Source organism: Lycorma delicatula, chromosome 5 (assembly GCF_047948215.1).
Source record: "Lycorma delicatula isolate Av1 chromosome 5, ASM4794821v1, whole genome shotgun sequence".
Taxonomy (NCBI): domain Eukaryota; kingdom Metazoa; phylum Arthropoda; class Insecta; order Hemiptera; family Fulgoridae; genus Lycorma; species Lycorma delicatula.
The window spans coordinates 462320-534408 of NC_134459.1; the positions used below are offsets into that span (position 1 = coordinate 462320).

At 29.1% G+C, this 72089-nt stretch overlaps 1 protein-coding gene across 2 annotated transcripts; it reads left to right on the forward strand.

The window, feature by feature from the left end:
* Positions 1–322: 322 nt before the first annotated feature.
* On the forward strand, positions 323–43240 carry LOC142324615 (uncharacterized). Of its 2 annotated transcripts, none has more exons than XM_075365469.1 (7): positions 323–502; positions 6116–6291; positions 9929–10147; positions 21656–21902; positions 25224–25363; positions 26197–26389; positions 42665–43240. In XM_075365469.1, the coding sequence occupies exons 1-6, from the start codon at positions 458–460 to the stop codon at positions 26270–26272; spliced, it is 903 nt and encodes a 300-aa protein (XP_075221584.1). In that variant the 5' UTR covers positions 323–457; the 3' UTR covers positions 26273–26389; positions 42665–43240. The 2 variants fall into 2 exon arrangements, with proteins under 2 accessions (XP_075221584.1, XP_075221585.1); XM_075365470.1 differs by lacking the exon at positions 42665–43240 and adding an exon at positions 25715–25844 and having other exon boundaries at positions 26197–26384.
* Positions 43241–72089: the final 28849 nt, after the last annotated feature.

Consider the following 72089-nt stretch of genomic DNA (forward strand, 5'->3'; position numbering starts at 1 on the left):
CCTGAGGTGCCGAGCACGAGCACACCAATATATACACGATTGGTGTGCGCCTGGCGGCGTCATGGGGAAACGTTCCTTACTTTCGGAATAGCCCTCATATATATATATATATATATATATATAATTTATTTACATATAAATACATACATACATTGGTAATGATGTTAACCACTTTCTTTACAAGACCTTGCTTCTTTGTATAACGTATTGTGTTGTAATGAATGATTTTTTCTCTAGGCTAATATGTCTCTAAATCAGCAGTCAACTAAACTATTAGCTTCTGAAAAAATATGCAGTGATCTTCAAATGCAATTAGGTGTGATTAATGCAAAATTAGAGGAAAGAAATAATCATCTGACTGCTTTAAAAATTCAACTATCTGAGAAAAACACTCTACTTTTGGAAAAAGAAAAAGAATTGATTGAATTACACAAAAGTCCAGTTGTTTCTCCCCAGTATGAATCAAACTTCTCATGAAAACACTGAAACATTAGCTCTAAAGGTTAGAAGTTTTTTTTTATTCTTAATTGTAAAATATTGTGTTAAATAGAATGTTTTATTATGCTTTGGTGATTAAAATCGTATTTCTACAACTACTGAATGGTTTACAAATGTGAAGGGTTTGTGAATTTTCCAGTATGCTTGTAATATTCTCCATAGTTTATAATGATTAAGAATTGTATTTTGATAATTCTGATTTCATCGATTTAGTGATAATATTTTATTTTTTAATTAGTAAATAAATTTTAATGACCAAATCTGAATAATTGAATCAAAGGGTGTATCATATTAATGATCTCATTTAGTTTTCAAAATTTTTCCTTATTTTGATCTGATTGCTTTGCTTGTCTGGGATCTTTTTACCTACCACTTCATTCATCTTATTTTTCTTCATAATATGTATGTTTTGGAAGTCTGAAGTCATAATACTGAAATTAAAAAAAAATATGAACTTATGATTTCTCAAATAAATGGCTAGTTAGATTGAGCTTACCTGAAACTTGGCCAGTATCTAAAAGATATTTTAAACAAGGTAAAAAATTGAAATGTTGGTAGGAATATGTTGTGTTGAGCTTTGAAGCTTTGTAGCAGGATAGGATCCTTCAACAATAAAAATTCTGCAGTTTAGTAAACTGCAGTTTCCAGACCATTTACTAGAATATGGTATCTAACAAGACTGTTAGTGTTAACTTATTTGTTATAATTGTAAATAATGTAGAAAGTGCTTTAAAATCCTGTCATTTATTCACTTCATGTGCAGATGTTTTGTTGTAAATAAAATGCAAAAAAAATAATTGAAAATAAACTGTTTGTTTATTAATTTTATTTATTATATTTTGATTTAAATTAACGATTAATTTGAATCAATGATATGGACTTAACACTTAAGAGAACTCAAAAGTTGTGAGTTAAAAATTGTGTTATGTTACATGTAGCCAGAAAAAGCTTTTAGGTTGTAGATTGAAGATGTGTATTTAAATTTTAAAAGATCTTGGTGAGACCTAGACTGGATTGCGGTTCAGTAAACTCCTACACCAGATAAATTGCTTTAGCTTTTATATAAATATTACATTCATTTTAGCTTGCATTTTTTTAATATGTGAAGCCCCTAAACATCCCTTACTATTCATTTTCTTTCGACTACATACTGGTACTGTAAATCTTATTTGTGTGCTTTAATGGCTTAATGTTCTTGCCCAATGACTTATGTTAACTCATGGTTATGGGTGTTACCAAACAATTTCATGAGGTGATCTCGGTATTGCAGGTGTGAAACCAATCTACATTCTTGCAATAGAAAGGTATTATGCTGCTAGGAAGTTGGGTAAGTTGACTTGTGAAAAAATCCAGGAGATCAAGCAGCATGGATATGATTTATGGCAAGCAAGATAGGATGAGACGTAAAGGGGGCGGTATATGCATGATCTTTTCCCAGATGTTAGATGCTTGCAGCGTGTCTTGAATTTCCCTGAATGTTCCCTGAATGTTACACAGTTTCTTTCAGGACATAATGCTTTTAGGGGCAAGCTGGTGCAATTCGGCCTGCTGGATGCAGGTTTGTGCTCGCAGTGCAGGGTTCTGGATGACACCTTTCATGTGTTCTATGAGTGCACAAAATATGATGAGAAATGTACCGAGGTGATTTGTCATCTCTACATTCTGACACTGGATATACAGCAGAATTGGAGTTACCAGGTCGAATGGTCAATAATTGAGGAATTTATGATTTACCTTGCAAAAGAAAAGCAGAGTCCTGACTGGGCTTCCCTTGTTTCTACTGTTTTCGCATTTCTTTGTTACTTTGTATTTGTTGGTTTTTATGTTAGTTGTATTGTGGTTTTGTTTAATGTTTCACTTTTATGTTTTTCACTTGTTGGTTGGTTTGAGTTGTGCATCAAATTCACTTCTACCTGCTTGGGTAGGTGATTTCAGTTCCTTCATTCTACGTTTAGGAATTCAGTCTTGTTTAAGACTATATTTGAGATGTTTTGTTACTATGAGTTCATCTTTGTTAGTAGTACATAGATGGGAGTATCACTTGTGGAATTCACATTGGTGGCATACTAGCAAAGGTGAGACTAATATGTGAACTGCCGAGGTAGGTGACCTCTGGTAAAGCCCTCAGCTCTAGGTATGGAGGAGGTGGTGTGGCAGCTGGAAATATCACATAGTGGGTGTCTTCCCCTACAGGATCAGGATGTTTGCTTTAATTCTTGTTTCTTTTGAAGTTTTCAAAAAGATTAGTCATTTGTTGTAAATTTTGGCTAAGGCTAATTTTGGTATTTTTATTCTTAGAGGTATTTTAATCCTTGGTTGCTCTTCCTTGTTGCAATTGATTTCCACATTTTCAGTATTCTGACAAAGAATTCATAGAATATGACACCTTAACCATGTATGTAACTGCTCAGTAATATGAGAGTTAAATCACATTAGAATTATTATCCAGTAAATGTCATATGGAACATGGGATTGAGACTTGTTTGAGGATAAAAAATCATAGAAATGGACAGTCAGATTTTCAAACATAAATAAAAACATAGTTTGTTCAGTTTCAGTTTTACATTTTTTGATTGCCATTAAATTTTGTTAAATTTTAATTTTAAGAGCTTTTCTTTTTGGTAAATCAAAAAAGGTTTTGTTTTTAGAGCTTTGATTTCAATGCCCTACTTTGTTGATTGTATCATGAAATTCATTAGTGAACTATTTCAAATATTATTTATAATATGAATGAAAAAATTTCAATGTTTCATGACAGAAAGAAGTATAATAATCTGTTATGTTATGTAATCTTTTCATTGATATGACAAGCCCGAAATTTGAAGCACTTGAAGTACGAGAGAACTAGTTAAATGTTATTTTCTTTGGTAGTGTGGTGTAAAATATAATAATCTTAAAATATAATAATATTATATATAAATATAATATAATTTTTTTTAACTTGGTAATGATGATGTGCTGCAACAGTATACTGAATTTTGGCAACAAAAAAAAAGGAAAACAAATTTCCTTCTCAATTTTTCTAGTAAGCCTACTACTATATGCTTATTATTGAGCCTGGTTAGTCATGTTCAGAAGTTGCTTGCATTCCATGTGCATTCATTTTTTTACCATTTAAGAGTTTTTCTTTCAATAGGCTGTCATCTGATCTAGATGATCAATGCCTCCCATAAACTAATTATATTTTACCACAGCCTCTGGTTTAAGGGTTTTACCCTTAAACCAGTTTTACCCTTATTTATTACCAATATTGATAATTTCATTCCCAAATTAAAATAACATCCCTTTACACTTCCGCTTCAATACAAAGCCTCATCTTAAAATAAGGCTTCTGCTTCATATTTATTTAATTTTTCAGTACCTACACTGGACTGGTTTCCTTTTCAGTTTGATTTAAAAATATTTATTTAGTACATTTTCCTCTAAAAGCTCATGGATCAGACAAACACTTTTGTGATAGTTGTCCATAAAGAGCGAGTTCCCATTATGCAGTGCCCCCCCCCCCCCCTGAGCTTATATACTACATTTTCTTTGTGGCCAGGGCCACCAATTTCTTTATCAGAAGCTCTGGTATATATGGCACACCTTAAGACCAAACCATTAGGTTCTGTAAGCATATATGTTTTTACCAATGTCTCTTAGCTTTAATATAAATATGGAAAAGTAATCTCCCTCTCCAAAGTACCGCAACACATAAATTTTGTGCAGGGTTAATTGTTTTATTTATTGTTTTATGGAAAAGGTCTAATAATGGTCATACTTTGTATAGTCTGTCAGTTGGTATTGGTTCCTAGAGTAGATGTTTCAGCAAAATGTAATTACTGCAATTTTGCAATAAACTTGTCACAGCTCATTCAGTTCCTGAAAAGTGACATATTATATAAAATGTCAGTACTCCAGGAAACAGAAAGATGTGGCATTAGAACTGTTCCCACCCATATGAAGGAGCATTCCTATAAATAAATTCCTCAGTTGTTAGGCATTTCCATTTTTTTATTCTGGTGTATGATGTTAAATATTTCACAATAAAACCCTTGTTTTTTTGTATCTGACATTATTAGATAAATTATTTCATTTCTAAAAAGCAAGTTAAAAATTGTCTAAGGTTACTTCTAACCAGTAAAATTTCAAACCCAAGCATGTTAGTAGAATTGAGATCAGTCTTTGTGACACTTTTTTACTGAATTGTGGTGTCAGTACTGTAGTCCTTTGTTGTGTGGAAGTGGAAGGAACAGCGACTGAAGGTGTGTTGATATTACCTGAAAGGTGTTGTGGGTTGTCAACAGTTTCCTCATAATTGCTTTCTAAAAAGTTAAATTCACCTACCATTCATTTGATGAAATAGAGATATCATCATCTCTGTTAGTTGTTCAATACTTTGAATTATATCTCTTTCATCCTGAATACTTTGTTGAGATGTTCGTGGTTATATTTTGTGATGTCAGTGGTACTGGCTCAGATGATAATAAATTTTTAATTTGGTAGTGTGATCTCTTTAACCCTTCTAAAAATATTAAAAACTGATGAAAAAATAGTGCGAAAATTATAAAATTGTCAACAACAAAAAATTTAATTAATATCATTTAAGTTAACTTTTCTTCTCTTAAAATTACATTTCTATCAATATTCTTGAATAATTTTCACTAAAAATACATTTCAAGTTTATGGCACAATAAATGGAAAACTGCACAACAAAATTAAAAATTTGAAAAAATGTTTTATAAAAAGTGAAACTGCAACACTCTACTTATAAAGTAAATGTAACTGATTGATTGTACATATTAAATAACCTTATACTGATGACAACATCTCCACTAAAGTGAATATAATGTGCACAGATACAAGGACTTCAATGGGAGTCCACATCCATCCAGTAAGTCAGTATGAACAATGATTATAGTTCATAGCGTCCAATATGTTAAATAATAATACTTGTGTTTTTTTTTTTTAAATAGCTAGTAAAAGGATTATAATGATAAGATTAATTTGATTAAAAGCCAGTAAGATTTGTTAAGATATATACATTTTCCCCCTGCAGAATATCTGAATGTTATGGAAAAAATTCAAACCAATTTAAAGCCAAAAACACACAGAGTAGCTGGGTAGGTGACTGATCTTTCTTGTGTTGAAGAGAAGACTGCTTACTGTTTAATTTCAAAAAATTATTTCCAAACATTTACAACTGTCTAGCTATGGAATTTTACTGATAGAAAATTCTAAATATTGGCAAAATATATTTGAGGCAATTTCATGTTGCATAAAAAAATGTTATTCATAAATTTGTAGTAATCACTTTAATTTTAATGTTAAGAGGTGTTTAGACATGTGGGAATTCCATGGAGTTGTGAATAGGTGCATCTCTGCTATTCCATTTGTACATTTATCGAACTAAACCTTGAGTGCATCATTTATTTAATAAATTTAAGAATGGGTTTAATAGTTTTGGTCTTCTGTTGATGTACAATTAATTGCTGCAATTTGGTCATGTTACAATTTCAGTTTACTGTGATTTTTTGTTTAAATTTGTATTTTGTATTACATTAGGTTTGGCTTTACAAGTTTTATATTTTATTATTATTTATCAGTAATAACTGTAATACAAAGCCTTTTTTTATAGGCAACTGTTGCTAGCCTCCAGAACATAGTAAATCAAAAAGAAGAAACTATTGGAAGATATCAGATCCTGTTAAAAGAATGTAGAGAAGAACATAATGCAGCTGTTGCTAGCCTACAGGAAGAAATTAGTAATCTACAGCAAGTATCTTTTGAAAAACAGAGTCAGCTTACTCACAGGTAACAATAAAAGTATCCAACTGAACTGATTTTTAATTGTAAGGAACTATCAGAAAATAAAAATTATTTTTTCCATTTTATTAAGTTAGATTTTCTGTTATCCAGTTGCACATCCACGTCTTAGCACAGTGATATTAACATGTCTTTGTAATGCTGAATTTACTAAATTTCTTCTTTGTTTAAAATAGAGAATATTTTTCTATTTGCTGGGCTTTTACTTTCATTACTCAATAAAATTACAAATTTTATTTTTGCTAGCAATTACACACTAATTGCTAGCAAAAATAACAAATATTATAAAATGTGTACACCTGTTTCAGTTTCCTAAGCGTGGCTAGTTTACTATTAACATATTCTCACTCAAAAAACCCACTACCAAGCATTTGATTTGAAATAATATTTACTTATTAGAACATGTGCTAAAACTACTTAATTAAAATTTTCGGTTAGTAAAGCAATTGTTCTACACTTTTCTATTTTTTAATGATGTAATAATTTAATTATTGTCAGATGAACAAGAAATTTTAGTATCTCACCATGTAAGATTTTTAGATAATTTTTATAACTGACGTGGAATAGATATTTAAGGCAACCAGAATTAATTTTTTTTTTGTTTTTAACACCAACATTAATTTCTCTGAAATTCTATCTGAATATGATTGTTTATACCTTCATGAAATGAACAGCTCTAACAATATTAAATCTCATCCATAATAACTTTTCTTTGAAATACTGGTATATTCTGACTTCGAGCTTCGTTTGGTATTTTAGTTAATAGCTTTATTTTAGATGGTTTATATAAATCGAGTAAAGATACAGCCCCAACATTCTCTGTATACAATATTGTTTCACAAAATGACTGTGAACTTTTTAATAATCTTTCCTTTCTACATTACGTATGAATGTTTGAATTCATCGTGGATGAAGTGTAAAACATCTGAGACTAGGCCCTTAAAAACACACAGAACATAGCACATGCATACCGTACAGCAGTGATAAGTACTGACCTTCATGAGTCAATATGCCAAGTGTAGAATGCAAATCTAAGGACATCTGTATTAACATTACATGCTTATTGAGTATGTATAACCACATAACAACATTTCAGTATGCCCTGTAAAGTAGAACAGAGAGGTTACATCCACTTTTGATCAGATTCAGGAAGTGCATGATTGAGACCTTTGAAATGCTGCAGCAGGTCTACAGCAATGAGGTAGTTAGTCAAAGTAACAGTTTTGAATAGCACTTGCACACAAAAAGAAAACAAGGCAGATCAGGAGTGCAACCAAGACATGGTCATCATTTTCTCTGGCATTCAAGGGGAGATTGTACTTGATGAATTCATTTCCACAGTTCAAGATTGATGTAGAGTTCTGCTATAACTTTCTGAATCATCTGAGAGATTGCATTCAGTGCAAATAACCTGAATTGTGGCATGATAGCACTGTTGAACAATCAAACAGCTTCCAAAATTTGCAAGTTTTAGACCGTAAGTACATGATAATCATTTTACACATCCTCATACTCATCAGACTGATCTTCTGTGACTTCTTCCTCTTTCCCATGAGTGAACCTCTAGCTGAATGTTTGCCACTTCGATATCAAAGAGGAGATCCAGTATGAGTCTCCAGGTGCATATCACACTTAAAAAACAGGAATTGCTTTTCCACTAATGGGAAAAGCATTGGAATCAGTGTAATGTTATACAAGTGGACTACTTCAAAGAGTCTGATTGCAAAATTTGAATTTGGGAATTTTTTATAGATTTAGTCTCAGAATCGTTTGATTGTATCTTATGTTTTCTATACATGGACTCAAATTATCAAATTTGTATGCTGTTCATCTGTTTCTTAGCATGGCAACTTTTTAGTTTGATATTCACCTTAAATTAAATAACTTCTTTAAGAAGACATTAATATGTGAAATTCATAGTGAATATAAATAATTTTTGTATTTCAAAATATTAATATGATTATTGTGATAAATTTTATTCAAAATTAATTATAAATATTCATTATATTTAAAATGAATATTAATCTAGAATATTAGCATTTTAGTTTTTTTCTAACCATGCATTGTTAACTCATTATGTATGTAAGTAATTTCACCTTCCTAGTATAAGATCATGTAAATAGACCTCCAAGGTCATAAATAGATAAAACTAGTACTGTCTAATTATCTTACACCTGCAAGATAATTAGATTATATCTTTTCTCATCAACAATAAATTTTACTAATACTAAATAGTCTCTCATATATTCTTTGATAGTAATTGAATAGATATATATATTCATTTAAATTTTTGTTGATTTTGATTGTTAAATTTACAATAACTTTTTACAGATTTGCTTTGTAGTAAAAATATTTACATATTATTGTTAGGTATTAACTAATTTTCTCTTTAATTTTTGTGAACAATATGTTAATGTTAATTTTACAAAAAATATGACCTTTATCTTCGATCTTGTTTCTGTTATTTGATCACTAAAATGTGAAAAAAACATTGCTAAATTGATAATTCTACATTTCTGTGCATGCTTATTCATAATATACTGTCATAGTTTCCATTATCATTTAAAGGAAGCCGTTGTCTCTGGTATTCTCACTGTGGCTTACTGAAGTAAGTCAAAAGAGTTCATCTAAGAATTGATCTGAAGTTAAGATTACCAGACTACTTTCTTTCTTTCTTTTTCCTGTTTAGCCTTCGGTAATTACCTTTCAGGTAATACTTCAGAGGATGATATGTATGAGTGTAAATGAAGTGTAGTCTTGTACAGTCTCAGTTCAACCATTCCTGACATGTGTGGTTAATTGAAACCCAACCACCAAAGAACATCGGTATCCACGATCTAGTATTCAAATCTGTGTAAAAATATTACCAGATGGCTGCCATCTCTTTAGTCAACTCTGAGAGCTCACTAATCAAACAACTCTTTTAAAGCTTATCTATTAAGTTTAATACCACGCTGAAACACCTCTACTGCCAAGCCTCTACTGCTGAAACACCATAATAGCCAACTAACTAATGGTTCATTTCAGGGCAGCCAAGTTTCATAGTGCCTTTAAGCCTTTTATCATTCTTTACAGTTCTTTTTTTAACAAATAAGCGTTAGTTATCTATTTTAATTAGATGAATAAACTAAAATGCTCAAACTTAGTATAGTATGAGTGTAATACTGAAGTTTCATTACTATTCAAAAAATTACTTTGTGGGGACAGAAATGCTACTAGCTATGTTAGGCAGTAGTAAATAAAGCATATTTACGTATTAAGAAAATGTTCTTTAGCAAATTCAAAGTGAAAAGAATTTACTTAAAAATTTTACATTTTATTTTAGACATAAATTTCCTGAAGGGTTTATAATTTCTTAATCTCGAAAAAAAATGGTGTGAAATTAGGTCTTTAGTTTGTTATTTTTTCTTTTCTCCCTATATTGGTTCACAATTGGTTTTAATATTGGTTCACAATTTAATTGTGAACCAATATTAAAATACTTATCACCAAAAATCTATTACTTAATTATATTTTAAATTAAATAACTTTGTGTTATTTATGTATGTTAACCATACATTTATAAAATCTGTGTTTCTACTTATTTACTTTATAAATTATTTTTACTTGGTTTTTCTTTTTATAGAGAAAAAGAAGCCACAGAAACTGCTAAAGAGAAACCTGATCATGTTCGATCTATAATGGAAAAATATTTAGTTAAAGTACATGAACTGGAAGATGAATTAGCTCAAGCACATGATGAAATCTCACAACTCGCTAGACAACTGATTGACTGCAAGAAGAATGTGGATAGATTGAAATCTTTGCCTAGTGCTAGAGAAAAGCAGAATACCCCATCTCAGTGGTCAGTCAATAATATCTGGTATAAATATCTTATGTTGGGAGTTACATTCATAAAGCACACAAATAAATAATTGTTTAAAAAGTTTTTCAAGACATTTTTTAAAAATTAATGATTTAATGATTTCAATTCAAAATTAAAAAAAAAATCATACGGGGTCTTTGGGATCACAAATCCTACTAATATTAAAATCTTTAATTCAAAATGATCGATCCAATTTCCACTTTTAATATGGATTGTGGTTGTTAAGGTGAGTTTATATATGCTTACAAGACTTGTTGACTATATTCCCTTCGTAGATCCAAATAATCAGATCCCCTAATCTGATGTTTGTATGAATTAACTGTTTCTCAAGTAATATTTTATTTTTTACTTACATTATACCTGTCTTGAAGGAGCATCAAAAGGGATTAATAAAGGAAAAATAGGTGAACCAACCAAATTCTTATACAGCCTATGTCACTGAGAAAGAAGTAAGCTTATAAACAGTAAAGGACTTCTTGAAATTGGTATGATAGTTTTGAGATTATCCCAGACTAACAAGAAAACAAATAAAATCTACTTTTATGTAATGTATAGATACGTAATAATTATATAACACTCCCTAATCTAGCACCTTAATTATAAATGAAGTCGCTCAATATTTAATTTTTAAAAAATAAAAATATTATGCTAAAAATATAAGCGATGGTTACAAGTATAATTTTGCACTTTTTTCAACAATCTCTGTTTCTCTAAAAAAAGAGTAGGCTGAAAAAGATATATATATATATATAATATATAAGCTGGTTTTCAAAACTTATATATGCAACCAAAATATTAAGTTTTATATGCAGCCAAAGCAATTTCTATCAAAGAATAGTTTTATTGTATGCAAAATTCCTTTACCTGCCTAATCCCAACTAAGGTAAGTGTTCTAGGTTTAGGGAAATTAGAAGATTATAATTTTAGTTTAGCTCTTGACTCAACTGTATATAAATTCAGTATTTAGTCACCAAAAAAATAATTATTCTGGAATGAAAACATATTTTTTTATGAGAAGCTAGTGCGTCAAAGATTGGCTAGTTTTATATTTTTAATCTTCATATTTTTTGGCAGTTTTATTGTAAAACAAAAATAAATACATTTACATATATTTAAATATATAAGTGTACATTTTAAACTTTAAAATTGTTTAGAAAGTGTGTAGATGAATTGACTCACTAGACTTTTGCTTTGAACGGGTTGAAATAGAGCTGTTATGTATTTTATTCATTATGCACTATTCTGTACTTGTTTGAACATAAGTAAAACTTTGTGAAAAAATGGTTTTGTGTAAAACAGTGATTCTCACCCTTTTTAGTTCAGCAATCCCCAAAAAGTAAAAAAAAAAAGAATATAATGAATATTTCATGACTCCCCAACTCCAATCCAATAAAACCTAGTTAAAACTATTTAGCTGTATTGATAGCGACTGGTATGAACAAGCATGTATGAACAAACATGAGCAATTTACAGGTTACAACTTGATATGTACATGCTCCTTGTAATTTGGTCTGCTTGCATAATATTTACTGTGAGAGTGTCATGTTCAAACATGCATGTGATACAACATGTCGTGCTCTCAGTAATATAAAAGAGACAAGGAATTGCAGAACGTCTGTTTGCAAAACAGAATGTAAGTTTGTAAAAGCATAGTTTCATTGAAAATAATAGTAATTGAAGTTTTGGTTTTTTAATTTGTAGTTAAACAGTTAACTCTGTTTGACTACACACATTTGGAACACCAATACATTGTTTTTCTTTTTCCAGTTGAGGTACACACAACACATCTTCAGTAAGGTTTGAATTTCTTTCTAGTTGAGGGGATTCTTCTGATAAAATGTCTATCAATCAATCTGGACAGTGGTGGTTTCATGGATGGTCGATTAGCCTTCAGCCTAGTCATTGATGATCCAAATGTTTAAAAAATTTGTTCAATTAGATCCATTCTAAATTTTAAATTGTCTGTTTCATTGGTAAGATTTTAATAACTTACAAAATGAATTGTGGATAGTTACATTTAATAATCTTTTAAAAAGTGCACCGCTTTAAATCTTTTCTTCTTTTCAGCAAATAAAGTTGAATCATCTGGTCTTTTAAATCAACTTCTCCCATAAATTTATTATAAGCCAGAAGTTCTGGCTTAGATGCCACCTTCCCATTATTTTGAAAAAAACAGTTATCATACTACTACTGTGGCAAGTAGAAATAAGGGATTGATTTTTTTGTTATGCCATTTCATTAGTGTTACTTTGCCAGAATATATGGCACAGCTGTCTCCTTTTTTCAGTTCTATTTTCCTGAATGACTTTTTTTCTACTTTTTTCTTTCCTATAATCCTTTGAGTACCTATGCAGTCTGTATTGTTTTCTTTTAAAAAATAGGTCAGTTGTGGACTATTGTGGTAACTGTCCATCCGGACTGCATATCCTTTTCCTAATAAAGGTTCAGTCAAAGATAAGACACAAGCAACTGCTTTTGGTAATATTGTGGATCAACCATTAAATTAAATTGTGTTTCTTTTCTGATGTAAAAGAAAAAATTCCCCAAGTAGGCACTTTTAGATTCACACAACTCATAAAATTTTATTCCCACTTCAGCTGCCTTTAGAGGAATATATTGCTTCCAGCCAAGACAATCCTTCCATAAATGCAACAATTCATCAATTGGCAAGTTTCTTTCAGGGGTATACAATAATTAAAATTTTTCAAGCAAGACATCTATTACTGGTTGAAATTGAAAAAGTCTTTTGGGACCAGAAAAAATTATCTATTGAACTGACGTCATTGAAATGGAAAAATTTTGTTAATTAAATCTGTCAATAGGGGTCATAACAGAAAAGTCAGGTGTCTCAAACAGTTCTTTTTTGGAGTAATATAATTTTACAGGTGGTTTTTATACAATACCCATTTACATAATTACGGCTAAGTATATATATATATATATATATTTCATTAAATGTTGTTTCAGTCCATTTATGAACCCTGAATTTTGACAATAAAACAGAAGATAATCCAAATTTAGAAGCATATCTGTTAGTCTCCTCTGCAATTTTGTTTACTAGTGTTTCATCAAAAAATTTCAAAAATACATCCAGAGGTGTTATAATATAGCCTAGGTTCCCAAAAAATCTAAATTTACTCCACTATTTTTGGTAAACTGTCATGACTGACTAATAAACTTATCTACTTCATTCCAACTAAAATTAATATCTTCATAAACTGTACTATTATCACCATAAGGGCCAACATTAGGAATAACCTCATCATTTTCATTCTCACTAGATTCAAACAGATTGTTTATTATGTCATGATTAGAAAAATCTGAATCAAGATTCAAATTCAATAAGTCTTCAATTTCATTGTCAGCTAAATTACACAAACATCCAACCACTGGAAAAAAAATAAACACTGTACTAAAAATTGATGTAAAAATAATGCAGATAAAACACAAAATTCCAATCCGATAAAATATAGTAGTAATTAAATATAAAATTAGAATACTATAAAAATAAAATAAAAAATAAATTAATGGAATACACAAATAAGTTGAAGTAAACAATGCACGCATTTAGCACATGCAGTATAATATACGTGCAATATATTGTTTTCAATACGACATAATTGTTAAAAATAAGTAAATTTCAACAAGATAAGATACAATTACAGCTATCACACGTGATAGCACTACACTGAACGTGAGTATCTCATCAGTCACACTGGGGATTGAAAAGTTCTTGATGACAATGTCACTTCAGTCATATATAAATTGTTAAATATGGTCATTGAATGGAAAGCCACAACATAGTTTGCTTTCAAGTCCCTCTTCAATGAAAGCATGAAACCATCAAAATTAATTTGACACTTGGAAACTAAACATCTGGATCATAAAAGTTTTATCAACTAGATAAACATCTGGTCACTTTTCGAAAGAAAATTAAACTTTGAGAAATCAACAAGCTTCTATTTGTAAATCAAGTCATTCTGATAAAAATACCCTTGAAGCATCTTATCTTGTAGCATTTAGAGTAGCTAAGATGTCCGAATCCTGTACAATCACAGGAAACCTCATGTTGCCTGCTGCAATTGATATGGTCAGTGTTTTAATGGTGTGGAAGAAGCAAAAAAATTGAAAAAAATTCCACTTTCTAATGACAGTATCAAGGTGAATCAATGACATGGTTGCCAGTGTTTCCAATCAGATAATTCAGCAAGTGAGTCCAAGTGAATTTTTTAGTATTCATTTTAATGAATCAACTGACGTGGCAAACATTTCTCTCAGCTCTTATATTTTATGAGATATGAATGCGATAGGGACAGATCAATTAAAGAAAATATGTTGTTTTGCAAATCAGTACCTGGTTATGCAACAGAAAATCTTTTGCAATATTTTTTAAGAAGCTACTAAAAACTATAACATAGATTGGACAAAACCTATTACAGTACTTAGTTAGTGATCGTGCAAAGGTAATAACAGGAATGAACAGTGGATTGAAAAAAATTAAAAGATCTTCTTATATCAAGGGCAGAGTGAACAGACTGCTTTCCTCACAGACATGCTCCTGCCACAAAAAATATGCTGGAAAATCTCAAACAAATTCTTTGAAAAGCTGTAAAAATGGTTAACTTTATTAAAAGTCGAGCATTACAGAATAGCTAAGCTATGCTAATGAAATGGGTGAAAAGAATATTTCTTCTTTTCCATGCAGAAGTCATGGGAGTGTTAACCCAGTTATTAGGATTGCAAGATGAATTAGTAATACTTTTCCAGGATAATCAAATGCCATTCTCTTGTTTCTACAGAATAATGAGTATACGTTGCTGTTGGCTTACTATGGTGATGTGTTTTTGCATTTAAACAATTTAAATGTGAATTTACAACGATGTGATAAAAACAATTTATTATGACAGACAAAGTTCATAATTTCATTAAGAAGGTTGATATCTTGATTATTTGCCTTCAAAGTAAAAGTGGAAGTAAGTTTCCACTTACTTCCAATCATACTGAGAAAAATTTGGTTAAAGAAGATGTTATTATTTACCACAGTTTGGATAGCATGAAGATGCATCTGTATTAGCAGAAAATTCAATTGGTGGAATATTTGCTAGAAGGAAAAATGATTTTTTAAAGAGATTGGTACTGAATCCATTTAGCGAGAGCATTGTTGCAGCTGCTAAGTTACCACTTGAGATTCACAACTAGCCCATCGAAATGTCTGTGATAAAACATACAACTACAATTCACATCTGAAGATTTAGATATGTTTTGGCTTTCTCGTTGAAGTGAATATGGAAATTTAGTCACAGAAGCATTGAAAATATTAATATTTGCCACGTAACTCTGTGAAAATTTTTTTCATCTATGGTTGCACTAAAAACTAAATATAGGAATCATCTTTTATCACTTGAAAACAATTTGCTTTTATGTATATCTAACATAGATCTTCATATAGATAAACTTTTAAATGGAAAACAAAAGCAACCATCTCATTAATTTATTTTCTTTACGTGTGTACTTATAAAATTTAACTAAAATGTTTATAATGATTTTTTTTTTGTAAAATGATTTCATTCTTGTTTATATGTAAAGTTGTAGACTGATTTTGCAACCCCCTTTCATATTATCATGACCCTAAGCAGGTTGTGACAACCAGGTAGAAGTAATAAAATGTTGAACAACATTGAAAACAAGATAATTTTAAGGTTCTAAGTATATGTTGATGCACCACAATTACCATGGCGGACAGTTTAAAGTAGTAATAGTCACTTTTGCTTTGCTCAGGTGTTAGCATATAATATTGTGATCACAATAGCAGTCTCACAAGAGTAAGTACTAAAGTGAGAACCTCTATGCCATTCAGGTGTATGTGAGTTTGCATTCACTACTTTTAAAACAATTGTTTTCACAACTTTTTACTTTTTTTATTCTGTATTTTGAAGTAGTTGTTTTCATAGCTCTTACATTTTTATTATTATATTTCATTATGTTTCATTATTGGTAAATATTGTTAATTTGACTAATATATTGAAAGCTACATTATAATTTTACCAGTTAATCCATCAGTAATGCCTTCCATGTTGATCTTCAGAGTGATTTGAAATAGAAATTTTATCAAAATACTGTTTTTAGAGAAAAATACATTCTCAAGAGTATTAGAATCATTTAAACACAGCAGTCTCTACAAGAGTGGGTTTCCTCAATGCTGTCAATCATGCCAAACCCAAAAATATTTTACCCTGATTAGTGATTCCAGGAAGTATTCCAAAATATAAGACATCTGTTTTGTAAAGGGAATGAAACAATTAAGTAGTTTTCATGTGTTAGATTTCTCTTTCAGTGATTGAGATTACTTCAATCACTAACAGACAGATATTGAAAAGAGATTAACAGGCTCTCAGTGTTAAGGAGCTGCAGAAATCAAAATAATGTAGTGAGAGGTGAGCTGATCATATGCAAAACTTCAGAGCATCTTGATACAATTAAGGTTTTGTAAATTGTCAGTTTGAGGAATACATCATCTGTTACATTGTTTAAAAAGTCAGGCTCATTTTTATTTGTAAACTAGGGTCATCAGTGTTGAGCTTTTGCAGTTGGGATCTTAGAATTAAAAAATAGCTATATTTATGGCTTTTTTCAGCATCAAAGTCTTCATAGCAAACTTAAAATACTCTTCAAGAGAAAGCATTATCTGTCTAGAGAGCACACAAAATTAGCATTTCCATATTTTTTGAGATCATTCTGAAAAATATATATGCCTCTTATTCCATGTGATGATGCAGGACACCAGCCAGTTAGTAACCTTATTGCTAAGAAGTGGATGCTGTCGAATAATATCCACCTTGGTGTACTACCTTGGTTTGGAGTAATTATTCTTGTATTTAAATCGCTGGTTCAGTACTAATAAATTGATACATTTATCACTTTGTATTTATATATGCTTTTAATGAGTCCATAAATTTATTACATTGTTAACAAATATGATGTAGATGTAATGTTAACTGCATGAACACTGAATAAGGACTAAACTATACAATAATAAAATATCAGTTTTGTAAAATGTCAGCTGGTGTGTTAAGCTAACTGAATTATAACAAGTTATATACTTTGCATGAATTAGAAGAAGGCAGTTAGTTTCTTTATTTATAAAATAATGAGGAGCAAATTATAAACGAGTGAACATACTACCCGCCAAAAATCAGATGATGATTTTTTGATATTGTAATGAAATGTTACAGTAATAATATAATTGTAAATGAAGGTATTATATAATGTTGTCAATGGATAAATAATGTAATATACAATGCTGCAAAGATTATACCATATTACAGAACAATAAACAAAGTTTAAATGTGCATATCTATTAAATATGATAATACTTATAATGTTTACGTATAGTAATTAGTCTGTAAACTGTCTAATAGTAAAAGAGAAACATAAATACGAAAAAAATATAATATAAATTTACAAATTACGTTATAAACAATGATACAATCTTCATGAACACAATAACAATCATATTTTTGAAAGAAGAAATCAATGAAATTACAATAACAATAAGTGTATAAATATCAAATAAATCATATTGTGAGATACATATTAAATGAAATTGTAATAACAATAAATTATGCAAATAGTGAACTCGATGATTACAGATTGGTAATAACCACAATTTATGCACAGATCTTCATAATCAATGTATATTTAGATCAAAACCCTAACTAGTAGTCAGAACTCGGATAAACTTGGGTGACAACTTCATGCTTCCAATGCATGAGTGCGGAACTTTTGTTGGTAATTAATACTATATCTCCAAAGGTTATAGGAAGGAAATGCGTTGTGGAGGTAATGTAGATAGATAGTCTTTAGACTATTGTTTCCAAATGGATTGCATAAATTTTTGGAGTAGCCAGCTGCCTAAGCGATTAATTTCAATATTTTGGTAGTTGTAATCAGGCAAAGAGGTGAGTGGGCAACCAATAAGAAAGTGTTCCAGTGATAGAGTTATGGATCTCTGTGATCTGTTGAAATAGCAGAAATAGGACAGGAGTTGATGAGACAAGCTTCAATGAAGCTTGTCTCAACTAAATTAAGGATTGTCTGTCCTATTACTTGATGCATATGATATTGGACGCTCTTGATTGTGCTTTCCCATAAGCCACCAAAATGGGAAGAAGATGGAGGAATAAATGACCAATTTATTCCTTGTGAAGTTGAAAATGTTTGAATGTCTAATTTGAATTTGTTTGATTTAAAAATTTGAATACAAATCATAAAGAAATGCAACGAAAGTTGGAACTTTTGTTGAAACAATTTGAGTAGGGATATCCCAGCGATATAAATCTTTTTAAAGCTGCAATAAATGATTGTGAAGTCAGGTCTAATACTAATTCTAAATGTATAACTTTAGTAGCAAGACTTATAAAAAGCGCGATATATGCTTTACTCAAGGACTTGGATCTCTGCCTGCCATGACGTATTATAATTGGACCGCTATAATCTACTGCACAAGTAGAAAATGGGATAGAATTACTCTGAAAGGTGGTAGCTGAAATATTCAAGCTGTTGAACTTGGGGTTTTGCAATAAATCAAGAGCATGTTATACATTTACAAAAGATGAAAAAAATAATTTTCTTTCCATTTATGATCAATATTTCTGATGTAAAGAATGGTAGGTTAATTGAACACCAGAATGTAAAAGTCACAAGTGTTCAGCTTTAATTAGTTCTGTGATGTTAGCATTAGGATGTAAAATAATAGGATGTTTGACTTGGTAATGCAGCAGAGAGTGTTGCAGTCTGCCACCTACGCGTAGTAAACCTGAATTGTCCAAAAATGAGTCAAGAGTGATAAGTTTACTTTATTTAGCAATAATTTGATTATTTTCAAGACTATTTATCTCATTACCAAAATGCATAGAAAAGTAAAAGTATGTAGTTAAAGGACCAGAAATTTGTTCAAACTGACTTGATTTAAGATTATGAATAAATCTGAAACAAAAACTAAATGTGTGGAGTAAAGTGTATAAAGATGAAAATCTTTGTGTATAATCAAATAAACAACAGATATGCATGACATTGACCTAGTTTTGTATTTTTCTAATTAACATTCTGGATTCAAATTGCATTTATTAAAATAAGATTATGATTATTTGGCCAGCAGGGTAAAGATTGTGAGAGCCAAAGCAGACCATGCCACCAAAGTGATATGTCAATTAATTTATTTGGTGAACAACCTCTGAACAATAGGTGAGCTGGATTATCTGAAGATTCGATGTAGTGCCAAATAGCAATTAAGAAATACAGCTACTTAATTGCAGCCTGATTATTCAAAAAATGAAAAAGCAGATTTTAATTTTCAGAATCTTTTTCTTAATCTATATCAACTATATCAAATTTCTGTTTCAAATTGAAAATATTTAAGATGGAATCATTACATTCCCTGCGTTTGCTTTCTAAAGTTAACATACATATTTTGTGCTTGCTAAATTGGAAAAAACTTGTAACTTTATTGCAAATATATGTATTTTAAACTTATATATGAAGTTGTTTTCAATTGTCTCAAAGTTAAAAAATGTTTACTATGCTGAAAAAGATGTCTTCTAAGTCACATAGGTGAAATCTCCTCTTCCACCCTTGCACTTATATGTCAAATCAAGTCTCTTTGAAAATACTTAAATTACTATCATATTATTTCAGATTCCATACATATGACATCTGGAATAAATGCTTTGGAACGACCAATTTATAAGACTAGATTGTTTGAATACTCTAGAATATGCTCCTCGTATAAGTAAATAAATTAACATAAAACACTGAGTCTGAAATTTTAATGAGTAAATTTAAGAAGTTTTCATTGAATTTTATTAAAGAACAGTGTTATTCTGTTTATATATATTTAATGGGTGCATAAAATAAATGATTCTCTCACGAGTTTTGTTGGTATATTTTGTTCAGTAATAAAAATGAGATTTTTCATAGTGATATAGAATCATCATTATTCATTTTATGTTTCTATAATTTATAATTGTCATTTTATAAAAATCTGTATTTTTTGAGTAGCATTAATATTTTTTATTTTAACTGACATGTAATCTACAATAAACATTTTGGTGTAACATTTATTAAAAAATTAAGTTTATAATTCAGAGTAGTTTGGTAATTAAAAAATATTTGCACACTCATCTTTAAATATTGTAATAACATAGCAATAAAAGAAATGTTGTTAGTGAAAGAAATTATCTATTTGAATATTCATTTTTAAGCTCCATTACTAATTGTTAGAGGTTTTGCAATTATAAATATTTCTATAGTATATTTAAAAATTTTTAATAACAATTCTTAATAGAATTGAAGTTACTAATTCTTTGGAAGAGTTTATTTTTAATAGTTTCCGGTTTATTTATTAATATAATGGTCCATTTTTAGTAAATTACTTTCTAAAAATCTTAATTTATGTATATGTGTTTATAAATTGTTTCTTGAAGCCCTGTAAGGTTTATGTAAAAGGAAAAAAGATAATATATTTTTAACCTCAATCACATCTTTATGATGCTAGTCTGTAACAAAAACGTAACAATTCCACATCTGGTATAAAATGTAAAACTTAGAAGTTCGTAGATCAGTTTTAGTCCCATTCTCTTTAAACTTCTAATAAATAAGGAAGTACTTAACAGTTATTGAAATTAACTGAAAAAAGAGCTCAAAAGCAATAAAATAAAAAAATTAAGTGAAAAATAATTAAAATTAATTATACTTGTTTGAATGAAAATTGAAATTCTTGTATTAAAAAAAAAAAAAAAATGGAGAAAGAAAATTTATCTCATTTAGTGTTTATTGTAGGTGTAAAATCATATATATTGTGATTTCCATTTGACACATTTTGAATTTTTATATAGCACTGTCCACTTCTGGCAAATTTATATAGGTCAATGCTGTTTCACAAAATTAATATGATTAGTTTATTTTTTATGAATTTCTCTATCATAAGTTTATTCTTCTATTATTGCAATTTTGTAATTTAAATTAGTATAACTACTTACATTTAAAGTACATTTTTTATAATTCTGATTTATATAACTGATATTACATATGAAAACAAGCATTTCGAGATAAGTTCAATTTATGGTACTTGCCCTGTATCTTGATGATCACCTCCTAACTAATTCCTTAGTGTTTTTAATAATAAGTGAGGAGTTCCGTTTAATTATTTTTGAAAACAACATTTAATTTTTGCCCAATTATTATGAAAAGCTTATTAATACAGAAATATAGCACAATTCTATTATTTTATTTTCTTATTATATCCTCTGGTATTACAATGATAAGTAGTTAATGACTTTAATTGTTGATGTGACTATAAATAGAAGTATTAAAAAATATCAGCGACAATTATATCTTATTTTTGGTATATTGGTTCTTTAATTTAGAAAAAATATATCTTAATTTATAATCAAAATTTTATTTTTGTTTTTAATGTTAATTTTATTGTAGGTCAAGAAAGAAAGAAGAACAACAAGAAGAAAAAGAAAAAGATTCTGAAGAAGAAAAGGTGGATAGTGATAAAGATGATGGTGATAACAGTAGTGGTGGGGATGGCAGTAATGTTGGTGATGGTAATGAAGATGATGAAAATGTAGAGATGAAAGAATTAGAAACAGCTTATGCTGGTCTTGCTATGCAACTTAAGGAAAAAACTCAACAAATAGAAAAACAGAACCAAACTATTAGTGAACTGAAGGTAAAAATGTGATATATTTCCTTTAGTTTTGAATATTGCAGCCATGGGTTTATTTTAACTTAAAAGAAGTAAAATTACTGATTCTTGCAGACTACCTAATCTCATCATGTATTTATAAAAAGCACAAGCAATTAAATATATGTTACTAACGCTCTAAAGGAAAATAAATGTAACTTTTTAAATAGTTTAATCAGTTTTCTGTGAATCTCTGAATTTCTATTGATACAAGAAATGTAATTTCATCTTAGGTGCTATTTATTTATTATATCTAATTTTATCAATAAAAATATAAGTAAATGCTAATCATTATTTATTAATCTACAACTTATTTCTGAAACATTGTTAATGGTAAAAGAATTATATTTACATGATGTGTACTATTGCCAAGAAAATAAAGTTTATTTCCATAGCCGATATGGAAAGTAAACAACATATCAAGATTTCTTTAATGCAATTTCTTTTCTGTAAGGCAGTTTTGTTCCCTATTTGCAATCAAGAGAATTGTCTAATGGTAATTAGATGTCGCCAGATTTTTTTTTTTTATGCAGTACTATAAAATATTTAATATTATATAATAAAAGCAAACCATGTGACAAAATATCTACAGTTATTATACTTTTTTCTGGTATTCATAATGAATTGGTCAGTAAATTGGACAAACAACTATATACGTAAACACGTAAATGTTTTAGAAGTTATTGCCCTACAACATTTCTTTACTCTTTGTAGTGAATAAAAAGAAAAATAAAAATTTAATGTAAATCATAATAAAGTTTTTTTTTGTTTACTTGGGATTTGAACATTACCAATGAGAAGGGTCTAGCACTTCCTAGTAGATGCTAGACCACAAGTTATGAAATTAGAGGATTATCTGTTACTATTCGAGATTTTATTTTTTGATAAAGTTATTCTAATTATGATGTTGGCTTCTCTTTTTATATGAGTATCTCTGATTTAATTTTTGATTAATCAAAAGGTTAATAAGAAAGTTTGTATAGAATGCCATTAACTGTAATCGCTTCTAGTTAATAAAACATGGAACTCTAAACATGGAATGCATTTCTAAAAGATCTCTACTAAACTAAATAAATAAATATTTTATTCTTGTCAGTACATAATAATAAAAAAATTAGATCACATCAGGAAAGGGTAGGTATGCTGCTCTATGGATAAAAAAAGGAACTGTTTTAGTATTTGCCTAGACTTAGACAGATCAAAGGAAATTGTAGTTAAACCTTTATCACCAAAGCATTACAAAAAAAATGTAATATAAAATAATAATTAAAAGTGGTTAAATCATCTTCAATGACTTAAACCATAACAAAAAGTAAATAAAATATAAATAAATCTGCCACGCCAAACTCTGTGATGGAATGGTAGTGTCTCTGCCTTTCATCCAGAGGTCACAGGTTTGAATCCCGGTCAGACATGGCATTTTTCATATACCGCAAAACTTCCATTTCATATTTCCATGTATAAGGTTCAAGCTAAAATGATGAATTAATCATCAAAAAAAATTATATATATAAAGCAGCTTGTCCTAATGACTGATTCATCATCGCCCAGTAAAAACCAAAAACTACTGAAGATAAATTGATAAAAAATTTGTATACATGTTCTTCTTACAGTGTAAGTGCACATTAAGAAAGGATTTCTTGAAATTCTGAAGTAAAAGTGTTAAAATGGAATAACAATGAGCTTTATTATATTTTTAATTTCTCTGTAACAAATGAAGATATCAACTTCATTTTTGGTGTCTGAAATCTTCATGTGAATATCTAAAAACCAATTTCTAAGTTTTTTTGAAATTCGATCTTGAAAGGGGTGATGAAAGGTAAAAAAAGTTTGAACAATGATTGCAAATTTTCCTCATTTCCAACTATACTAAACAAGATATTCACTAGGTTTGGGCTTGGAAATACTGTTCAGATAAATACCTAAAATCCATTCTGAGGTCTTTTGAAAGAGGTGCGACACTATATACAGTGCGGCAGCTCAACCTACACAAGCACTATTACTGAAGATTTGATGCAATTGGCTGCACTTGCCTCTTGAATAAGAAACATAAAATAAAAAAATATTGACCACAACAGGAAACAAGTAATCTCATAGCGCAGCCAAAGCCGTATATATATATAAAATAATACAGGAATTAAGAAGCCGTTAATAAAAATTGAGTACCTATAAGCATCTGCTTGTATTTATAGACATTTTAAACAAAGATGCAAAAAGTAGTATTATTTTAAAACTTTATTTTACTTTTAAAGTAGTATTATTTTAAAAATTTTAATAAATTTATTAAAATTGCAACTGCAGTTCCATTCTTATAAACTGAAGTATTGTGTTGAGTTATATAAAAAGATTTGTTGTTTGGTTTGATAACAGTGGATATTGTTATTTTTTTGAGAATAAATAACTGTTGGCTTTAGCAAAGGTTGCACTTTCATAAATATAAATACAAGAGTAAATTTTAATTTAATTAATATCAGTTTAAATGAATCATATTTATGGGGTTCAAACAATGATCTGATAGCCCATTTTTGTATCTTGAAAACTCATTCTGATTTTTTAAGAGATCCCCAAAACACAATGGACACTTGGACACTTGACAGACATAATAAACACTTCAGATGGAATTATAACATAGCCATAAGAAATATTTAATAATAATGACAATCTTAGTGTTTGACCAGATGCTTCAAAGTAAAACAGTTTGGTTTAATTTCATTGCAAAAAAATCTGTCTCGTAGGAATGTTTCGTCACTCAGAAGAAATTTCACTCTGTGGACAGCAGATATATATTTTTTTTATCACTAATTGGAATTCTATTTGTGCTATTAACAATATATTATATCCAGTTGAGAACCACAGTGCAAAGGTTTCATCCATATTTAAAGTTTTATGCAATTTTTTTTTTTTTATATAAACTGGAGTATCACCTACAATTAAGAGTGAAAAATAAATTAGTCATGGGTGTACGAAAATTATACTACAAAATAGTTATTATAATAAATCAGGACTTAAGTCAAAAGCATGCAACTGAAATGTTCAAATATAAAAGGCAAATTTGCCTGTATGAGAAAGAGGGAAGGAAGTAGATAATAAAATTTGTAATATTTTTTGCAGGTGATTACCAGATATAATTAAAATTTCTATCTTCTGATAAATAATCTATTTTTATTCCTATTTTATTTTCTATTTTATAGGTTTGAACTTACGGCCAAAGTGCTACATTATTTTTAGTTGTGGGCATATCATGAACCAAAGAGTTATCGTAGAAGAAATTGCAATAAAATCTTTACTACTTTTGATTTTTTACAGAAAAATAAGGCAGTGATATCAAATAGGGATCGTCTTCGGGCAGAACTTGAACGTAAGAAGAGAAGATTGGAAATGCTTGAGTCATGGCATGAAGAAGATAAGACAGAAATAAATAGGCTTCGTCATCAGTTAACAAACAGGTACCAATATAGCACAAATAAATCTTAAGAAAAAGAAGAATTTGATTTGGATCAGAAATATAACAGCTGATTACCTAGCTGATGTACCTAGATATATGGAAACAAATCCTATGCTCTACCATAGCAGAGGCTTTTTCCCCATAGTTTAAGGTATATTCAAAATCATACATTCATATCTTAGCTTCATATAATAAATGATTATCCCTTTATCTAGAAAAAGGACTTATCTTCTTTTCTAATGAGATTAGTTTTATTCTGTAGAATTACTTTTACCTTAGCCCTAATTTTTGGATTTCTGTAAAATTTATTTTATTAGTGATATTTAAAATGAGAAACTATTTCCTGTGTTAGGCCTTCTCGATCAGAAGGAGTAGCTTCAATTAGAGAGGAGCAGCTTCAGAGATGAATTAAGACACTTGAGGAATAACTAGCCGAAGCACAACAGCGTGAAGAGAAGGAGCAAGAAAGTCATCGATCCAAGGTGTGATTTATTATTATGAAGCAAAAATTTTCTTAATAACCTCTGTCTGTTGTTACACAGTATTATAGTAATTACATTTACTTTTCACTGAAACATTAACCACAACATCTGTTGTGATTGATTAATGTAGTTTAACAAATATTGGTTCACTGAAGAGAAACTAAGTATGCAAACTATATTCTGATCTTAGCTAATTTCCCTTTAATTCAGGCTTAATGCAGAATATGATTGTAACATAATTTTAGGTTGAACCACCTGCAGTTCACTTAATTTTTAATGGTACTGTTGTTTAAATTATAATTAGTGCCTTGGAAAACTTAGTTTTAGCTGTTGGAAGTTATCTTTCTTTCAGTGTGCTGAAGAAGTGGAAAGGTGGCAAGAACGAAAACGCTGGCAAACTACGAATGAAAAACTTCGTGCACAAATAAAAACTCAGACAACTCAGATTGAAGCTCTGAAATCAAATCAACAGCGTTTGCGAGATACTATCAGTCGGTTAGAGAGAGATAGGAACACTTTGGAGTATAAACTAAAGTCTTTGAAAGGTATGTGGAAATTTTTAAAAATATTATATAATTATAAATATTGAAGAAATTTTTTGTTTATTTTTAATCTGGTTGCTGAGCTGACCAGTATTGCCACAGTTTAACATTTTGCCATATATTTGTTTTAAAATAGTAGTACATTTAAATGGTTACCACAATTCCAGTATTTATTATAAAATTCCTGCAAATCAACTCTCCTTGGTGCAGTCATTAAAAGACTTTGTAAATCTTGGTAGAAATAGTAGGTGAGCTTCAATTATTCAAAGATTTTGAATAATGCTTGAATTAATAATATTTGAATAATAAAGCACTGTTTATTATTTTTGACCCTTCTTTCTTAAACACAACAGATTAATGTGGCTTTCATTCTAACTAAATCATCGTAATATAAAGGATTCATAAAACAAATATGATTCAAAACAAGCAATCAGCATTTTTATTAAGTAAAAATACTTTCATTCCACTAAAGATCATCAATGAATTGTAACATTGCAAGTAAGATGTTCCAAAGAAAAAATACCTTTCATTGCTACACAATTAATAGTTATTGTAAGTAATTTAATGAGAAAAATACACACAGATAAAGAATTTTCTGTACTTATGAATGTCATAATACATTCAAGAAACACAATTGTCAAAAGTCAGGATTTATCATATCAAAGGCAGTCTATTAAGCCAATCAAAATTGATCTTTCCTGACACAATTCTACATAATTGGTAGTTATTACAAGTAATTTAATGAAAAAAAAAGATTGATATAGAATTTTCTGTACTTATGAATCTCGCAATTCATTCAAGAAACATAATTGTCAAAAGTCAGGATTTACCGTATCATAGCCAGTTTGTTAATCCAATCTAACTGAGCTTTCTTGTGCTGAAGCACTTTTTTTGTTAAACTGAAGTATGTAATAAATTTTTAATTGAACTTTATGTATGATTTGCAAATTTAAAACTTGCATTTTGGTTGTTAAACCCCTTGTTATTTTTTTTTTTTATTACCCAGTAGTATTGTATACTTTTTACAAACACTAAAAATTTTTTCCTTCATAATTTCTTGCCTGTCACTGATCCACAGGAACTGCTTGAAGAGGAGCACTTTAAAAATCTTGTGGAAAATAATATTCCATGTTTAGAAAAAAAGATTAGCAGTTAAAAAATGTATTAGTTCTTTCTGAGTTAGAATTTGTTTTTTTAGCTAAAATTTGTTTTTTAACAAGGTTTTTTCTTATGGCCAGTCATTAGGGGACAGATGCTTGCCCTGTCCTGTTAAATTTGTCCATAATTTTTAAACATAAATTATAGAAATTTTTTTATGTTTCAACAAGAAATTTATGGTGATGTATTTTAGGTAATTATTTCTAAAAAAAATAGATAAAAACACTGTGGGTTGAAATGCTTGATGAAATGAAATTTACTTTACACAATGAAGGGTTTGCAAAAACTAGTTGTAATGATTGTTTAACTTATCACTGTTTTTAATCTAAATTGTAATAAAATTTAAGTGAATAAAATGCAGAGGAAAAAAACACAAAACAAATATAATGTGGTAGCAAGTACAAAAGGAACTAGCCATTGAATGGTAGCACACATACACAGCCAGATGGTCCAATACTGATATGATAATTTATCAAACTGGAAATGGAACAAGTTTTGTCCAAGGGAATTATGATCTTGAAGATACAATCTTAGTATGGTATATTATACAACATGCAGCCACCTCTCATTTAAATTAATGCTGTATATGTTTGGCTGTCAATTTAATGAAGAATTATCTGATACAATTCATATATGGAGCCAGACCCTTATTCTTTCTTGGGAAAGTATTAAGAGACTATGTGCTACAATATAAGCTACTATGAGTTGCAATCTAGGCTATCTTTGCAAACTACTCAACTTATTTCAGTTAAACTATGTTTTTAGATGCTTTAAAAGAAATTTAGTAATTTTATATTCAAGGTCATCTAATGTATGGGTGAATGTAATAATTTGTTTTATTTATTAATATCAACTTTTAAGTTGCACACAATACTGAATATTGAAGGTATAAAATAAATACTTCGTGATACAGAGTAGCTGGACCAAAGGTGCAACCATATTGGAGAGGTATCTGTTGAAAGCCAGACTAAGGAATGATTCCTGAAAGAAGGCAGCAGCTTTTTCAGTAGTTGTTAAGGGCGTAGGTCAGGACGACTTAAACGACCATATCAACATCACTCAATCTTCTGAGTACTGCACAGCTGAAAGGAATGGAAAACTACAGCTGCTTTTTTTCCAAGAAAATGTAGCTCTCTGCATTTTCATATAACAAAGATGGAGGCATCTTCCTTAGTAAAATATTCCAGAGGTAAACTAGTCCCCCGTTCGGATCTCCAGGTGTGGACTACTAAGAAGGGGTCACCAGAAAATAAAAAAATAACATTCTACGAGTTTGAGTCTGGAATGTTGGAAGTCTGACAAACGTTGGTAGGATAGAAAATTTAAAGAGGGAAATGGATAGGATAAATGTAGATATAGTAGGAATTAGCAAGGTTCAGTGGGAGGAGGAAAATGACTTTTGGTCAGGTAATTTTAGAATAATTAACTCAGCTTCAAATAATGGGCAGGCAGAAGTAGGTGTCATAATGAACATGATAGGGAAGAGAGTAGAGTATTTCAAAATGCATAGTGATAGAATCATTGTAATGAGGGTAAAATCAAAACCTAAATTGACAACAATTGTCTATATGCCTACAAGCACCCATGATGATGATGATGAGGTAGAGTGTGTATACAAAGAAATTGATGAAGCAATTAAACATATAAAAGAGAATGAAAATTTAATAATAGTTGGAGATTGGAATGCAAGCATTGGAAATGGCAAGGAAGGAAATATAGTGGGTGAATACAGGCTGGGCAAAAGGAATGAAAGAGGGGATCGACTTACAGAGTTTTACACAAGTATAATTTAGTAATTGCCAACACCCGGTTTAAAAATCATAATAGAAGAATATACACATGGAAAAGCCAGGTGATACTGCAAGGTATCAGATAGATTATATCATGGTTAAGCAAAGATTTAAAAATCAACTCGTCAACTGCAACGTTTACCTTGGAGTAGATATTGATAACGACCATAATTTAGTAATAATGAAATGTAGAATGGGGTTTAAAAATCTGAAAAAAAGGTGTCAGATGAATCGGTGGAATTTAGAGAACTTGAGGAAGAGGAGGTAAAGAAGATTTTTGAGGAGGACATCGCAAGAGGTCTGATTAAAAATATAAGGTAGAAAATGTAGAAGAAGAATGGGAGAATGTTAAAAAGGAAATTCTTAAATCAGCAGAAGCAAACTTAGGCGGAATAAAGAGAACTAGTAGAAAACCTTGGATTTCAGACGAAATATTGCAGCTGATGGATGAACGTAGAAAATATAAGAATGCTAGTGATGAAGAAAGTAAACGGAACTATTGACATTAAGAAATATTATAAACAGGAAGTGCAAACTAGCGAAAGAAGAGTGGATTAAAGAAAAGTGTTCAGAAGTGGAAAGAGAAACGAACATTGGTAAAATAAGCGGAGCATAAAGGAAAGTTAAGGAAAATTTTGGGGTACATAAATTAAAATCTAATAATATGTTAAACAAAGATGGTACGCCGATTTATAATACGAAAGGCAAAGTCGACAGGTGGGTGCAACATATTGAAAAGTTATACGGAGGAAATGAATTAGAAAATGGTGTTAGAGAGGAAGAAGAGGAAGTTGAAGAGGATGAAATAGGAGAAACAATACTGAGATCTGAATTTAAGAGAGCATTAAAAGATTTGAATGGCAGAAAGGCTCCTGGAATAGACACAATACCTGCTGAATTACTGAGCAGTGCAGATGAGGAGCGATTGATAGATTACACAAACTGGTGTGTAATATTTACAAAAAAGGAGAAGTTCCGTCAGACTTCAAAGAGTGTTATAGTCATGATACCAAAGAAAGCAGGTACAGATAAATGTGAAGAATACAGAACAATTAGCTTAACTAGCTACACATCAAAACTCTTAACTAGAATTCTATACAGAAGAATTGACAGGAGAGTGGAAGAAGTTGGTTTCAGGAAAAGCATAGGGACAAGGGAAGCAATTTAAGCTCTCAGATTAATAGTAGAAGGAAGATTAAAGAAAAACAAACCAACATACTTGGCATTTATAGACCTGGAAAAGGCGAAAACATAGACTGGAATAGAATGTTCAGCATTTCATAAAAATTAGGGTTCAAATACAGAGTATAAGAACCATATACAGAGACATTTACAGGAACCAAACAGTAACAGTAATAATTGAAGAACATAAGAATGAAGCCGTAATAAAAAAAAAAAAGAGTTTGACAAGGATGTTCCCTATCCCTGTTGCTTTTAATCTTTATATAGAACTAGCAGTTAATGATGTCAAAGAACAATGTGATCTGGAGTAACAGTAAAAGGTGAAAAGATAAAGATTCTACAATTTGCTGATGATGTAGTAATTCTAGCTGAAAGTAATAAGATTTAGAAGAAACAATGAACAGCATGGATGAAGTCCTATGCAAGAAGTACTGCATGAAAACAAACAAGAACAAAACGAAAATAATGAAATGTAGTAGAAATAACGAAGATGGACCACTGAATGTAAAATTAGGAAGAGAAAAGATTATGGAGGTAGAAGAATTTTGTTATTTGGGAAGTAGAATTACTAAGGATGGACGAAGCAGGAGTGAAATAAAATGCTGAATAGCACAGGTGAAACAAACCTTCAGTCAGAAATATAACTTTTTTACATCAAAAATTAATTTAAACATCAGAAAAACATTTTTGAAAGTATATGTTTGGAGCGTAGCTCTAAATGGAAGTGAAACTTGGATGATCAGAGTACCTGAGAAGAAAAGATTAGAAGCTTTTGAAATGTGGTGCTACAGAATGTTAAAAATCAGATGGGTGGATAAAGTGACAAATGAGTTGTTGCAGCAAACTGATAAAGAAAGAAGCGTTTGGAAAAATATAGTTAAAAGAAGAAACAGACTTATAGGCCACATATTAAGGCATTCTGGAATAGTTGCTTTAATATTGGAGGGAAGGTTGAAGGAAAAAATTATGTAGGCAGGCAACATTTGGAATATGTAAAACAAATTTTTTAGGATGTAGGGAATATACTGAAATGAAACTACTAGTACTAGATAGGGAATCTTGATGAGCTGCATCAAACCAGTTAAATAACTTTAGATAAAAATAAATAACGTAGCAGTTGGCTGGATGATACCCAATGTCAAGTCTACAGGCTGTTTGTCAACTTCCAGGTAAGTAGTCCTACCCTCAGTAAATTACAAACCACATGTTTCCTTTTAGATTAAATCTGGTCAAAAAGTTGTCAAAATTTAGAAATCAAAATTGGTGAACCATGTTTTTTTACAATAACTGAGAGAAATAAAGAAGAAAATACACATAGTTTAATAAAATATGTTATTACGTCAAAGAACACAGATGTATGGATGCACACATACATATGTGCAAATATACAAAATCAATTAACAATAATGTGTTTTTTCCACAAAAGAGTATAACATTGTCATTAAAACAAATTTAACACAAAAAGCAACACATTAAAATAGCAAATTGGCACTAAAAGCAGTCATAAAATAGTTGTAAAAGATAAATTAAATCAATACATTAAACTAGTTTAAAATAACTATTTCATTTCTAAACCTACATCACCTGCAAAATTATCAAATAAATACTAGAATAAACTATCAGAACCAAAATACATCACTTTTCAATAAGTAAAACCAAAATCTGACAAAGAACTGTCACTTATTCAGAATTAAGGACAGGTATAAGTGAACATCAGCTTAGAAACTGTGAAACATGTTTTACAGATGTGCCACAAATTTTGTCAGGGTATTCACCGCCTTCCATATAAGCGAAAAATTTGCAGATAACTTGACTGGAAATGCTTTCTTGATAGCTGAAAGAAAACCCTAGTCAAATGCTTCTAAAAAGAACGAATCTTAAAGAGACTGGTATTATAAGCAATCAGCCACTTTACAGTTTTTGGATTGACTGACTGAGAAAAGATTTAGTAAAGCATCAATGTGGAATATTGCAAATCTACGGCCATTTAAATTTTACAAGATGGGTTAGCATTGAGGAGTACTTAAACCTGAAAACAGTCAGTCCTAAGTTAGAATCTAGGTATTTTACTTATGAAGAACATACCATTTAAGTGGTATACAGGAAATTCTTGCATCATAAGCAAATCAGACAAATGATTCTGGGGAAATTAGTGACATATAAGGCTTTATAAAACATCATCTGAAAGGACTAATAAAAAATTTAAGTAAACTGATAAAAGTTTGATTTTAATAAAATCTTTGTACGTTTTTCTTTCTTTTTCATAATTTGAAAGAGGATTTTTGCATTTTTACACATTTAATAATTTTTGTTGCATATGGTTTCTCTTTAAACTGCAATTATAGTGTAAAACCATAAAAAATACACTCATACATGTTTTGTATTATATTAAGCACTGGGTTGCAATAGGTCTATTTTGTATGTAAGTCTGTTCATTGAAGTGATGGCCGTAAAGTGAATGAGGACCAGACATTTCTAGACTTACAAGTGCAATTTCTTTTATGGCTCAGATATTCTAACTGGTATGAACTGAAATTTAACAGTTAATTTCTAATTTTTTTTTATTCTGTGCTAACACATTTTTTTTAATAATACATAAAATTCTCATTATAAACTTCATAATCTAAAAACAAATTGACAAACCCATGTAAAAAGTAAAAAAAGTGGATGAAGTATATAAGAGTTTACAAAATGTATATAAAAATGCAAATAAAAAGCTGATATTCACAAACAATAAAATCTGTTATACCCATACCTAAAATAAAAAAGAAAGGAAATATATATAAATACAATTTGTGTTAATTGGACATATAAAAATTTAAATAAATTATACAAACCAATCTATACTTGAATGATATAATCATACAATGTATGTATGTCTATTACTGTACAATAAATACCATTTCCTATCTGGATTTACTATGTTATAAATATAACTTAGCTTATGGTTTCTGTATTATTAATAAATATATACCTACACTACTTTGAACTATTAATTTCTGACAAAAAGTAAATAAATATAATGTATATTTTTATGTACAAAAAAATAAAACAATATCTGTAAGCTTATATTAGTATCTATGAAGTATTGTTACAAAAACAAGTGCTCAGACCCTTTTTTTATGTAAATAAATATACTTACAATTACATCTTGACAGATTAGTAACAAATTCTTGACAAGAAATATAACCTATATTCATATATACATATGCAGTCTTCTGAAAAAAAATTTAATTATATATATCATAAATATAATAAACAGTACAAGAGATGTTATTTACTCTAATCCATTGAATATAATAAATTAACTCTTGAAGACCACTGAGAGCAAAGTGTAATAACAACTTAATATCAGTCAGTGCAACAATATAAGAAGGTTTACCTACTCAAGAACTTTTCAGAAACCTATACAGAAAAATTAAACCTGATTAATATTAAAAAAACACTGCAATATGTTGATTAAATTTTTTAAAAATTAACCTAAATGGGTGGAGAAATTTTGTACATGCTGACAGTGGCAAGACAATAATCTTATTTTATTATTATACAGCGAGGTTTCTTTATGAAATTCATAAACATTTAATTCTTTAATGCTTTTTGCCACAGAGGATTTATAGTGAGAAATAAAATCAATTGCATTTTGTTACGCTATTTATTACGTACAGTCTACTTGCGGTCACAATGATAAATTTGAACAAAACATCCTGGGCTGAAGCAGTAACAAAAAGTAAAGATGCAAAAAATATTTGTTTTATAATAAATAAATTAACAAGAACTGTTTAGAAAATTCCCGCTGGTCTATACTTCTGTTTTTGTTTTTTTTTTATTAGTACTGCAGTTACAACAGTGGCTTTTCTTACATCTCTAATCAGTCTTAATTTAGTTAAAAGTATTTTTTTTTTTTTTTTAACTAAAATAATTCTAGATACAAAAAATTAAAGAGTTTATGATATATTTGTTGAGTTTAAGAAAAACTCAAGCAGGTAGAAAGGGATGAAATACTCTATAAAGGATTAAAATACCTATTTATGGTCAGCTAAATGCTTCAAAAGAGCCAATTTACAACCTATATAAGTTGATGATTTGTATAATTGTCAATAGACTGATTTCGTTGAAGATACATTATCAGAAAAAATTCTCAATTATGAACTTTTATGACCTCTTTTTTTGCGGGAACAAACCGATTTATATTTTAAACATGGTGCTCCCTAAACATAATTCACAGCAGAAGTGGTTGTTTGAAGCAATTACTGGGAGACAAATTTATTATTAACCTTCTGAAATCATGCAATGTCCAAATCTGTTCCCTAGACTTGTATTTTTGCAATATATGAATTTATGAAAATAAAAACTCTGAAGGCAGTCATTAAAATAAAGTAGTGATTATAATCTTCTGACTATTTTATAACTTTCTGATCCATCTGTGTATTCACATATAATGGCTAAAATTCAAAATTTATAAACAACCAGTTGGTACTAGTAGTCAAACACTAAATTCAGTAAATGGCGCCAAGTACAAGTCAATATTACAAAATTATGATTCAGGCAGTGCTTAGTAATTTTGGTGCAACCTCCCCAATGAAAATTTGTACCCATTTTATGGATGCAAGCAGGATTTTCATGACCAGGAGCCCTTCCTGACACCAACAGATTGTGAATGTTCCCTCATTCACTTCTAATTAAGCAAATTTTAATTTTAATTTAGTATTATTCAGTGTTTTACAGTACTTCATTAGTATCCTCTACATACTTCCAACAATTTACTCCATGCACAATAAATTACATCATTCACATGCAATTTTTTTTTTTTAATAAAGAAATTCACAAAATTTCCAATTTAAAGACAATAAATTTTTCCATTTGCAAGAAGGTTCAAAAGGTAAAAGAAAGTTAACATTTTTAAACAATTCCCACCGTTTACATTTCTTCTAACTTTATATTATCCTGTGCTAAACCTTGATTTAGTCACTATTACTGAATTCCTTTCTTAACAGCCGTCATTAAAATGAAAATTTGACATAATCCCTACTTTCCAGTAGTTAAAGTAGCTATTATATCTGGAATAAAATAATTAATATAATTTTGTATGTAGGTTGATCAGAATATGAGGATGACACAATCATAAAAACTGCTGAAGATAGCAGCACTTCATTAGACATTGATAATTCATAATATTTCAACTCTGTACAGTCACATAACTGGCTAGCTAGTCTACATGGATTTCTATTTTATTTTTATTATTGATTTTGATTCTGACTTTTAATTTAATTTTTTTATTAATGACTTCATATTTTGTATATATGCAATTTTAATTTTAATGTGTAATTTACAACAAAGATTTGAAAAATTATACAGCAACTGATGCTGCGAGGTACTCGTGAAAGTGCTCTTGCTTGGATTATGGAATAAGGTAGATAACATCCTATTTTAGTTTATTAATTCTGTACTTGGGTTGATCGGATTAATATAATTTGAATAGTGCAGAGGAATATGATTCCCGAAAGCATCAATTTTAGAAAAATAATTTATCAATATCTTATCATTGTACGCCAACTTAAATAATTTTAATAAGAATGTCCCCATCAAATTCTGTTAACAGATTTATAAGGCTGAATCTACTGAATTTATATTTATATATAATATATATATATATATATATATATAAATAATTTTCTTAAAATTTATAATTTTTTATTACTATTTTCATGTTCAATATTTACTTCTTCAATTACTTCTAAATTAGTTTCTAAACTAGTTGTATTATGATTATTATTTATTATATGATCAATTTGAGAAATCTATTTTTAAATGATCTAAAATTTTCAATAAATCTATCTTTAAAGGGCCTATTCATTTTACCAATATATATCTTTTCGCAATTGTTGCATTTCATTTTATAAATACCGGAACAATCATATTTATTTTTTACTTTTTTATTATTATAATATTTTAAATGTTTTATTATATGGTTATCTGGTTTATATTCTTTATTATTATATGCATCAATCAGGTTTTCTATAATTTTATTTGTGTAGGAGTATTTTATATAAATATTTTCACTATTTTTATTTATGAGTATTAATGTCGTAAATGTTTGTGTTATTGAAAAATTCTGAATTATATTTTTTATACACATTATCAATCAATGATATACGATATCCATTTTTTATAACTATATTTTTTATACTATTTATTTCATTATACAATTCGCGTTTATAGTTTATTTATTTTATTGCTTTTATCATGTTTTTAATAACATTAATTTTTTGGAACTAAGGATGATTAGAATTTTTGTTTATAATGATTTCATTTGGTAGGTTTTTAATATGCTCCAGTTATTATTTGATTGTTTTTGTTTATTTTAATATTTACATCTAAATAATTTATTTTTCTGTTATGTTCCATTTCATACGTAAATATTAATATTTTATGAAAACAAATTATATTTTATGAAAAAAATTATTAGATTATATATTGTTATTTAATATACAGAGGAAAAAAATGGACTATAAAATTTTTTATCTAAATAAATTAATAAATATATATGAGGGCTGTCCAGAAAGTAATTTACATTTTGAAATAAAAACCAATCAAATAATAATGATAAATTTTATTATATACATTTGAAAGGGACAATCTTAAACTGTTTTTCTACATAGTCACCATCTAATTTGAGGCACTTATAATGATGCACAAGCTTTTCAATTCCTTCTCTGTAGAAATCTGCCGCCTTAGATTTTCTGCGTCAATTTTGCACAAAACTTGTGATAACCAAGCTTTCCCGACACAATTTCATGCAGTAAACTTCATTAAAAATTAAATGAGTAAAATTAAATAAGAGAAACCTAGCAGATCACTAGAAACAATGTAGGATGTTGCAATAAAACAGCAGCCAAATTCCTACAAAGAGCAACCTCACAAAGCTCTACCTGAACAATGTATGCATCTGTGCATTCAACTGACCAAAACTAACCATGTAAACCTATCAAATTACAGTACACAGTGACAGCTCTTTGTTAACACGGACACTCCTTGTAGTTCACAGATTGTTTATGGTCCTTGCAGAATGGACACACTTCTTCCTTCACAGACATGCTCTTGCTACAAAAAATATGCTGAAAAATCTCAAACAAATTCTTCCTGAAGATATAAAAATGGTTAATTGTATTAAATATCAACCATTACAGAATAGGCTGTTTGCTAAAATATGTGATGAAATGGGTGAAAAGAAAAAAATCTCTTCTTTTCCATACAGAAGTCAGATGGTTATTGCGTGGGAACTCTGTTAACCTGGTTATTAGAATTGTGAGATGAATTAATAATATTTTTCCATGATAAACAAACACCATTCTCAATGTTTTTATAGAATAATGAGCATATGTTGCTGTTGACGTACTTAGTTGATGTATTTTCACATTCAATTGATTTGAATGAATGAGAATTTACAAGGACGTGATAAAACATTTTATTAATGACAAAGTTCATGATATCTGGAAGCTTGATATCTGGATTATTCACCTTAAAAGCAAAAATTTTTATGTTTCCACTTACTTTTGATTATATTGAGAAAAATTTGGATGAAGAAAGACACCATTATTTACCACAGTTTGGATAGCATGAAGATGCATGTGTATAAGCTAAAAATTCAGTTGACAGAGTATTTCCCAGGAGATAAAAATGATTTCTCAAAGAGATGGGTTCTGAATCTACATTTTTGCGGCTGCTGTGTTACCAGTTGAGATTTGTGACCTGCTCCTTGAAATATCTGCGGAAAAAATATTACAACTACAATTCACATCTGAAAATTTAGATATATTTTGGCTTCCTCGTCGAAGTGAATATGGAAATTTAGTCACAGAAACATTGAAAATACTAATTCCTTTCTCCACAAAGAGATTATGGTTGCACTAAAAACTAAATGCAGGAATCATCTTTTATCACTTGAAACAATTTGCCTTTGTGTGTTTCTAACATATATATATAAGTTTTAAATGAAAAACTAATACAACTTACTCATTCAATTTTTTTCTTTACATGTGTACTTATTAATATAAGTAAAATGTTTATAACAAATGATTATTTTTTCATAAATTGATTTCATTATCGTTTACATGTAAAGTTGTAAGTTAATTTCGCAATCTTAAGGTTAAGAAACCCTGTTATACATCAATCACTTCCCTTTCAAACTTATTGAGGTTTACAACAAGCTGTATATCTGCCTTTTATTATTCCATGAATACTTTGTTGTAAATTTAATACTAGATGAAAATTTCTCTCTCACTCTCTCTCTCTCTCTCTCTCTCTCTCTCTCTCTCTCATATATATATATATCTGTATGTGTGTGTGTGTGTTTTGTATTGTTTGATTTATACTCATTTTTTTGTTTTATATCGGCTGTTTTTTATGTTTTTAATTATCCATGTAATTTATCTGTTTATTCTAATTGATTTATAAAATTGAATTATAAAAAGTATATCTTGTTTCTTCAGCCAAGAACATTATAGAAGTTTTTATTGCTAAAGAAGCACTTCAATTAATATGTGTGCTTTTTCAACTTAAATATTTCATAAGGATTTTCCATTTGATGTTCTACTACTATACATTATTTCTTCATTTCACAACTTCATATCACAAAATTTCCTGTTATTGTGTTCAACAGTTCTTATTCTAGAATAAGAAGAGATTTTGATTTGTTATCAATAATATATTAATGTAGTTAACTATTAAAAAAAATAGACTCTTAAATAATTTTCTATTTGCCTCTTTTTTGGTATTAAATATTGATTTTCATTTTTTTAAATTAATAAAATGATATAATAAATAAAAATTACATTTGAGAAATAATAGCGTATAGTAACCATAGCTGTTCTTACATAAGAATACAAATATTTTGATTATACATGAAACTTTATCTACATTTCCATATTACAGTTACATATTGGAAAATAAAAGCATGTGGAATCAGGATAAAATCCCAACAGTCATTTATTATAGTCACTGTAAGGATAAACTAGAAATTAGAGATATAAACCACTTCTCATTGATCACCAAAATTAAACAAAATTGTCCTTTTGATGTTAACACAATTCTATTCATAAGTTAGTTACTAATTATCATTACAATTAGTTCTGATTATTATAATTTAGTTACTAAGTATCATTAAAATTAGAAAAAGTAATTATATTGTCTAGCCTTATCAGATAATGCTGGTTGCATTTGCCAGTAAACATGACTGCACCCAGATTTTTTTTCAAAATGAATCAATCTGTTATTATTGCTTTGAAACATGTCATTAAAAATTAAGTTTTACAGTTATTAAATATTTATTGTATCAAGTTATGTGGTCATTTTTTTGTAATCATTAAATAAATACACAAATTCAGTTTAAAAAAAATTAAAAAATCAGTCATAACTTAGCATCCTGCCATTAATTATTTAATCCTCTAAAAAATTGCATATAGTCTTGCTATACAGTTAAACTAGAATAAATCTTGCAAATTTTTACAAGTTGGTTAAGTAGTTCAAAGTGGCCAAATAAGTATTGTTGATTATTGAAAATTATAGTGTAAAAATATGTCAGTTTACTCATTTACTTGCTATAAACTAACTACTTTAAAATAAGTTTAAGATGAATTGCAAAATCCACTTATTGGTTGTAAAGAGATGTCTGTAAGCTTACCGATTATCATAAAGATACCAGAATTCATGTTTGTTGGAAACAGAGATAACAGTGACTTTTAACGAGAACAGCATCAATTGTTCAAGTCGAAATCCAATAATTTATGGAATCAAAATTTCCCACACCAGTCAGGAAAAAACTGAAAATCCAATTACTAAGGTACCTTTTAGGGCACAAAAAGCCTGTATTTCTGTTGGTTTTCTTTTAACGTTTGATCTACAATCAGTTGCTGGAACTATAGAAATATACTTGGAATATCCACTCTTGTTTATGTACAAATTTCAATAAAAATTATGCCAAATCCCACTCATATAATCCTAGAAAACTGGGAAAAACTACATAAAATGACCCAAAAAATATTTGAAGATTAAATGAATCAACAGTATTGAAAAAAATGTTTGTTCTTCAAGAAAATCTCATCCACACACTTTGATTTCCACAATCAATGCTTCAAACGATTAAAAAAGTAATGTCTGCCATCTGGTTTCAATTTCTGTGGGTGCCCCAAGTAGTCATTAAGTAGAGTTAAGTTTCACAGTTTTGTATGTTTATAAAAACAAATATGTGCACAAGATTTCAAGAGAAAAATTTCATTGTTGTAGTGGAAGTTGTTACATTTATTAAATAATATTAAAAAAGCAGTCACTTTCCTGTTTTATCTTATTCTTCTTGTATATTCGTATATATTACATCAATTGGATTATGTTTAATATCCAATTAATATAATATAATATCCAATTAATAATGTTTAATATCCAATTCAAACAGTACCTTTAAAATGGATTTGAATCGCAAAGTATAAATCACAAAACAGCTGCTATGAGAAATGCTATCTATTTATTCTCCACCTAGTTGTGGTGGATTTTTTTTTAGTAACTTCAGTTCTTAAATTACCTTTTTCTTTGAAATTAGAAGGTTGTAATTTCTTTCATGATGTTTTTGTCATTCTTTTTAGATTTTTTCTATTGTTATTGTAACTAGAAATTTTTATAGAAGTCCAGAAGTCTCGCTATTAACAATATTAAAAATAGATCATATTAGTTTTGTGTAAAGATAATTTGCCATAAGAGTTTTATTTAAATTGGTTTAGTGATTTATCAAATACTTTAAGGGTAAATGTATAACCAAATTATTTCAATATGTACATTTTCCAGTTAAACTTAACTTAAGGTACTTGTATATTCATCCATCTCATTCACTGTAATTTATCAATTTATGAAAATAAATTCAACATTATAAGATGTAAGTTACATTTGGAAAACAAGCTTAGATATAATTCAAGATTACTGTGTAGCGATGGTGATTATTATTGTAATTTATCACTGGATTAATAACCTCAGTGTTCAATACTGATTACTATTTTTTTATCATTGTCCAACAAAATTTAGACAGAGTATTATGCTACAAAAAAAACCATTGGTTACATGTAGGGTTAACAAATATTCCTTCATTATTTATGAATAAACCAGTAATCAATTGTAGGTAGATATATTTTAAAGTGGCATGTAGACTTTCATAACTACAATGAAAAAATAAGCTTGTAGAATTTTAATTTTTTTCAATATTACCCATCTTTATATATAGAGCCAAAATTCGTGGTGAAATTACCAGATGACAAGTACTCATGGTAACACAATTTTTTAGAAAGAAACTTAAAAAACAGAAATTATTATCAATAATTTGAGTGAAGAGATTCTTAAATAATTATAAACCATAAATTCATATAAGTTTCGAAGTAAAAACACAAGTTATGTACAACTTAGTAAGTTATAGCATAGATAAAAGTTTTTTAATATTTCATATAACTGAAGAATGACAATTCCTCCCTCCACTTTGTTAGTATTTGTGTGTTTATTTTGGTTGTAGTCTCTAATGAAAACTTTATTCTTTTATTTTTCTGGAACAGTCTCTGTGTTTTGTTCTAGGGTGATAGAAACCATGAGCTTTTCATTCAGGAAAACGTTATTCATATTGATTTTGTTCCTTTGACATTTTCTTTTTTCTTTTTTTACGGCACACTACATGTGTTTGTCTGTGGATTTTTTCAGTAGCTGTAAAACTTAGGTAAAGACCATCACCATTTGTCATTAAAATTGAAAAGCTAGAAAAAAAAGTTATTACTTATTTAATGATGGTATTCTTACCTGCCTTATTTTTCTGTATGGTGAACATTATTTTCTAAGTATATTATATTTCATATCTTGAAACAAAGTTTTTTACCTTCTGCATACAACAATTTGCCTCCTCAGATTTCTTCTGTTTCAGTGGTAGTGTTTTCAACACCTCATTCTCTTCGATCTGCATATAAGTGTAGTAAACTTCATAAGTGGGATGAGATTTTTTTTATTTTTGTGGTATAATATTTCTATTTATTTGTAAATGATTTTTGAGTGCTAATTTTTCTATTGTCATTAAAATGCTAATAAATAATAATAATAATAAAAATCTTTTTTATTTGTGTTCACATAGGTTTCCAGTTGGGTTCTATGTTGTGGACTTGTCTCGTATGTAAAATTATCAATAGCTGCTCTTTTCCGAAGGGAAGGTGGACAACGACTTTTTTGGTATGGAGCGGTTACACAAGCCGGTGCATTTGTTGGATCAATAACTGTTTTCTATTTAATCATTTATGCTCAACTATTAAAAAGTTATGACCCTTGTCGGTAACACCTAAGTTTTGTTTATAAACATCAGTATTAGTTTACATTGCATTGTCATACAAATTTGTTATTTTTTATTAATTTCATAATTACTTTAATTAAAGTAAAAAATTTTTATAAATGCTGTGCAGATTAGTCTTTGTTATCAGATGAAGAGGAATTGAGTTGACGTTTTACACTTCTGTGTAATAAATTTTTACCAAAAATGTTTTTAAATCATTTTTACTTACCTAAAACTTAAGATTAAAATATTTCTAGGTTTATTATTTAAACTTTGTGTGAACAAATACAGTATAATTTAATCAAATAGAATAGAATTTAACAAAAGTAGAATTCTGTTACATCATTTTTTTTATTACTGTTTAAAAACTGCCAAAAAAATTGCCATTTAAGTCCAGTTAGCTTATATATATTCCAAAAATATTGTCATGTACTTACTTAATAATGTGTTTACATAGTTTTAATAAAGATAAATGTACAAAATTATTTACTGTGTTAAAATTGTATCACTTTTTAAAATTGATTTTTTTTTTAGTTTGTTTTTTTAAGTTAAGTAAACCGAAATTTTTAGTCAGGTTTTTGTTAATTTTATCATGTTGACTGTTAGACTGCTTTCTTTCATCTTACCTTTCTCTCAGGTTTCAAAGTTTATTTGTGGATTTGGATATTAATATTTAAAAGAAAGCTTATTAATTAATGAAAATATGAAATGAATGTTTCAACAGAAAATCAGTGAAAATAAAAATAAAAATTAAATTCTTTTGGTGTTAATTTTTATTGTTCTACTACAATGTTAATTTTCAAAAATGTCTTATTTATTAACAAAACAATACCAATTTGTTATAAAAAAAGGAGAAAATATGAGAAAAGATTCAATTAAAAAGTAAGATTTAATAAAAACTTAGAAGGAATCTTTTTAATTACTCTGGTTCCCAGCATAGATGTGTGTCGTGTTGGACCTTGAATATGTTACCATCCTATCCATGTTCTTGAAACCAATCAGATTGGTTTCATCAATAGGTCAAGAGATCAAGTGATGTCGTTTTTAAATGACCGTACCACTACCGCATGATAGACTGAGACCTTTCTTAGGTCAAAGGAGACCTGAGAACCTATTTATTATGTCATAGTGGTTAACATGTTAAGCTGGATTTGTTTAGAAAAACGAATTACAAATTTTAATCTGTTATGATCTTTAATTATAAGTTTGATGCTAATTAATTTATTAAACTGTTTAAAAAAAAGGACATATGAAATGTCTTCTTTTTTTTCAATGTCAAAAATGAAATAAACTTTGTAGCCTTTTTTAATTGTTATTTATCATATTGAGTAATTTAAGTTAAATTAATATTTTTTTTAATGTAGAGATCTAACAGGATGTCAAATAATGGTTTATTTTGTATTTTAGTTTTTGCTTATGAGCTATCACCACATTAGCTTGAAGGTTGTGGAATACGGAAATGGAAAAGTAAAAGAGTAAATAAAACATAAGTTATGAAAAATAGAAATTCTTGAAAATCCATTATACTAATTAGAGGAACCTGTAAAAGAAGGAATTTATGGCTTGAGAAAATATGATGGTCATTTAGCATTTGTTTTACATTAGCAAATTAGCCAATAAAAATTGCTAAATAGAACTTTGTATTTTACTTTTACTCATCTGAGAGCTTTGTTCTGTGTAGTTACTCTTATTTTAGGCATTTATCGTTATTTCTAACAATTTTTTGTATGCTGTTCTGATACTTTTCATTCTACACCATCGATAACATTTCAGAATGTGGTAATTTCTTTCTTTGTCACTCTTTGTGGTAATTTCTTCAACTTTGTCACTCATGAAACATATTTCTTCGTACAAGTTCTTTAGTTTCTTGAAATTATAGTAATCACTTGGGATTAAGTCTGAGCTATTAACTGGATTGTCAAAAACTTCCCGTTTGGAACATGTAAGAATTTGTGTTACTGAGTTTTTACTATGTTCTGATTAGCCAAGGTGTTTACTATGTTCTTTGTTTACCCAAGGTGAACATGATAGTTTCATGGATAATGATGTGTGGGATACATGCAAATATTTTTCTTAAACATTCAAATGCGTGTCACCTGTCCTCACTGACTAATTCGTCAACATGACTTGGCAGATTGACTGAATGACAGGCAGATATTAACTTTTTAAAGTTTTTCACAAATTTTCCATTTTATTGTTCACTTTTAAAGTCACAAAAATAATAGAAAAACTTCAAAGGCGATAAGACTTATACAGAATATGTATAATACACAATTATTGAATTTGACTTAGAACTTTTAAGAGTCACAGGTCTGTACGGTAAGAGTGAATGATTGGTTGTGACTTTTATTACCACAATGTTACATCTGGAACATATTGATATACATGGCTTTAAAAAACATGATAAAGATGGATATAAAAGCACTAAAGGTGTGATATGGGGAATATACTGAAAAAACTCTGAGAGGAAAGAAGTTTGATCAACACCATCAAGAATAGTAAAAAAAGAATGACAAAATCTTAAATCTTTATTTTACCTTTGTAAATTGTATTATCAATTTTTGTTTCTAAATTAACCCAGTTTTTTTAACTAATTTGTTTTTGATTTCAAATATATTTTTACTTTCATCAGTTCAAATTTTTATTAACATTGTTTTTATGAGTTATGTTGCTTTACAGTTATGATACATTAAATAGTAAAGCATGTCCTTTATTGACAGCTGATAATATATTAATCAACTTTGTGGAACGGCTTTGAAAAATTTGTAAAAAAAAAAGCTGTTGGAAAATTACCAATAAATAAGAAGTGAAATTAAACTTTATTGTTGTGGAATATTAAAAGTAAGTTAAAGCTCAGCTAACTTGATATCAAGTTAGTGGAAACACTTAAAATAATTACAATTATAATACAGTTATTAAAATCAAACATGTTGCAAGAACTTGTCATTTTTTTATTAGAGTGAATCTGATAAATCTTTTATCATCACAATTTTAATTATAAATTTAAGACAGGTCTATTAACAAAAATAAATTATAAGTTTCATTTTTCTAAATCAAAATCTTGTAAAACTTAGATTTTGGTAATTGTATTCTGTCAAGTTTTTCTGAGGTGTTGCTAAAGTTCATGTTTTCACTCATTTTGTTTAAAAAATCTAGTTATAAAGAAATAATAAATTACACAATTAACAAGCAAAGGCAGCTTCTTTTAATTAGAGTTAAATCTCTGTACATTCATTTCAATTTAAGATACTAAGAAACAGTACTCTTGACACTTGTTATTAATCCTTCAGTTTGTTAAAAAAAAAAATAGATTGTGATGATAAAATAAATTGAGTAATTCATTTCTGGCAAATTTGAAGACATTTGTAAAGTTATATTTTGATTAATCTACAACATTGGTTATTTTAATATCAATTTATGTCCCACCAATTACTAATGTCAAGCTAGTGCACCATTATATATTTGAAAAATTGAACCGTCATGGGTTTTATCCTTATATAATTTGTGATTGCAGTAGTTAAATTTACAAATGTTCAAAGTGGTTCCACCAACTTCATATGTCTCATCTTATTGCTGTACAATAAAATGGAACCAAACTTACATATACAAAAAGAATATTTTGAATTTAAAAGAGTTTTATTTATTTCTATTTTTTTTTTTTAAAGTTAGATTTAACTGTTGAAAATGTGTTTTTTTATTGTATTTTTCAAAATGTTTAATTATTTTTATAGTCCATTTATTGCAGCTTTCTTAGTCCAAAGATTATAGCTTCAGTTAAAAAAAAAAATAACTCTTCCATGTATTTTTCATCTTTTTTTTTCTTCTGATTTGTTAATAGCATATTTTGTGTGATGATATAATTCAATGATTGTTGCTAATTTATAAAATAAAAGTTACATATTTATAATTTTCTGTTTTTGTAGAATAAAACTATTTTTTTGATTTGTAAGTTTAATTTTGCCAATCTTTGGTTAGCTGTTGTATGTTTTACATTACTTTATCTAGAAATTTATAAACTCCACTGTCATATTTTAACTGATGATGGTAAATTTTATTTTATATTATATTTCTTTTTCTTAATGTATTGTGGGTGATGTATGTTTTAAGATCATTAAAACAATTATGTACTGTAGATAGCCAAAATATTTACTCATATTAAGCATTTTATACATATCACTCGATTATGCTGTATTGTATTATAAAACAGACTATGAATCAATTTTGTTATAATAATTGTTATCAATGAATTTTTAAAATGAGTTGATTATACTGTTGTATGTTTTTTTTTTAACTGCTTACTGGGAGGTTTTGTTAATATACATCTCTGCAGATAAGTGTATTAATTTACATATAAAAAAAAAAATATATATATATATGTGTGTGTGTGTGTGTGTGTGGGTGGGTGATGTAATTTTATCAGTAACTAATATAAATTTTTATATTTATATTGTTAATAATCAGGTATATGTTTTTTAAAGTACATTTTTCATTTTTTGAAATTTTTTAAAAAATAATACTAGGTGGAAAAAGTCAATTTTTGATCAATATATACCCGTTTTTGTTGACAAGCTAAAAGGATGTGGTCACATCTGAAGGTAAAATATGTCCGGTGTTGCTTAAGCTTTGTGAGCAGCCCTTTGTCACAGAACTCTACAGGGATGGGTAACAACCCAACCTAAGAATTATTTTGATAGATATTTCATTACATCATTTTTATTTTTCATTTTGGAGGGTGTTTAATAGATTGACTCCCTTAAATGTTTTCACTATGCAGTCTTCATTAACCATTACAATTTTGAAACTTTGCAGACTTTATTAATTGCAAACTTTATTAAATTGTTACACCACCACTTTTTTTATTCATGAGAATATGAAATTACAAAACTTAAAACACCTTATAAATACAGTATAAATTCTATAATATAAACCCATCACGCTTTTTGAGGATAAAGCTCGCGAATGCTATAGAATTTGAAAGTTTAGTACACTCTCCAGCTTCAGAATGTGTACTAATATCATCTTTAATTCCTCTTTTTATGTCAATCAACTCTGTTATAGCAGATCGATTAAGTACTATTTCTATAAAACACTCCTTTGTTTTACAATTGCCACCAAAAAGGCACTGCTGCGGTAATACTCTGCCAGCATTGTTTTCCCTTTTTATAAATAAATTTTCATCAGTTTCTAGTATCATTCCTCGTCCTCCGATTTTTGATACATCTCTGTTTTGAATAGCATGAACACAAACTTCTCTTATATAATTATTACTACATTTCTAACTCACGTTCATACCATATATACTTGTCAATTCATAGCACCAACAGTATATAAATTTAATTATTTTTACAAATGATAATCGACTTCCTTCGCTCCAATTATCTATGCGCAAGTAAGTATCCTCTCTACAATCTCTTTTCTTGCAGCGAAAACTGTATGAAAATTTTTAAAATTGAAATTGCTTTTTTTAGATTTACGGAATATCAGCAAACGATAATTTTCTTGTAAAAATGAAATTGCATTTTCTTCAGTGTTTGGTAAGGCCCATATTTTCATGATGTCTACTCCCACTGATAACGATTTAAACTACATACTAACAAGTTTTCCAAATCAAAGGTTTACTACATTTCTGTCGTATAATTATTATAATAATATTTCTAACATGGTGAACTTACAAATACATGTAATTCTTGGGTAATATTATTTGAAAATCATATTTTTATTCAGTTTAAATTTGTAACCAAAAAAAAGTGGCGGTGTGATAACAATAAGGCATGTTATTTATTAATAAGAAGTATATAATACGCATATTTAACATTAATTAGATGAGGTTAGTGACCGTAGGTTTTGTTGATGCACGTATGATTCGTCAGTACACGCAGTCTCAACATAAACTAAACAAACATAACCTACGCTCGCTTCGCTTGCCAACAAATATGTTTTACATGTAATACATTGTAATAATATGTTGTTTTTTTGACAAAGAAGTTGCATCAAAAAGAGTGAAAAAAGTGGCCATGTGATAACAAGCAAATGCTGATTCTAGTTTTTAATACAACGATTATACCCAGAAGCATACCAAAGGATTTTACGTATTTGGTAGTTATGTCTCAGGGAACTATCAAGGACATCAGGTTTAAATGTACACAAAAATATCAGATTTACTTATTTTTAGGATAAAATACAGATAATGTATAAAAGGATAAAGTACTTGCAACAACAAATATCTAATAATATAATATTGTAAATGAGTTCTCAAATCCGATGTAGTGAGACTATCGTTAAATAACTTATTTTACCGGATTTAAATTTAAAAAATATATTAAAACGGATCTTTTCTTGAAAGAAAAAATATCCTTTTATTGTAAAAATACTCAAATAGCCCCAAAAATAATGCACAAGTCCTGGTAATTGTTAAAATAAGTACCAAATATGGTACTCATTCTGTGTAACCAGTTAAGTAGATAACAATCACCCTGACTAAATTTAAAAAAATTAAGGATTTCATACGGTTTTACCAATTTATTTTTAATTTAGTATTGCCAGTTTTAAGGTTTATTAGTTTGGTTAACAGAAATATGGGTTTTTCCACCCTAATTTAAATGATTATTATGTCTCTTTCATATCACTGAATTTACTGTTAATCTAATTATACAAAATGTTACCCGCTATTGTCAATTTTCAATAATATTTCTATAGGCCTTTTACCTTTTTATTTTATTATATATATATATATATATATATATATATTTTTAATAATCTAAATTCTAAAGATGACATACAATTACTTCTGTTTTTAGTTTAATTTACAATTTTGTTTTTTAATACACATTATTTCTCGTTATAAATATACTATGATATTTATTCAATTTTATTTCCAATGAAAACATTTGTTAATTGATTAGGTTAAAACTTGAATAAAAGGAAATAATAAGATAGATTCAAAACTATCAGTTGGATTAATGATTAGATTATTTATTTATTTGTATAATGACAACTGTTTCTAATTCTGCATGCTCTGTATTCAAATCCTAATCTAATCAACTTTAGTTGAATTGAATTCACATGTTATAGGATGTTTCAATTATTTAGCAATTATTCAGGCCTATTTTGATGGAAACTACCAACTATAGTACAAAATGCACATACCAGATGAGTAAAGAAAATTATTAATTTTGCCCCTTCTTGAACTTCAAAAATTTTCCTGTCTATTTTTTTTTTTTTACAGAATTGGTTTGTCAACTTCATGCCCAACTCCAGCCTAAAAGGGACCTTTTTGCCAGTTACCGTACTCAAGCCAAATTGCTTCCATGTTTAGGTGCTAAGTACTCGCCTTTTTACCCTCTTCTACCTTTTCTTTCTTTTTCCTGTTTAGCCTCCGGTAACTACCGTTTAGATAATTCTTCAGAGGATGAATGAGGATGATGTGTATAGTAAATGAAGTGTAGTCTTGTACATTCTCAGTTCGACCATTCCTGAGATGTGTGGTTAATTGAAACCCAACCACCAAAGAACACTGGTATCCACGATCTAGTATTCAAATCCGTGTAAAAATAACTGGCTTTACTAGGACTTGAACGCTGGAACTCTTGGCTTCCAAATCAGCTGATTTGGGAAGACGCGTTTACCAATAGACCAACCCGGTGGGTTAAGCCTCTCTCTTCTACCTGGCTACATAATAACCTACATGCCATCCCATATAGCCTAAAGGTCAAGTCACAGACAACGTAGGAATAAAATTTTGTGACAGAACTTACCAACTGCAACTATACAGATTTCTACCTCATGTCTGAAACAGTAGACATTAACTGCCATTTAATGGTGAAATTTATTCAGCATCAATTCCCTTCCAGTTCCTTTTATTAGTTTTTGACCAGTACCAAAGCCATACCTTAGTTGATTTTTTTTTTTATAAATGGACAGCACCATTTATTAATACATTTTATTAAATATGTTTAAATTCTTTTTTATTCATTGAATAATCCTGTTTACTGAAGACATTATTTATCCAACTTATTAAACTCTGTCATAAAAAAGATGTGATGAAATGAAGCTGATGAGTTACCAGATATCTTCGTTTCACACTGATCTTTGTAATTCAGCACAAATGTGAGTAACTTTAGTAATCTGCTAGAATCATTTTTATTAAATATGATTATAATTTATTATTATAATTTTATAAAATTTATTTTTATAATTTTTATAAAATTCCTTACAAGTTCAGTTCTTTTATTCTTAATATTTTAAATTATTCATAATCACTTTGTTAAAATAAATGTATTGTGCAAATTTTACACTGAAGTACTTTGCAAGATAATTTGTCTTTTTGTTAAATTTTTTTTTTTCTTTGACCCGTTTTTGGTTTTAAATAATTTGTTTTTTCCTGTTATTTCTATTTGTACAGAAATAATGAAAAATTATTTTCAAATTCTTTTTTAAAATTTATGTTGTAAAATTATATAATTATTTTAGATATTAATAAATTATAGTGTCATAATTTATTGTAAGCACCAGCGGTTCTATTTGTTATTATTCATGGACTCTATTTTTCTCATACATGAATAGAATGATATGTAGCTTATTATTATTCATCTTCAATGAACTAAGGAAGACTTGGTATATTCATCCGTCATTTAATTTTTTGAGTAACTTTATTATTTTATAACTCTTTCAGTATTGCTTGTATTTAGATGTGTATTTTATTATATATCAAAACATTTAATAAAAATCCACTCTGTGTGGGTGTGTGTATATGCATGCATGCATGTGTGGGTGTGTGTGATTTATTACTTTATATGAAATGATGAAAAAAATGCCCTTGCCATGAATTTTGCCAAAGACCAGCTGATGTAGAAGAATTGTACTGCCTACTGTAAAAATTGACTGGCCAGCTGTAAAACTGGAACAGTTGTAAATTTAATAATTAATATTGTTTACTTAATATTTTATTTTTATTTTCTTTTATTAACTTAAAATGAATGAAATAGAATTAATTTGTGTAAAATTATCATACATAATTTATTTTATTAGTGTTTGTTGAAAAATATTTTTATCAGTTGATAATCATTCCAAATAAACGAAAAAATCTACAAATTAAAACAAACTATAAACTATGTATATTTTCCATCATGTCAAAATGAGATCTGATTTTCATTAATAATAATCAGTTTGTTTAAAATGATCAGGGCTGATCCCTGATTATTTATTTTTTTTTTGTTATAATGTATTTTGTTAATATTTTTTAGTAACACATTTCAGTAATAGTCCAAACCAGGATTTATAGGCAATCTGTCGACTGTCTAGCAAGTAATTACTTCAATTCAAGTCTACTTTAATTTCCTTCAAACAATTCGGTTAATATTGATTGCTAGAAACACATATGATGAATATTGAGTAACTTATTTCATATGCAATTAGTTCAGTACTATTTTAAGTTAAGAATGATTTGATCTGAAGTTAATATGAATGATCTGTATTTTATTTTTAGTATTAGTGTTTTATTATACATTCCAAAATTTATTGAAAAATATTATACCCTTTTAGCTGTTTGGTTTTGTTTATTACAAGAGGTTTGGCTTTTTGAATAAATTGTATAAATTTTACAGTTTATAAAATTATTTTGAGTTGATAGGTAGTTTTTTTTATAGTTAGATAGTCAAGTTTTTTTCCCATGAAATGCACTGAAAAACTAGCAAAACTGAGATTTCAGCATATATCAACTTAACACTTTTTGTTAACTGATGACTAATTTTAATCTTTTTATTTAAAAGTAAAATAATACATTCAGAGACATTTTTAGAATAAAAGAATTTGAAATAGCACACATGATAAAAACAAAATCTTGTAAAACAGTACATTGAAAAAAAAATTACAACTTACACAAAGCACAAATAGTATATGTACAATTTTTTCTGCACATATACAATTATGTATAATTTATTAGTACAATTGGTACTACTTTAGTATGTGGTCTACGATCAAGTTTACTCTTTGCTATGTATGCAGTCTACCATAAAAAATCACTTGGTACTACATGTAATACGTGGGTAAGATCTAGAATATGATCATAACTAATGTACAAAGTATATCACACAATCATAATATCACATAACAAAGCTGTTGTAGGTAAGTTTTGTTGCAAATAATATCACTTGATGGTCATCAAGAAAGTGAAAATCATTTATGATATAAACACAATGAATATTGCGGAGAAAGGCTAGAAACATATTTTCATTTTTCTGCAGAACTTTCCAGCAAACATGATCAAGATGTGATTGGAAGTGCTCCTCTGGAACTCTTTACATTTTCCTCAAAATTTTAATATTTGCATTAAGCCACAATTGCTGCTTGATAACCACCTATGTCTGGTTCCACACAACCAGGTTTTCTTGACTATTCACTGTCGAGTGTGTTCAAAGCTGAGAGCTGTGAGCTGTGAGACGTGTGTAGGATTTGCCCACTCATTGAAATGGATTAAAGAGATAGGGAAATATTCACGCTGTATGATATAGACAGCAGCGTATTTTATTCCATCACTGCACTCAAAAATAATGACAGTCAATTCCTTGCTTTAAGCCAAAAACCCAAGGTCCGTCTGTCCTGCATCCATGATTTCTATTTTTCTCAACTTCAGCTTCACTGTCTTCCAATTCAGGCAGTTCATTGCCATTCAGCATGCACCCCTGTTGTCCTTATATCTTCCCACAAACCTCACCTTGTCTATTTGGATCAGGTGATGTGCAGTATTGATTATAGGAAGGTGAGCATGCAGTAAACTCATAAACACTTCATGATACATATTATACCAGTCAATGATTTTTGATTCACTCCTACTATTCAATCTCATAGCAGTAGACGCAGGGAATGTCCATCACGAAGAGTAGAACTATTTCCAAAATTTTTTACAGCTTCAGGGTGCAGTATAGATGCTTATTCATGACAGTGTAGTAGAAAAAAGTGTTACTTACTGTGAACTGACAGAGTAGTTTGACATTCTTTTTGCCAGTAACAAAAAATAGGTCTGCATTCCTTCCTATGAACTTGTTTCCAACTGCTGGCCATTTTACACCCTTCATTCACCCATGGTGATAATCCATGAGCATTATCCAGCAAATGATTTTCTCTCAAAATCATTTTGCGTACACAAGTTTACATTCCAACAACTTAACACTAACTAAAACAAATAACACTCAAACCTTGTTACTGTTGCTTCTTGTACAATGGTACGGTAGACCACATGTACTGTAGTGAGGCCTCATGATGATTTAAACTGCATATTAAAGCAGCACCATATAATTTTATTCTCCTACTTTGTTTTTATTTATATGCACAATTTTTTTCTCCTAGTTTAGGTTACAACATATAAATTAGAACAGGTTTATTCTGCTATACCGTGCTGAAAAAATATAAGTGAAAGCATTTAAATTACCTATTACAGAACATTTGATGATAATATATGATCATCTGACTTGAGGACCTGGAGCTGTCACTAGAGAAAGATTCCTTAAATTGTTCTAATACAGGAATGTTCAGGAACCAGCAAGAATTTATATAAAAAATAGTTTCCAATAGTGATGTTTTACTGTATTAAAATAAAAGATCTGCAAATTTTTTTATTGTTTAAAATTCATAACTTTTCTTGATCACAGTCTTACTGTAATTAAATAAAACTAGAAATCACACCATATATTCCCAAAGCTGTATTATAATTTCTGCTAGATATATGTAAGCATATAACCTTATTCTAAAAATTTAAGTGGGTTGATCAAAAAAAAAGTAAAAAATACCTAGGAAGCTTGCAAATAGCCTAGAAAAACTTATTTCCCAAAGAAAAAAACTTTGACAAATTTAATTCGGCGTGTTGGTAATTTTTCAGTAGAAAAATTATTAGCGCACGAGAAATGAATAGTAAAACTATTTAGAAAGGATGACATCACTTACTGCACTTAAATAAACTAAATGAAGCCATTTATTTTTTCCATTCATTTTACTGATAAATATCTAAGCCTTTAATTTGTGATTAAACCCATGAACTCTTTTTTTTAAATTTTAATGTTTATAAAATACTGCTTTACTGTAAATAATAATCAAAGTGACCTCTGTGTATGTAATATTATTAATAAATAAGTGAACAGTGTAATGAAATTAATAACACTAGATTGAGAAGATTCTGTATGTAATGACAATTACGGTTAATTCATACTTATTAATACTGGTCAGTATTGATCTCTTATTATTGTAAGTTTAGGTTTACATTTTTTTTTAAATGTTTAATTCCTTTTTATTTCTGTGGCTGTGTTAAATATGCAGGATGAATATTTGTGTGAGATTAATTAATTTAGTATTTAATAATTATTCTTGGTAATAATGGTTTTATACTTAACTGAAATATGTTGTTAATTAATTATATTCCAATTGATATTGCTGGCGGTGAATAGTAATTTTTGTGATTTTGTGTTCCTAATTAATTATAAGAAAAACTTCCCCTAAGTTTTTTGAAAAATTAAATTATTTTATTTGTTTGTTTTGTATCCTTTTTTTATTTATTTAATAAAATGACCTGAATATTAAATACATTTTTGTGTATTATTGTTTGGTTTATTTATTTGTTTTTGGTGAAATTATACTATGTAATTTACGTTAAGTGAATAGTACTTAATTTTATTTATATATTTACAGATAAGTTTTGTTTTTTTCTTTAATTCACAAAGATAATTTTTAATTCATTTGTATGTTTTTTTAATATAAAAAAATTTGAATGCAATAATAAAAAAAAGAAGTGAAATTGTTGTACATGAAATAAATTTGTTAGATGCAATAATTTTCAAATACATATTTTTAAAATAAATAAGTTTTTACATATTATTGTTACTTTTTATTTTAAAATTGTTTGTTTTAATTTAAAACTATTTTTATTATTATTTTTAAATTTTGTCATATAAAACTTGCTTTGTGTCAAACACTGAAAATATTTCTGTATAGTATATTTTTACTAGTTTTGTAAATGTTAATAAATGGTTTAGATTAATACTTGTCTTTTTTATACAACTTTAGTTTGAAAATCAAAAAACCTTTTAAGAATACTCACTTAAATGTTATTTTTCACTTTATTGATTTACATGCTTCAGGATTTTTTATCATAGTATTAAAACTAGAATTGTGTTGATGGTTCTGTAGATAACAAAATGTGTTATTGACTTGCCCTGCTTACCCAATAACAAATTTTTAAACTGTTTCACTTATTAAATTTACTGCTCCGAAGATGATTGGCAACTATGAAAGTGTTAAGTGCTGAATGTCAGAGGAGTTATTTAATTTTCCATATAATGATACTGTATATCACTATACCATGTTAAAAAAAAAGAAGTTTTTCTTTTCACTTCATCAATCTCCATAAAAAAAGGATAGTGCATGGGTTTGTATATTTGTTGTATGTGCCAACGTTTTTATTTTAGCCGCTATTGGCGCAGAGCAGACCAATGGTGGTGCACTTGGCGTTTGCATGCAGTGCATAAATAATTCATTCGTTTGAATCATTTATCTAAAATTATATTTGTGTTTTGGGGATAAAAAAGGAAAACGTTGGAGTTAGAGCTCTGTGAAAAATCACAACTCAATAAACCGCTAAAAATGATCAAGATTTTGAAACTTTCATTGTTGTTAGTATGCCAAATTCATGAACATTGTTTAGTTACAATTGGCAAAAACATTTAACAAAATCATGTGTAATGAAACATACACCATGTAACATTTTCATGCGCCTTTTTTTCTGGTACTGCATTAACATACTACTGTGTTAAAACATACAAATATTTCTGTGGTTTTTTTTTTAATATACTTACTGATTATTTTTGGGATAACAGTATTCAAATTTACAACTAAAATCTAATAAAAAAATATATTTAATGTACAAAATCTTGGTACCTCTTTTAAAAAAATGTTTTATTATATTAGGAAATACTAATTGTAAATATGTATTATAAGTGTCACCATAGAAGAATGGTGGGATTTAATACATAATTAACATATTCAACATGACTTCCATTGTGATTCTCCCAAGTGACAATAACATTTGTAGATTGTATTAACAATTTGAAACCACTATTTTATTTATAAACCACTGGGTTGTATTTGTAAAGAAGAGTACAGGACGACCGAGTGGGCCTATATTATTTGCGGAAGCTAGCGTGGCAGGAATGAACTATCTTGATATGCTACAACTGTGGTTCTTTCCTCAACTGTAATACAAACCACAGAACTTTGTTTGGCAACAAGATGGTGCACCTCCTCGCTAGCACAATGCTGTATATGATTGGTTGAAATAAATTCTTTTCGACTGCTGGGTTGGTCACTGGATACTAGATGACGGGAATTGTTTGCTATGGCTTCCACATTCACCAGATCTGACCTCGTACGACTTTTTTTTCTTTGGGTGTTTATAAATGATAAAGTGTATGTGCCACCGTTACCAGCTGACCTACCCAACTTGAATCACAGGATTGAAGCAGCTGTCGCACCAAGAGATTGCACAACGGGTTGAACTTTCCTATCGGCTGGATGTGTGAGGAATTGTTGCTCATGTTGAACGCTTATTGGACAAGTTGTTGTTACATTTCATGTACAATTTATCAGTGTAAGTAAAAGTTAATAAATATTACATAACTTTAAATTCCCGATATTCATTTTGAAATACACAGTATTAAGAGAGATTTTATCTGTCTTTTCAGAAAAAAGGCCCAGTTACACAATTTTTCATTAAACCACGCCAGACATTAAAGAATTTAATGTCATTAGATTGGTTACAATTTTAGATGTGCTACATGCTTTCCCAAAAGTTACATGTCAATTTTAAAATCTCCATATTCATGAATTGTATCTATCGTTAACACTTCTATTAAGGTGATAAGTAAATTAATTTGTTAAAAAAAAGTTAATCATCATTTTGTAAAATAGTTAATCATTTTCATATATTTTGCCAAAAATTTCAATGCAGCTTTGAAAACACCAACATACATATGATGAACATTAATCCTTCCATTTTTCGACTGATTACCAAATTAAACACCCTAGCAGTAGTACAAACCCTCACGAGATGCTGGTAAAGTAAAAGAAAAAAAATTCTTTGCCAGAACAAATCCTATAGTTTCTCGTCGTTTCAAACCATTACTCACCTATCCGACACTTGTCCAAAATACCCCATCCAATAAAAAACGCTAGAAACGAAAGTATTTGGCTTGGCAAAGTTATTTTTGGGGGAGAGGTTTATTTGTGTAGGAGTTAAAGTTTCTCACGCGGTATCAGATAACGCAAATGGCAGAGGCGGCCTTCAAGGTTGATTGTCAATTGTTATTCGTTGTGTTTACTCGAGCGGCAGAGGGTTACCATGTTGTCTTCCAGGTGAGTTTTGAGCTATTTTAAGGCGTCCAATCTGAGGACAGGTTTTACCAATTTCTATTACTGTAAGGCCAAAGATTTTGTTAATGTTCAAAGTTGTTACAAGTGCTGCCAGTTTTATACACAGATGAAGTCTGTAAAATCTGGTCGTAGTGTGTTACCACTACGAGAATGAGATACATAAACGGGAGCAGTATAATAAATAGTTTGTGGGCCCGACTTGTGTTAACTGCAGACATCCTCGGATGTTCCTTAAGCACTATGTAAATGGTAAGTAATTTTCGTGTTATAAGGGGCTGTTGTAATGTATTACAATTGAATATTGTTAGAAGGTTAATAAAATTCGGATATTCAATGCGAAGGGTGCTTACCTGCGCAAATTGAACTTGGCGAGATCGCCATGCGTAGAGGGTTAGATGTTGTCTTCTTGCAGCATACTATGTTGTTTAATGGGACATCAACATAAAACGTCGTTTAGCTCGCAGAAGACCACGATGATGTTTCTGATAGTGTGTTTGACGGCGTGGGGGCGAGTCGGCGTATCGTACGTAGTCTAGGACACGTAAAATATTCTAAGACCTCACAGAGACAATTATAACGGGGATCACTTTTTCTAATTTTTCTCACTAACTGTTAGTCCCAGACCAAAACCGTCCCCGATCGCGACCTCCGCTATCTTCTGATCTCAAATTCAAAAAGCCCCAAAAATTACCCCCCCAAAAAAAATCTTCGCCGGGCCAAATCCTTCTGTTTCTAGGCGTTTCACGCCATATCTTACCCACCTGGCCCACGACCCATCATATTCCACCCAAAAAAAATTGATTCGCCTGGAAACGGAAGGATTTGCTCTGGCGAAGATTTTTTTGGGGGTTTTTTGTTTTTTGTATTTTTTGTATTTTTATTTTGGGTCAGAACAGCGGTGGCCCGGATCGGTGGAGATCGGTTGGGGGTTTTAGTCTGTGACGAACAGGTAGTCAGAAAGAGGAGAAAAACTTATCCTCCTCATAATTGTCTACGTGAGGACTTTTAATATTTTTCGTGTTCGATTTATCGTTAGGCTGACTCACAGCCAATCGGCCTTTGAGGAGCATCATCCTGGTCTTCTCCGAGCTAACCTCCTACGTCGTCTTTTGTTGATCACCCTTTAGCTTGAGTATCCTGCATGCTTGAGTGGCTTGGAATTCAACCTCCATCCACGAGACTCCCTCGACCAGCAGGAGACCATCGTCAGCATAATCCACGATGAGACACTCGCTGAGCAACCTCAACTGCAGAAGTGAATCAAACTCCACCACTCACAATAACTAACCAACAAGTTTAATCTGTATAATGTAAGCACCTTACGCAAAATTATACTACCAGTTGGTGCTGTTGTCTTAACATTGAATATTAGCTTAAAAATCAGTAATAATTTCTGTGACAAATGTTGAAGGGACAATCACAAATTGTATTTTACATCATACTTTGTTATAGGCCTCTTGACATAAAATACTTACTTCTGAAAACGATACCCATTATCAAGAATAACTAGATCCCATTTCAGAATGCTTAGTAAAGGAAGTGAAGAGTAAAGAGGGTATCTTCTACATTGAGTTTATTACACTGTGGCATATCATCATACAAGTCTGTTAGAGTGCGGTTGATATTCAGTTCTACAATTCACTGTATTCATTATAAGAACTGACTGTGTAATATGTATCAATACTTGGATGTAGAGCAACTCTCTTTATTGTCTCCTGTAGCTCACATAATTTACAAACATCTAATCATAAAAAAATTATAAGTGTTGTTGTTAATTGAAACCCAACTACCGAAGAACACCGCAATCCACAATCTAGTGTCAAATCCATGTATAAATAACTGACTTTACTAGGACTTGAGTGGCTGGAACTCTCAACTTCCAAATCAGCTGATTTTGGAGGACGCATTCACAAGTACACAAACGCGGTTGGTTTGGTTGTTATACTTGGCTTGCAGTGTGAACCGATGTGTTGTCCTGTTCCATTACTTTTTCTTCCACAATTTGGGTTGTTTTTTCTTATATTTTTCTCAGAGTTCAGCAAGGACCTTGAATAAAGATAAGAATAGTTAACTGATTTCTAATTTTTAACCATTTTTGATGTGGAAGGGTGACCTGGGTGAACATCATCTGTAACATCTTCTTAGACACATTGGAAACACTTGAACCGCTCAAAAACCTGCTCACATGATAAAAATTTATTGCCATATACTTTATTTTAATAAAAGGTAAGTTCCATTAGTGGTTTTTCCAAGTTTCATATGAAATTTCATGATTCTTCGCTCTTATAAAACACTTATCATTTTTTATAAAACAAAAAAAAAGTTGTTATCCAAATGAAGGCCACGGTCAGACTAACATGTCGCAGCAACCGGAGTGACAATTATTAAAAGAGAAGGCTAAATGCTACACAGCTGTCAGTTGTACGAATTTGGTGCGTGTCTAGTTCTTTTGTAGCAGCATTAGTCTCATTATTTAATAGCCACACTTCAAATTCTTGTACCACACTCGTGTAAAAAGGTGTGATATTCATATGGAATAATAATAAGTGAGCGCTTACATGTATGTACATGTACTGTATTATAATTTACTTTATGCATCGCATAATTTGTACACTTGGTGACATTTTTTATACTCTGTTAGATAATTCAACATTTTATGATTGCTGAATGTAGATTTTTTAATGGTAGATATGATATAAATCAAAGGTTTGTCACTTATTAAAACTGTAATAAATTGTTCTTACACTGCTTAAAGTACTGGATGTTTTTTCTGACTCCTGTACTAAAAATATTCAAAGTTTCACTGTAATAAATTAATGAAATTATATTTTTTTTAAATAATATTTTTTGTGTGGTCAGAATAATTGTTACTTGAAATTATGTTTAATTTCAAATAATAATTATTCAGTAATAATTCAGAGTAATATTTAAATAAGTATGTAATATATTAAATACTTGTTTTTACCTTTGTTGCATAAAATTAAAAATTATTTTTACAATAAATATTTTTTTCTGCTTTATTAATTTCTTATTTACTTTGCAGAGGTGTTAATATACGAAATGCTCATTGGATATCCACCATTTTTTTATGATAATCCATTTGGAATTTATGAAAAAATATTAGCTGGTCAAATAGAATGACCAAGACATCTTGACCCAGTAGCTAAAGATCTCATTAAAAAACTTCTAGTTCAGGATCAAACAAAGAGGCTTGGTAATATGAAGGTAAGACTTTGTTTGCATATACTAAACACAATTTATTTGTATATTTACTTTATAATGAAGTAAAAATTTTCTATACAGAGTTAAAGCAGTGTGAATAATTAGTTATTTTTTTATAGAAAGAGGTACATTTATTTTCCAATTACAGTATTTGTTTTAGTCTTTTTTATGATTAGATGCTTGTAAATCATCTGAGCTACAGGTGACAATAAACAGAGTTGCTTTTCCTCCAAGTACTGATACTTATTACACAGTCAATTCTTATAGTGAATAGAGTGAGGGTATTGTACGATTGAACTCAATGTAGAAGATAACTCTCTACTCTTCACTTCCTTTACTAAGCTTTCTGAAATGGGATCTTGTTATTCTTGAAAATGATTATCATTTTCAGAAGTAATTTGTATTTTATGTGAAGTGACATATCGTGGAGTAATTCTTACCTTGTAGAAAATTACAAAAATCAGTGAGAAAAGTTAAGACAAAAAAGTACATATAACTGAATCTTAGACAACCTTCCTCTTGCTTGATAGCTACCTCTTTTATGTTGCTTATCTGTGTTTCCTTTCTTCTTTTATCTTTAGACAGTATTTTCATCTTTTTATTTCTTACAAAGAGATAATCTTTTTGTGTGAGCAGTGCATTATATATAAACTTACCCCTATTTTAAATAAAAATAAAACTGCATAATGTAAAATAAAATCTAAATCTGATAGAAAGATCACCCTATAAAGAAAAAATAATGTTTCTTTAATTCCTTTGTAAATTTAAAATTGTTGAAATTTGTACCAAATTGTTTATTTATAGCAGGTAGTATTTTTATTTTGCTACTACCCTCTTAAAGGTAACAAATTAAGTAAGACCTAAAAAAAGTATTGTTTTTAATTACTGCTTTTGATTGTGTGATTTTGTTTGTTACTTCCTTTAGTAGTATAAATATATGGGTCTTGATTCTGTGATTGCAAATTTAGTAGTAATTTAGTAACTTAAATCTTAGCATGAGCATTTATTTCATTTATAATTAAAATTAATTTTTTACTGATGATTTTCTTTAATATGAGTTGAAACAATTTTTTTCTGTTACATGAATGCTACTAAAATTTATTCTGAATGTTATTACTAGTTATATATTTAGTATTATTATTAATCCATGTCATTTATTTTATTTTATTTTTTTTTCAGTTAGCTAGCATAACTAATAAGATACACTGCACTCTACACTTACATTGTAGTTATTATTCATTGATTACTAATTGTATTAAAAATGTTAAGTATTATACATGTCAAGATTTTGTTAATTATGTCAATTCTTTTTGAATTTTTTATTTGTATTTGTAATTCAAAATCAGTTTCAGTGCTTAACAACTTATAAAATAAAATGTGCTGACAGTAACTATTAAGCTACTGTTTTTGCAAATTCTCTATGTATTTATTATTATTCTATTTGTATAAACTGGTCCATAAATACTTTTTTCAGAGTTTCTTGTTCTTTTTCTCTTTTCAAGTATGTAAAATATAAAATTTTATTTTATTTTCAAAGTCTATTAATTCAGGGTTTAATATCTAAGATTGATTGAAAAATTTAATCCAAACACAGATTTTGTATATATTAGTTGGATTAGGAGGCTCAGCGCTATCTGAAAAATTCCTTAACACCCCAGTTGGGCTTTTGTACAGCCCGTAGGAAAGTTGTCTGGATTACTAGCATAGCTATTCTGTACAACCATACATAAAAAAATATAGAAAGTAGTAAATCAGAGAGGTAATTTACAGTGTTTTTTTTTTTCTACCTTTACTGCTTGGACACTCATACACCAGCAACCGTGGAGTCTCCACTTGCTCCTACCACCGATTGCAAACTTTGTGTTGTTATTTGTTTTTTTATGGCAAAAAATAAAAGTACAACTGAAATTCATCAAGAGTTGTGCAGTGTGTACTATGAAGACATTACGTTAAGGCCGATGGTTTCTCGTTGGCATCAATCATTCATTGAAGGGAGGACAACGTTACACAATCAACAGCAAAGCGGCCGACCCTCCACTTTCTGCGCTCCGAATGTTGTTGATTAGGTCCAAAGGGTCATGGACACTGATCGGTGCCTTATGCTAGATGAAACTCTTTCTCAACTTCCTCTGAATATTGAAATAAACCATGCAATACTTCATAGAATCATTTCTGAGGATCTACGTCTATCAAAAGTGTGTATAATTTGGTTTCAATACTCGCTTTCAGAACAATACAAAGAGCAGACAGGTGACACTGCATTGCAATTTTTGCAGTTTTTTGAGGATGAAGGAGACTATTTATTCAACCGAATAGTGACCAGTGACGAGATATGGATCTATCAATGGATGCCCAAATCCAAAAGACAGTATGGTGTGGAAAGAAAAGGACGATCCAACGCCAAAAAAGTGAAAGTTTGAATTGATTCCAAAGAAGTGTTGTTGATCGATTACCTGCCCTGTGGGACCACAATCACAGCTGCTCACTGTTGTGAGGTGGTGAGAAACCCCAGAAGGGCGATTCAAAACAGAAAGAAAGGAAAGTTGAGATAAACAGTTTTTTTGTTCTACTAACACTTGCCCACATGCTATTAGTGTGACTCAAGTGCTGCTTGAGTAGTTTCGATGGGTTATTTTTGGATCATCCACCTTATACTTGAAACATCTCAGGGGAAGACGTTTCACAAATGAGAATGAATTAAAACAAGAAATAGAAAAATGGCTAGCTTGTTTGGTGGGAGAATGGTTTGACATTGGATTAAAAAAAAACGTATCACGATACCAAAAATGTATTGAGATTATGTAGAAAAACAACTATTAAATGTATGTAATTTTCAAAATTACCCTTCATTTAGATTTTGAAATTTTTTTTAAAAAACAGTTATAACTTACTTTTGAGACCAAATTCGTATTTAATTTTTTTTCACAGTAGAGCATATCTGTTCCATATTGGATTTCTTAAATTCTAATAGAAAATTATTACTACTTTTTCTATTCTGATTTTCATTTCATTACGTTTAAGAACATCAACTAAGAGAATTATCCATAGTTTACTAAACTTATTTAACTGCCATTATTAATGTTTTTAAAGTTATTCACTCAATATACACCTATCTATCTACCTATGTTGCTTTCATACCCATTGTTCCTTTACTTTGCATCAACTCTTTAACTTTCAAACTCCATTACAATTTGTATTTCTTCTGTTCCCTCCCAGAAGTTATGTAATAAATAATTGCCAACAAGCTTATGTTTGTTAATTTATGTTCTAGAAAAAGTTTTTCTCTTATTGTGGAAGTTTAATTCTTGATACAGTTACAGATCTTTTGTAAACAGTGTTTTTATATAACACTTTTTTATTTATTTATATCAACCATGTTACTGAGCTACCTATATTCCAATTGAATTAAAAAGTAAAATTTAGCCTGAATTTGTTTATGAGAATGATTAATATTAAATTTTAATTTAATTTACATTTTAGCAGAAAAATGTAGTTTAAAATAACATATTAAGTTGTTGTAGATAAAATGTTTTATTGAATCATGTGTTTCTTACAAATTTAAAATTATTCTATTTTATTTCAAAACTTGCATTCATTAAATTTATTATTACTTTTATTTCTGGATATTTTAATATGACATGTAAGTTTTATTATAAATTCCTTTATTATGCGATTTTTAGGAGTACAAATGGAAAGAGCGGTGGAAGAAGATGCACATTGCTGCCTAGTAGCTATAGGACGACTACAGGTCACATCAACACCTAATACTAGCGATCTATCATCATCCAATAATAATGCAGATAATTTAAGTTTGTGCTATTATCAGTGAATTGCGATCATTCAGAATGATTTATCACTATGTTCTTAATTAATGTATGTTTCAAATTGGTTTAATCTTTCAATTATTTCTGTTATAAGCTGTTGTGCAAAGCCTAAGTAACACTAAGATACAAAATAGAGGTTTCATATGCATGAAGTAGAGACTACAAGTAGCGAGAAAGTGTAATGACAAATCTACCTTTTTTGCTTCTGTGAACATGTATCTCAATGGTTTATGGATTCTTTAAAATATCTCTTAACACAAAACTGCACTTAACAAATTACTGGTGTGTATGAAGTTTATATTACATTTCAAGACTGAGTAAAGGTTAACCATTTGCAGTCCTTTTATAGTAAATTACCAACTAGCCTAGAGTCAGTTTTTTTTCCCACTGATATCCAGGCTAGGTACAATTTTTATAGTAAAGTTAATCTGATATTTCTGTCTTGCCTAAAATTTAATTTCTCTGCAATTCCCAACAGTTATTTTATTATATTATGACACTTGGAAGTTTCTTTTTAAGTTAATAAATTTATTTTCATACTTAAAATATTTTTATTGTTAGTAGATAAAGTTTAAGAGATAGTATAATAGAATTGAAAAAAAACCATAAAATAATGCAAACTATAGCTGCAATTAAATGTTAATAATTGTTATAAGCCAAGCCAATCAAATTATTATATTATTATTAATGAGAGGGTAAAAAAGTAGTTCATTCATTTCTACCGAATCTTTCCTATTTTTTATGTCTTACCTAACGGACGTTAATTTTGGTATGTAAAAATGTAATTTGATTGGCCTGTTATTCTTATATGAATGATTTATTATTATTTAGAAAAAAGAGATTGCAAAATACAAAAAAAACTGTTTAGCGATATTTTTTAACACAGTGAAACTGTGTTCTTAAAACAAAGACCAGGTTTTCGACTGCAAGTATTGCAGTAAAACAGTTTCTTTTCTACTACTGTTCACCTTCCTTTCACTACACACTGCACAGTTAGTATGCTTATTTGATGCTCCTTTATAAATAAAATGAGCAGACATCATCAACAAGTTGGTAAAGCAAACATTTGCAAAACCTCTTATGAGTCAGAGCATTTTCATTTTATACCCGTTTATCCCAGCTATAAGCAATGTAACAAATAGGCATTTACAATCTCAACCTCAAGCAGCCAAAAGAACATCTTTTGCGACCACTTTATAGATTTTCTTACAAATGCATAACTAGTTTTATAATAGGCATAATTATATTTACTCTTTGAACAGTCTGTGTGGTTGTTTTATATGTTGATAATAAAGAAACTATCCTTTTGTGTTTCCATGCAAGTAACATCATTTTGGTGCCATAAAATATGCAACCTGCTCATGCACTCTAATTTTTTAATTTTTAAGAACTTCAGGGACTCCCTTATGGTTTAAGATAATAGTGCCAGTGGTTCTGTGCTTATAAAGTTTAAGTGCTAAATTAGGACTGGTGTAAAACCGGTCAGTATATAAATGATAACCTAAACCCCGACTGTAAGACTCAACTTTGTTGAGAAGATGGAGAATTCAACTTGTAAAAGGAAGTTCTGGTCGATCTAGAGCGTCTTGTTGCCTTCCCAAAATAGGAATAATTGTACATACAACCACCCATGCAATCTGCTAATAAAAAAATGCGTAGACTCCATTTTGTGGGCTTCATAGGTTGTAGCATTTAAATTCAATTCTTCCTTTAAAACACACAACAGTACTTTCATTGATAACCATATCTGGAATAAGTGCTTATTCTCGTGCTGGAATAAGGTTTTCCCTACATTGTTTATCAATATACTCTGAAAAATTTCTTACCTTTCTGCCTCTCAAACAAACTTCTGCATTTGGCTAATTTGGAAAACATAAATGAAGTGCCCAAAAATTTGAATGAATCAGTGACACACAAAAAATACATCTTTAAAGAATGACATTTTATCCTGCCATTGTTCTCACCAATATTCTTTAATATCAGTTTTAGGGTTTATGGTCATATTAATTATTACCCCAGGAAAACTTTAATTTCAAGAATTTAAACATGGGTTTATTAAGCTATTAGAGATAGGAAAGTACCAGAAATTCTATACATGCTCTATTTTAAAAGAATAAAAGTGCAACCAATTAAAAATAGATTAATATAATTTTAAATATTTAAACAAAATTTTTGGACTATCAACAACACTAGAAACTTTCTGTTATAATAATTATACATTCTATATATATATGCCAAACTGAATCCAAGCAGCAAAATATCAATAAAAATTTTTTTTTGCACATCACTTTTGATTTTTCTTTGAAGGTTTGTACTTTCTTAGAGATCTCAGCTTCATCAAAACAATTTCTTTCATTATGACTTAACAAAAAATACAATTAAAACTATTAAAATTATAGAGGTACATTTACCATCACAATCACTGTTATAAAAGGAACTGTTCTGCTACTATTATAAATTTTTGGGAGATAATGAAGCTATTGTTTTACAAAATAAATAATAGCCACAAATTAGAGTTAATAAAATGTCTCTCTATGATTTTAATCTATTAAACTATGTTTTTTTTAATTAAATGATAGAAATTTGTCTTCAATTTGATTAATCAGAAATCTCTGCAAAAGTACTAAGCATAGAACAAAAAACAAGAGTTGTAAGTATAAATTGGTTTTATAAATAAATATACGGTACGTTTGAGAAGTCCCCACAACCATCTCTAGAAATACCATGTTGCTACTGTTTTGAAAGTCAAGCAGTTTTCAGTTCCTAATTATTTCTTTACTGCAGTTGGTATCAGTGCTCTTAAAGTCACACAGGACACTCAACTGCAAAGTCATATCTGATGCAAGCAGACGAGAACAGTGTCAAGGAGCAGTGTGACTAATATTTAGGACAAACAACACACGAGTTAAACAATGCCGCACAAATAATGTATGCATTTTGTGAGTGCTTTTACAATGATTGGCTCTGTAAAGCAAAATGCTAAATCGAAGGAATGTGCTATTTGCTTCCAGGAGTGCTAAAGATAGGTCGGGTAATGCACCAAAGGATATGTGTATGCAAGCATATGTCACTGATTTTATCAAGCATTTTAAAATTAAAGCTATTCGCAAACAAGGGGGTGAACTAAATATTCTGTACTGAACAATGCATGATCATGTTAAAAAATACTTAAATATGAAACCACTTCAATAAACTTTTGTGAATGAATTATAAGATAATACATGTAACAGTGTGATGCAGCTTGTTATGCTTTACTAATGCAATTTCCAAATCCAGTATACCGCACAAGAATTTACATTCTGATAATGTGCAGTTTATTCCAGATCACCCCCGGAACATGGTTTTATGGGCTAAGGAGAATCCTCATTTCGTGCACGAGTCGGTGAGGAATCCACCACATGTCATGATATTGCAATAATTGTTCAGACCAATTTTTTTTTTATGAGTTTGTGAATGATGATTCTTATTTATAAATATTGGAAGATGGTTAACACCTCAACTTCAAGAGCAGGATAATATGGAACATACCTAGTATGGAAGCATTATATAACTTTACAACCAAAACATATAAAAATCAAATTTACCAAACGTTCAGAACAATTTATTTTTTGCATGAGACCACCAGAACTGCAGCCCTGGAAGACCCTACAGAGACAATTAAAAACTTTTAAATGGAAATTGTAAGATTGTGACACATCATTCTAAAAGACACTAAAAAACAAACATTTTGATGTAAATCCTTCGGGTTCCAATAATTCTAACCAAAATGCCAGTTATTTAATATTTTTCAGAGCTAGTTTCAAAAGCGATGTATAGTACCTCTTAAATAACGTTCCATATACTAAAAGATTTAATTTAGCAAATGCTTCTACCTCAAAATGAATTTTTTTTCAGTTAGACACCACACCCTCATGGCCTGTGAGAGGGCAATCAAAAATTTTAAATGAAAAGGGTAACATTGTGACAATCATTTAAGGGTACTGAAAAACAAAATACTTCAGGCTGTGACAACATAAACCAAAATGACGGCCAATTAATATTTTTCACAGCTACTTAAAAATGTGCTTTACAACACACCTCAAAAAAGGAAAAATAGGTTATAAACCTCATATCAAATACCTCCTCATACTGAAAAATAGATCATTTTAAGTTAGGAGTATTAGTTAAATTTAATTTTTCCAAATTTAATGGTTGAAAAGTAATTTAAGGGTACCTACACTTTGTTAACAACATGTGAATAAACTTTACCCTAATAATTAAAAGTATGTAAAAAGATAATGATATGCAATTACACAGTAAGAGAAACTTCTTAATTTAAGAAATTACAGCATTTTTTTAAAAATTAAAATAAAAGTTTTTTGTCAGATTTACAGTTCTATTGACCAGTTCAATACTGAAAATGCTCAACATTAGAATGACACAAATCTCTTTGTATGAATGTACAAAAAAAAAGCCAAAGCCCAAAAAAGAATATTTCTGTTATTAAGACATAAAGTTAAGTAAATATTACTTAACTTTATGATAAAATATTTTATCATAATGAAATTTTTAAAAGAGAATAAAGTCATAGCATAAGAACAAAGATGAATGAATAGTGATCATAACATAAGAACAAAGATGAATAGTGAATAGTACAAAGTAATATTAAACAAAAACACTACCATTAACTAAGTGGAGGAAAAGGAAAAAAGCCAGATTAACAGAAACTTTGTGAGGTCTGCACATGACTTTCTCCTACAAACTATAAAGTAAAAAAAAAAAAAAAAATATTATAACAACTCGCTATTACTTCCCTTCTAATTTTCTTCCATTAAATTATGGTTGAATAATCATATTCACTATTGTGTAACAATACTGAATATCTATGGCAGTAATGATTAAAAGTGAACATAATGGAAATTTTCAACTCAACAAATGCTAGAAAACAGATCTGTAATTACAATCAATTGACCTCAAAAAGCAATCAGACTTTTATCATCAGATCAAGACAGCCATTCTTAACTTATATTCAAACTGATTCTTTCATTCTCTAGCAAAGTAGAAAAAACCCAGTAAACCACACACAAACGTTCACAAACAAAAAGTTTTTTAATGAATTCAGAAACACTGAACCCTGACTCACTCAAAATGAGAATGCCTGAAACTCTGTAACTAACATTTTTTCTTGTACAAGGAAAAATAATAGACTCAATAATACACCCAAAAGTTCCACCAACATGCTATTTTTATGTTTATGTTATAAAAAATGTTTATCTCAATATTTAGTACATATCAATACTCAGAGGGAAATGGCTGCAGCAGACAAACAGCTTATTCCAAGCACTGAAAATCAACCAACTCCCTATCTTTCTTCCTGTGAATAGTTCTTCTCCTTGTAATATAAAACCCCATAGCCTATTTCTAGTTAGTTCTCTTGATCAAGCCAGATAGACATATGAAGTTCATTACCATTTGGTCAGAAGAACAGAAACAGACCAAAGTGTAATAGAATGAAGAACAAGGTGTAAACAGAATTACTGAAGTTATACTAACAGTGTCATCAAAACAATATTTATAAATCTATCTGTATATCTGAGAGCGATAATAGCTGATCCATTCAACTTAGAAATTTTTAATTTGACATTTATTTAATAAAATTACAAGAAAAATTCAAGACTTTATTTATTAAAAAAAGATTTTTTATTTTTATTTTTTATTTATATGTGGAATGAGGAGTGTGAAATATTTTTAAAAGATAAGCTACAGTCCTACAATAATTTATAGATAAATCCCTCTCCACTTTGGAAACAAAAAATGAAACATTTTTTGTTTTTATGAAATTTTTCATTTTCTGACTTACACTTCACTGTACAATATTTCACATTTTATAAATATTTCTTATTCAGTAAAAAAAAAAATTAGGGTAAATATTTTTCTCATAAACTCATCTTTTTGAATACTTGAGAATCCAAAAAACACATTGAAATATACCACTTTCATATGGAATACATTTGTTTTGTTATACATCTTTCCTGTAAGAAAATTTTCTTTCTACTACTTTTTTTTTTAAACTTCTGGGACCATGTATTGCTTCAGAGTATGAGATGAATGACTTATAAATGTGTGAAAATGCCACGCCTTACTGGGATTCAAACCCGGACCTCCGGATGAAAGGGAACCTCTTTCCACTTATCTCTATGATTGTGTTATATTACTAGTTTATCTTTTCTATTGTTTAATGATGTTATACATTTTTTCTTTGTTTTTCATTAGACCTTTGCAAAATCTTGTACCTAAGTGGTCTTCTTCAGTGCAAGTGTGTGTTTATACATGTATGTTTTATTGAGGGTGTTCATTGAAAATCCCTCATCATTTGCTTTTTGTAGTACTTGCAGTTCACGATTTACATGTAGTTCCTTACTCAGAACAAATTGTAAATTGTGAGAAAAATATATATATATATATATATATATATCATAAATAACAACAAAATAACTAAGATAACCACTAAGCACAGTAACAGAACCTATAAAACTAAAGTTGACTTTTGCAGGAGCCCACATCATGTCGGTACAAAATTACATCAAACAAAAACAAAAACAAAATAAAAATACATAAAAACTAATAATTTAGAAAACATAAACCCTAATAACCACAAAACTTGAACAACTCAATATCAACTGGAATAATAATAAATTTAAAACGTCACGTAACTATGTTTGTAAACACGATTGCTACATCAACTATATCCTTCAGTAAATCATCATCTTCAAAAACGATCTTTTGAGGTTATTTGG

Bases quoted from the DNA above. Each gene is read 5' to 3' on its own strand.
- LOC142324615 (XM_075365469.1), top strand. From the start codon at position 458: ATGAATCAAACTTCTCATGAAAACACTGAAACATTAGCTCTAAAG. The intron at 6,292-9,928 runs GTAACAATAAAA...TTCTTTTTATAG, and splicing joins CAGAGTCAGCTTACTCACAG to AGAAAAAGAAGCCACAGAAA. The intron at 21,903-25,223 runs GTAAAAATGTGA...GATTTTTTACAG, and splicing joins AAACTATTAGTGAACTGAAG to AAAAATAAGGCAGTGATATC.